At 46.4% G+C, this 61,036-nt stretch overlaps 1 protein-coding gene across 1 annotated transcript; it reads right to left on the reverse strand.

Moving 5' to 3' along the window:
• Positions 1–29,215: 29,215 nt before the first annotated feature.
• Positions 29,216–59,109, reverse strand: LOC144610366 (mitoferrin-1-like). The gene is made up of 4 exons (XM_078428991.1): positions 58,764–59,109; positions 40,504–40,732; positions 35,701–35,757; positions 29,216–32,206 (listed from the first exon to the last, which is right to left on the reverse strand). The coding sequence occupies exons 1-4, from the start codon at positions 59,037–59,039 to the stop codon at positions 31,680–31,682; spliced, it is 1,089 nt and encodes a 362-aa protein (XP_078285117.1). The 5' UTR covers positions 59,040–59,109; the 3' UTR covers positions 29,216–31,679.
• Positions 59,110–61,036: the final 1,927 nt, after the last annotated feature.

A 61,036-nucleotide genomic window follows, 5' to 3' on the forward strand; every position in this document is an offset into this window, starting at 1 on the left:
ACCTCCAACGGGATCCCATTACTGGCCACATCTTCCCATCTCCTCTCCTTTCTGCGTTCCGCAGAGACCGATCCCTCCATAACTCCCTGGTCCACTCGTCCCTTCCTGCCCAAACCACCCCCTCCCTGGGCACTTTCCCCAGCAACCGCAGGAGATGCAACACCTGTCCTTTTACCTCCCCCCTCGACTCCATCCAAGGACCCCAACAGTCTTTCCAGGTGAGGCAGAAGTTCACCTGCACCTCCTCCGACCTCTTCTATTGTATCCGCTGTTCCAGATGTCAACTTCTCTACATCGGCGATACCAAGCGCAGGCTCGGCGATCGTTTCGCTCAACGCCTTCGCTCAGTCCGCCTTAACCAACCTGATCTCCCGGTGGCTGAGCACTTCAACTCCCCCTCCCACTCCCAGTCTGACCTTTCAGTCATGGGCTTCTTCCAGTGTCATAGTGAGGCCCACCACAAATTGGAGGAACAGCACCTGATATTTCGCTTGGGCAGCTTACAGCCCAGCGGTATGAACATTGACTTCTCTAACTTTAGATAGTCCCTCTGTCCCTCCCTTCCCCTCCCCCTTCCCAGTGTCTTCCTGCCTCCACCTATATCCTTTCTTTGTCCCACCCCCCCATGACATCAGTCTGAAGAAGGGTCTCGACCCGAAATGTCACCCATTCCTTCTCTCTGAGTTACTCCAGCATTTTGTGATACCTTCGATTTGTACCAGCATCTGCAGTTATTTTCCTACATATATACACATATAAAGATATGCATACACACACACACACACACACACACACACACACATATATACACGCACACATTACAACTACACACGTACACATTAAAAACAAACAAACAATAATATTGCAAAAAGCAAAACCAATGCCCCCAAGTCAATGTAGTTCAGAGCTTATTAACGGGACCAGAAATAAACTGTAAATCAATATTGTCTCCTGCCATGTTTGTAATAAAGTAATAGCTATTTTTTGTAGCCTTTGTGTCACCGATGTGTTTTATTGGTGGGAGATGCTAATAGCCGCTTGGCGTGTTTGCAACCAGAGTGTACATCTTCACTCAGCTGGAGTACCGATCTGTACATACAGCGTACATAAAACCCTCAGCTGGAGTACCGCCCCATACATACAGCGTACATAAAACCCTTCGGCCTACCTGGTCTTTGCCAACCACCACTAGCACAATCCTGCACACTACGGACAATTTACAATTTTACTGAAGCCAATTAACCTTCAAACCAGTATGTCTTTGGCGCGTGGGAGAAAACCGGAGCACCCAGCGAAAACCCACGGGGTCACGGGGAGAACGGACAAACTCCGTACAGACAAGCAGCCATAGTCAGGATCGAACCCGGGTCTCTGGCACTGGAAGGCAGCAACTCTACCGCTGCGCCACCATGCCATCCCTGAACACAGGACTGTTCCCTGTCACAACTCCCCCATAAGTCTATACATCTTTCCATCTTCCAAGTAGAATCCTGGTCTAGATTTCCCTCGGTTCTCTGAACTCATCTTCATGCAAGGGAAGGATGGGGTGGGGATACTCTCAGTGAAGGACATGCCAAAATTAACCTGCAATGCCGGTTCTGTGTCCAGGGCCAGTGGAAGTCCAGTACATACAGTCCAGTGTATTTACTGTACACTTGCAACAGCCCTCCTGAGCTCTCTGTAATTTCAAGGCCCTCTGGATCCCATTAGATTGTTTGAAATAAATAATGAAATGCGTTTTAGTATTCAACAGAATTCCACCTTTACTCACTCACCTTTGTCAATGGTCATTTGGACAGGAACATGGATATGAAAGATTTAGAGACAAATGGGCGAAACGCAGGCAAATGGGACTAACTTAGGTGGGGCATCTTGGTCTGCATGGACAAGATGGGCTGAAGGGCCTGTGTTCGTGCTGTATGACCTAGGACTCTGTCTCTGCATTAACACCACTCCAGAATCCCAGGAGGTGAAAGGGTTGTACAAATGGTCTTGCTCAGTGGCTAAATCCAAATCCAACTTCAGTTGGAGAATGAATACAATTAGACAATAAAATGTTGACAATCCAGTACTCTTACTTTAGTTATGTTTATTGTTACGTCTACCAACTTTTGACTTCCGAAAATGCAACACAGTACATTAAAACAAAGGGAAGTCTAACATGGGCAGGACCTACGCAGTCCTGGGGAGTGTAGTAGAGCAGAGGCATCTAGGAGAGTGTAGGTACATCGTTCCTTGAAAGTGGCATTACAGGTACATAGGATGGTCAAAAAGGCTTTCAGCACATTGGCCTTCATAAGTCAGAGTATTGAGTTGGACAGAGGTTCACTTGCACCTCCTCCAACCTCATTTACTGTATCCGTTGTTCAAGATGTGGACTCTGATACATCGACGAGACCAAACGCAGACTGGGCGATCGTTTCACGGAACACCTTCGCTCAGCCCGCCTAAACCAAACTGATCTCCCAGTTGCTAGACACTTTCATTCTCCTCCCCATTCCTACACAGACCTATCTGTCCTCGGTCTCCTCGATTGTCAGAGTGAGGCTAAACGCAAATTGGAGGAACAACATCTCATATTTCGTTTGGACAGTTTACAGACCAGTGGAATGAATATTGATTTCTCTCACTTCAGGTAGCCCTGGCATTCCCTCTCCCTGTCCCTCCCCCATCCAAGTCGCACAAACTTCTCGTTTTCACCCTACAAGCAGCTTACAATGGCCTGTTTCCTTTATCATCGTTACTTTTTGGCATATCTTTCATCCATTGTTTTCTATCTCTCTACATCTTCGCCTATGGCTCTCGTTTCCCTTATCCCTAACCAGTCTGAAGACGGGGCTCGACCCGAAAAGTCACCCATTCCTTCTCTCCAGAGATGCTGCCTGTCCTGCTGAGTTACTCCAGCTTTCTGTGTCTATCTTCCATTAATCCAACATGCTTGAGACTTCGGGGCTGCCAGACTAGCAGATTTTCCAGACTATCACATGTCATTTCACTCATTTCTCAACACACTTTTAAATTATTTTGTAAAAGGATATTACACAGTTTCTTTTCAGCGGACCCATTAAGTTTCAAGGAACCAAGTGACTTTATAGGTAGTGCAGAATCAGGGTCCAAGAATGTGATTGAGGAGCATGGCAATTGGGGCTCTGGTGAATAGCGAGGGATTTCAGGAGCCAGGGCGAAGAGGAGTTGTTGGCGAGACCGGGAACCAGTAACAGTCAGAGTGAAAGGAAATTGTTGTCTTCATATGTTGAGCTGAATGCTGAACCATTGAGATTTCAGAATGGTCAGACCGTGGATTATTAGACCTTTAATGTATGGTATAGTGTAGTATACAACAGTATAGTATAGTATAGTATAGTATAGTATAGTATAGTATAGTGTAGTATAGTATGGTATGGTATAGTATAGTATAGTACAGTATAGTACAGTACAGTATAGTATAGTATAGTATAGTTTTGTATAGTATAGTATAGTATAGTATAGTATAGTATAGTGTAGTGTAGTATAGTATCATATAGTGTAGTATGGTATGGTATAGTATGGTATAGTATAGCATAGCAAAGTATAGTCTAGTATAGTATAGTATCATATAGTGTAGTATGGTATAGTACAGTACAGTACAGTATAGTATAGTATAGTATAGTATAGTATAGTATGTATAGTATGGTACAGTACAGTACAGTACAGTATAGTATAGTACAGTACAGTACAGTATAGTATAGTATAGTATAGTATAGTATAGTATAGTATAGTATAGTATAGTATAGTATAGTATAGTATAGTATAGTGGAGTAGAATATAGAATATGTATCGTAAAGCTCTGACTTAGACTTTTAGATTTTAGGGATATGGAGCAGAAATAGGCCCTTTGGGGTTCACCGAGTCCATGCCGACCAACAATCACCCTACACATTAGGGACAATTGTACAATTTATTTTACCGAAGTCAATTAAACTACGAACCTGCATGTTTTTGAAATGTGGGAGGAAACCGGAGCACCTGGTGAAGACCCATGCAGTCACGGGGAGAACGTACAAACTCCGTACAGACAGCACACATAGTCAGGATCGAACCCGGATCTCTGGCGCTGTAAGGCAGCAACCCAACCATCGCACCACTGTGCCGCCCTCTTGGTTACTGCAAATTACCTTCACTGGGTTGGTGAGGGGTATAAAGTTGGGTTAGTTGTCAAGAATGTATAGAGAATAAAGAAGAATGGGATTAATGTGGGATTAGTATAAACGGGTGATTGATGATGGGCTGAAGTTCCATCTGGGCTGAAGGTCCATCTGGGCTGTAGGTCCATGTGGGCTGTAGGTCCTTGTGGGCTGTAGGTCCATGTGGGCTGAAGTTCCATCTGGGCTGTAGGTCCATGTGGGCTGTAGGTCCATGTGGGCTGTAGGTCCATGTGGGCTGTAGGTCTATGTGGGCTGTAGGTCCATGTGGGCTGTAGGTCCATGTGGGCTGTAGGTCCATGTGGGCTGTAGGTCCATGTGGGCTGAAGTTCCATCTGGGCTGTAGGTCCATGTGGGCTGTAGGTCCATGTGGGCTGTAGGTCCATGTGGGCTGTAGGTCCATGTGGGCTGTAGGTCCACGTGGGCTGTAGGTCCATGTGGGCTGTAGGTCCATGTGGGCTGTAGGTCCATGTGGGGTGAAGGTCCATGTGGGCTGTAGGTCCATGTGGGCTGTAGGTCTATGTGGGCTGTAGGTCCATCTGGGCTGTAGGTCCATGTGGGCTGTAGATCCATGTGGGCTGTAGGTCCATGCTCTCTTCCTTTATGATTTCATGATAAAATCTCGGCTGACAGTTCGGTGCAGTCAGGGATGCACTTCTAAAGTCAGGTTAAGCAGACTCATGCACATGTGCTTAACCATCACTGGAGGGTGTCCCCATGGCTCCTACACTGCCACCTCTCCCATCTCACGTACGTCTCTGTGCGTTGCACCAAGAGTCTCGTGCACCGATGTAGCAGCTTCTCAGCTGAGTTGTTAAACAGAGGCCCTGCCTGCTCTCTCACAGCATGGATCTCATCATTCGTACTGGCTGGAAGAGCTGCTGCCTCACTGCGACAGAAACCCAGTTTCGATCCTGACCTCGGGTGCTGTCTGTGTGGAGTATGTACGTTCTCCCTGTTTCCACGTGGGTTTCCTCTGGGAGGTCCAGTTTCCTCCCACATCCCAAAGACATGTGGGTTTGCATGTTAATTGCAAAATTTCCCCTAATGTGTAGGGAGTAGATGCGATAGTGGGATAACATAGAACTAGTGTGAACGGCTGGCATGGACTCGGTGGGCCGAAGGGCCTGTTTCCTTGTTGTTTCTCCAAAACTAAAACAAAAGACTGCTTTGAAGAGGAACATGGGTGTTAACCCCAGTTCTGGTCAGTGTTTACTACTCAATATACATTATCCTAAAGAAATTATCTTCTATCTCTTTGCGGGAGCCTGTTACAAAAACATTGGCAGCCACATATCATGTTGAATGCAAATGTTTGCAGTGTTTTGAATGTTCTGAAAGGGAATGTAAAATAAGATTTTTCCTTTCCTCTCTTTCAAAGGGCTTTACAACCAGCCCAGTACTTGGAGTGTAATCACAGTTGCAAGACAGGGCATCAGGATTCATGGACTGTTTCTATCTTGAACCTTCTCGACAATCATCTGGCACAAAGCCTGCTGCCTACTTTCACTTGATCTGTACGTTACATCTACAACACCAGATAGATTGTACACAATGTTTATCCGGCATTGCCGGGGCTGTTGAGAGCAATTTACCTAATCGTGCAGTGCCTGGTGTCGAGAATGTTCAAGATAGAAACAGTCCATGAATCCTGATGCCCTGTCTTGCAACTGTGATTACACTCCAAGTACTGGGCTGGTTGTAAAGCCCTTTGAAAGATGGGAAAGGAAAAACTCTACTGTAACTTCACCTCTTTTTTTAAATCAAAAATATTTATTCAAATATTAAAATAATATATACAATACAATAAAACCAAAACAGAGCCCACCACCAGAATACTATACAAACAAATATGCCAATTGAAACTATTATACAATTATATTACAGTCCCCATCCAGGATACATCCAATCCCCCGCGGTACCCAGCGGTCCCGGAAATCCTCCAGGATGCCCGTGGACAGCGCGTAGTCCCTCTCCGACACCACCCGGGCGCGGATGTAACCGCGGAAAAGGGGTAGGCAGCTGGCTCGGGCAGAGCCCTCTTCCGCCTGGCGCCGTGAGTCGCGGATGGCCAGTTTGGCCAGGCCTGTAACTTCACCTCAGGAGTGCAGCAGTTGCTGAAGGCTGGCTTCAGGGAGATACAATAGCTGGGTTTGGTGGAGAGAGCAGGGATTGACTTAGGAAGCAATTCAGGGGGCAGTAGTGTGCAGGAAGGAAATTGCAGATGCTGGTTTAAAACGAAGATAGACACACAAAGCTGGAGTAACTCAGCAGGGCAAGCAGGGTCTCTGGAGAGAAGGAATGGGTGGCGTTTTGGGTCGAGACCCTTCTTCAGACTGGTTAGGGATAAGGGAAAACGAGAGACATAGACGTTGAGAGATGTAACAGGAGGAATCACAGAGGGGGAACAGCGAGAGAGGATGTTGCGGAACTCTCGTGTGCTGATAACAAAATGTCAGGTGGCACATCCAGCAATGATTGACTACCCCTTGATGGTGGATACACATCTTGCCTTCCCGTTATTAAGAGCATGCTCTCAATCTTGTTTAATGAGCCGGAAAGTTATCTCCCAAGACTGTCCAAACAAACACTATTCTGCTCTGCTCTTTAAAGGCCTATTACATTAAATGGCATCCCAAAGCAAACACAGGTCAGAGTGAATCTGAGCACGGCCAGTCTCCGCATGGGGCCATTAGCGCCTCAGCACTTTATCAGGAATCGATTGGGAAATACATCAGGAAATGTTAACCAAGGTAATGGGCCATGGGTACAGCTTCCATTTGCTCTGGGAGTCAGGGCTTGGTGCAACATGTCTCCACTTTGTATCCAAAAACATTATGAGAGGCATAGATAGGATAGACCTTTATCCCAGCATGGAAAAATCAGATACTATGGGGCATGGCTTGAAAGTACGAGAGGCACAGTTTAAATAAAATCATAGAAATGTGTGAAAATAGGCCGTTTGACCCCACTTGCCCACACCGACCAAACATGCCCCATCTATGCCAGTCCCACCTACCAGTGTTTGGCTCGTATCCCTCTAAATCTTTCCTATCCATTTACCTGTCCAAAGGTTTTTTCAACTTTCGAATAGTACTTGCCTCAACTACCTCATCCGGCTGCTTGTTCCATATACCTACTACCTTTTGCATTAAAAGGTTACCCATTGCATTCAAAAGAGAGTTAGATAGAGCTCTCAGGGCTAGCAGAATCAAGGGGTATGGGGAGAAGGCAGGAACAGGGTACTGATTGTGGATGATCAGCCACGATCACATTAAATGGCGGTGCTGGCTCGAAGGGCCGAATGGCCTACCCCTGCACCTATTGTCTATGTATCAGGCTCCTATTAAATCCCCCCCCCCCCCCCCCCTCACCTTAAACCTAAACCCTCTGGTTCTTGATTCCCTTATTCCGGATAAAAGATTCTGTGCATTTACCCTATCTATGGATTTACTCCATCTATTCCTTTCATGAACTAGATACCTCTATAAGATTACCCCTCGTCCGCCTTCCCTCCAAGGAATAAAGTCCTTGGCTGTTCAACCTCCCCTATACCTCAGGCCCTCAAGTTCTGGCAACATCCTTTTAAATCTCATCTGCACCCTTTCTCAGCTTAACAACATCTTTCCTATAACAGGGGTGAAAGGAAATTCCTATAGAAGGGATGTGCGGAGCAAGTTCTTACACAGAGAGTGGTGAGTGTCAGGAGTACTGCCATGGATGGTGGTGGTGGCAGATGCAATAGTGGCATTCAAGAGACTCTTGGATTGGCACACAGATATGCAGGGAATAGCTTATGTGCATTATGCCTGTGCAATATGGATTATGTGCAGACAGATAAGAACAATGACCCACGGCGGGTATGGCAAGGCATCCAGCACATCACCAACTACAAGACCAGCAACCGCACGACTGCCGACGGCGACGCCTTGCTGGCAGAGGAACTTAACTGTTTCTTTACTCGTTTCGAGGTGAAAGCTGCAGTGGCAGACATAACACCCTCTCCAGCACCTGACAGCAACACCTTCACTGTGCAGGAGTATGATGTTAAGCGCGTGCTCAGAGCAGTGAATCCCAGGAAAGCTGCAGGCCCCGATGGTGTGACGGGCAGAGTGCTGAGGGAATGTGCAGACCAATTATCTGAGGTCTTCACAAAAATCTTCAACCTGTCCCTTTTAAAATCCACCATCCCTCCCTGCCTGAAGTCCGCCACAATCATCCCACTGCCGAAAAAGTCTGTCATCAACGACTACCGTCCGGTAGCACTCACACCGGTCATCACAAAGTGCTTCGAGAGACTGGTCCTGCAGCACATCAAAGCCAGCCTCCCACCCACTTTCGACCCATACCAGTTTGCCTACAGAGCAAATAGGTCTACAGGGGATGCCATCGACACTGCACTTCACACTGCACTGACCCACCTTGAACACCAGGGGAGCTATGTGAGGATGGTCTTCCTCGACTTCAGCTCTGCCTTTAACACGGTCATCCCGAGCAGACTGGTCACCAAACTTTCTGACCTTGGATTTTCCCAAACCATCTGCCAATGGATCAAGGACTTCCTGACCAACCGCCCCCAGACCGTCAAAATAGGCCCTCACCTCTCCTCCACCATTACACCGAGCACCGGCTCACCACAGGGCTGTGTGTTGAGCCCCATCCTTTACTCCCTCTACACTCACGACTGCGCCCCCACCCATCCCACCAACACCATCATCAAGTTCGCGGATGACACGACTGTGGTTGTACTCATCTCAGGAGGAGATGAGACAGCCTACAGGGATGAAATCCAAAGGCTGGCAGCATGGTGTTCAGTGAACAATCTTGTCCTGAACTCCTCCAAAACAAAGGAACTTATAATGGACTTCAGGAAAACCAGTGCAGAATACGACCCACTCTACATCAATGGGGTTTGTGTGGAAAGGGTACCCGCTTTCAGGTTCCTGGGTACGCACATCGCAGAGGATCTTACCTGGTCTACCAACACCATCACCACAGTGAAGAAGGCGCAGCAGAGACTCCACTTCCTGAGGATCCTCAGGAAGACCAACCTGCAGGAGAAGCTCATGATGTCCTTCTATCGCTGCTCCATCGAGAGTGTGCTGGCATACTGTATAACCACATGGTATGCCAGCTGCTCAGAAAAGGACAGGAAGGCCCTTCAGAGGGTCATCACGACGGCCCAGAAGATCATCGGCTGCTCACTGCCCTCCCTGGAGCACCTGTTCAGCCTACGCTGCCTCAGTAGAGCAGGCAAAATAATAAAAGATCCATCCCACACCGGCCACCGTCTGTTTGTTCATCTGCCCTCTGGTCGACGTTTCAGGTCGATCAAATCCCGAACAAAGAGACTTAAGAACAGTTTTTACCCCAGGGTCATACGAGAACTGAACACTACCTTCTGCACTAGGCAACACTGTTAAAACTTTTGTACTTAATATAATTGTATTTATTTGTTTTTGCATTTATTGCATATATGTTTTTACGCACCGTCAGGATTGGCTATTTTTTAATTTCGTTGTACTCGTTGCAATGACAATAAATGAATATTATTATTATAATTGGTCTTGCCGTCATGTCCGGCACAGACGTTGTGGGCCGAAGGGCCTGTTCTTGTGCTGCACTGTTCTATGTTCTATGAGACAAATATCTCGCATAGAAACTGGGGAAGGTCAGGCAGCATCTGGGGAGGGAGTGGACAGGCGATGTTTTGGGTCGTGATCCTTCTTCAGATAGGGGCACTTGGTTTAATCTTAGTTTAGTTTAGTTTGGAGAAAGAGTGCGGAAACAGGCCCTTCGGGCCACCGAGTCCGTTCCGACCAACAATCCCTGCACATTAATACTATCCTGCACACACTAGGGACAATTTACACTTATCCCAAGCCAATTAACCTACAAAACCTGTACGTCTTTGGAGTGTGGGAGGAAACCGAAGATCTTGGAGAAAACCCGCAAGATCACAGGGAGAGCGTACAAACTCAGTACAGACAGCACCCGTAGTTGGGAGAGAAGTGGGTCTTCGGCGCTGTGATGTAGCAACTCTACCACTGCGCCACCGTGCAGCTCTTACTGTCAAAGAAGAAGCAACTCTGACCTTTCAGCTCTCTGTTGGTGAGAGATAGAGAGATTCAACCTGGATTATGGGCTGAGCTGGCTAAAGTAGGTTTTGAACCCCAACCCAAGTCTCAGGAATTGTGGAACAGATCTGATGCCAATGATTTTAATAAAAATAAATATCACTGGTTATCCCCAGGCTGATGGATGTTGTCACTTTAACCTCATCACTTCAAGTGTTCCGCAGCAGAACCTCTCAAGCAGTCATTGGGCAATGAGGCAGCAAATGTTGATTGCATTCCTTCCTAAATATGATTGCATTTCAAATATTAGTCGACCATCTGAAAGCTCCTCTTGTTGACTTTTGAATGATAAGATAATTGTTCGCACATCAACAAGCTGTGGACTAATCCAATGGCCCTACCGTCAGGTAAATCCAAAATCTATTTATATAAATGGAGTGGAACAAAGAGACTGCAGATGCTGGTTTACAAAATCAAGACACAAAGTGCTGGAGCACCTCAGTGAGAACATGCCCGGAGCAAGCCCGGAGAACATGCCTGGGCGTGCAGCGTAGGTTTACTAGGTTAATTCCCAGAATGGCGGGACTATCATATGTTGAAAGACTGGAGCGACTAGGCTTGTATACACTGGAATTTAGAAGGATGAGAGGAGATCTTATCGAAACGTATAAGATTATTAAGGGGTTGGACACGTTAGAGGCAGGAAACATGTTCCCAATGTTGGGGGAGTCCAGAACAAGGGGCCACAGTTTAAGAATAAGGGGTAGGCCATTTAGAACTGAGATGAGAAAAAATGTTTTCAGTCAGAGAGTTGTGAATCTGTGGAATTCTCTGCCTCAGAAGGCAGTGGAGGCCAAATCTCTGAATGCATTCAAGAGAGAACTGGATGGAGCTCTTAATGATAGCGGAGTCAGGGGGTATGGGGAGAAGGCAGGAACGGGGTACTGATTGAGAATGATCAGCCATGATCACATTGAATGGCTGTGCTGGCTCGAAGGGCCGAATGGCCTCCTGCTGCACCTATTGTCTATTGTTTTGGGTCGAGACCCTTCCTCAGAATCTGAACTTTAAACTTTGTGTCTTTTTTTTCTCCTGTCTATTTTATCATCGACGGAGTCACTGGAGACGTCAGACCCGAGGAGCAAGGGCCGGTAGGAGGGTGAACCGGGGTAATGCCTCGAGCGCCTTCAAGGTCTGCGCCCCTGGGTCACAAAGATGGCCGGGTGAAGAGAGGGACATCAGATGATCCGGTTGAAGGTGACCGAGGAAGGCCCTGCCGGAGCCTGGGGCTTTCCTGGATCGGGAACTGCTCCAGTAGACCGAGCGCACGGGCGGATCAGATTTTGGAAACGGCGCCAAAACATGTCCGCATATGTAAATATGCAAAAAGAATTTCACTGTGCAGTTGCACATGTGACAGGTAAAGTACCATGGAACAGTTAAATATAACCCTCCATTTATTCACAGGCTGTGAATTGTCACTGACAATAGACAATAGGTGCAGGAGGAGGCCATTTGGCCCTTCGAGCCAGCCCGCCATTCAATGTGATCATGGCCGATCAGTACCACGTTCCTGCCTTCTCCCCATACCCCCTGACTCCGCTATCCTTAAGAGCTCTATCTAGCTCTCTCTTGAATGCATTCAGAGAATTGGCCTCCACTGCCTGCTGAGGCAGAGAATTCCACAGATTCACAACTCTCTGACTGAAAACGTTTTTCCTCATCTCCGTTCTAAATGGCCTACCCCTTATTCTTAAACTGTGGCCCCTTGTTCTGGACTCCCCCAACATTGGGAACACGTTTCCTGCCTCTGACGTGTCCAATCCCTTAATAATCTTATACGTTTCGATAAGATCTCCTCTCATCCTTCTGAATGCCAGTGTATACAAGCCTAATAGTAGCATTTGTTGCCCATCCCTGCTTAGTTCTGAATGTGGCAAGAGTCAACCCTGTCGACTCCTTCCCCTCACCTTTTTTCTGCCTGCTACCTCCCCACTACAGTCTTCAGTCTTGAAGAAGAATCCCTACCCAAAACATCTTCTGCCCCAAAGATGGTGCCTGACGGGCTGAGTTCCTCCAGTTTGATTTTCTTGTCATAGCATTCTTAGTTTGGTTTCTTTCTCTAAAATGGCTTCTCTAAATAAATAAATAAATAAATAGATAAATAAATAAATAAATAAATAGATAAATAAATAAATAAAAGATAAATAAATAAATAAATAGATAAATAAATAAATAGATAAATAAATAAATAGATAAATAAATAAATAAATAGATAAATAAATAGATAAATAAATAAATAAATAAATAAATAAATAAATAAATAAATGTCTCTCTCTCTCTCTCTCTCTCTCTCTCTCTCACTCTCTCTCTCCCTCCCTCCCTCCCCCTCCTCCCCCTCCCCCACAGGGATGGCACTGTACAATATCCAGCGTATTACAGACTTCCAGCATCCTTGATACATAAAAGGTAAATAAACGTAAACAGTGGCGCAGCGGTAGCGTTGCTGCCTTACAGCGCCAAAGCCCCAGGTTCGATCCTGACTACGTGTGCTGTCTGTACTGAGCCAGTGCATTCTCCCTCTGACCGTGCGGTTTATCTCAGTACGCTCTGGTTTCCTCCCATTTTCCAAAGCCGTAGAGGTTTATAGGTTGTATAAGAAGATAACTGCAGATGCTGGTACAAATCGAAGGCGTCTATTCACAAAATGCTGGAGTAACTCAGCAGGTCAGGCAGCATCTTGGGAGAGAAGGAATGGGTGACGTTTCGGTTCGAGACCCTTATTCAGTCTGAAGAAGGGTCTCGACCCGAAACGTCACCCATTCCTTCTCTCCCGAGATGCAGCCTGACCTGCTGAGTTACTCCAGCATTTTGTGAATAGAGGTTTATAGGTTAATTGGCTTCTGTAAATTGTCCATAATGTGTAGGATAGAACTAGGGTTAGGGTGATTGCTAGTCAGAGTGGATTCGGTGGGCCGAAGGGCTTGTTTAAACGCTGTAACTCTAATCTAAACTAAACACATATGGAAAGATTGGCAGAAGAGCTCTCATTCAGTTCCTTCACCATTCTATGTGATCCTTTATTTTGCCTTTGCTATATGTCGAGCATGTGTAATTCAAATGGCTGCAATAAAGATCAGAAAGGAGAGATACAGAAATGTTTTTTAAACACATTCCGAGAAGAATCTTTTGTGAATCTCTTGAAAACATAGAGGAGTGTCACTGAATAGCTCTCCAACACGCCCCTCAATGGGACAACATTGATTTCACTGCTTGCCGGAACAGAAACAGGGGAGCAACGTTCCAGTCGGATGAATGTTATGATAATACCTTGTAAAGGTAACAATGGGGTGGATGAGGATGGGCAAATTGGCAGCTCCAGCCTCAAGACCGAAGCCAGTATCGGACATGGTCCATTTACTGCCAATGACCAGCTTATGAAAAGGTCTTGTTTGCTTTCAGGCATGTGTGTCTGTTTTTTTTATATATACAATGTAAATATCCTTTATTATTATTTTGCATGTTATTCAATGGCGAGGCCGGGAAGATTCCAACCTTACCTCTTCCCTTAGAGCAGAACGAGAGCATGAATAAACTGGCAGTGACCCCATCTCCCTGAGTGACGTTACACCCGGTTCAGACATGGTCACTTTATCAGTCACTTTCACCATTGTCACACATAAGGCAGACACTTTACACTGCTCAATGGGCCCTGGTCAAACACTCCCTTGCAAGTTCACAGCGACCGCATGTGGCAATGGCCATTTTACTTTGTATTTCTACAAGACGGGGCTCAACAGGAGCTTTGCATTATTAAAATGACTGTTAACCCCAGCAAAATCAATAGGTTAAGCGTCACTTCCCTTGCAAGTCAGCAAGAGTCCGTCACACCTCCTCTATGCATGGGATGGCACTGAGGGCACGAGGATGGGGCAATGAGGATTTGGGTTGGCTGTGGGAATATCACTCCTCCAAAATGATCCGGGGAGTAAGGACTTCCATCTGCTTTGGACTCCAGGGCTGGGTTGGCACAGTGGTGCAACAAGTTCATTACAGACGTCCAGTGCTGTCTTTGTGGAGTAGGGCGGCACAGTGGTAGAGTTGCTGCCTTACAGCGCCATGGACCCGGGTTCGATCCAGGCTAAGCGTGCTGTCTATATGGAGTTTGTGCGTGCTCCGTGATCATATGGGTTTCCTCCCACACTCTGAAGATGTACAGATTTATTGGTAAATTGGCTTCAGAGAAATTGTAAATTGTCCCGAGTGTGTAAGATTGTGCTAGTGAACGGGGTAATCGCTGGTCTGGGCGGACTAAGTGGGGCAAAGGGCATGTTTCCGCACTGCATCTCTAAACTCTAAAGAATGTTCTCCCTGTAATCCCATGGGTTTTCTCCAGATGTTCTGGTTTTCATCACATCCCAAAGACACTGGTCATTAGGCTAAATGGCTGCTATACAATGTAGTGAGTGGTAGAATCTGCAGAGAGTTGATGGGAGCATGATAAGAATAAAATAGGTGAGGTAGTATACGCATACGAGGGTGGTTGATGGTCAATTGGAACTCAGTGACCAAAGGACCTATTGCTGCGCTGTTTGACTTTATCCCTTCACTTCCTATCACTGGTGGGACTGACTGAGGCTCGAGAGCATTGTTTTCTTCTATGGTAAATGTCAGGAATTAGAACCACAAACAGAAACAACATTCATTTGAAAGTATTCAACTCTCACAAAAACAGCTGTGGTTGGAACAACAAATCACCAAATTCAATAACCTCCTGTGATCTATAAATATTTGAGAACACGCAATGGATTATGTGCAGACACATGGAACTGCAAATCCTAGTTTACAAAAAAAGATACAAAATGCTGGAGTAACTCAGCGGATCAGGCAGCATCTCTAGAGAACATGGATAGGGGACGTTTTAGATTGGGACCCTTCTTCAGACATTTGCTTCTGTAGAATAATAAATTCAAATCATATTGAGAAACTTTTAAAATCTATTTGGGTTCTTTTGAGATGTCCACGTTGATTACAAGGCCAGGGATTACTGCCCAACCCTGATTCTCTTCAGAATATGGTGGTGAGCTACCAACTTGGAACTGCCATAGTCCTGGTGGAGGTGCTCCTGCAGCGTTATTCAGGGGGGAGTTCCAGTATTAAGCCCTGCAATATCTCTAGGTCATGGTGTACGACTTGGAGGGAGACCAGCAGGTCTTGGTGGACTGAGCATAAGTTTAAGTCCCCTTCCCACTGCTATACTTACCTTTCTGTCCTGGGTCTCATCCATTGCCAGCGATAAATAGAGCGCTTGGGTTTTGGATCTGGGTGGCTGTTCAGCACCATAACTGCAGGGTTGCCTGCACCCACAGCCTTTGCGACATTTAGTGCTCTCAGCCATTCCCATATACCCTGCGGTGGGGAAATCAACCATCATTTCCAAAAAGTGTCACGGGGGAACAAGCTTGGCGTGGAGAGGGGTCTTCTTTGTCATTGGCACTCACATGCTGGGACTCTACATCATATCATATCATATATCATATATATACAGCCGGAAACAGGCCTTTTCGGCCCTCCAAGTCCGTGCCGCCCAGCGATCCCCGCACATTAACACTATCCTACACCCACTAGGGACAATTTTTTACATTTACCCAGCCAATTAACCTACATACCTGTACGTCTTTGGAGTGTGGGAGGAAACCGAAGATCTCGGAGAAAACCCACGCAGGTCACGGGGAGAACGTACAAACTCCTTACAGTGCAGCACCCGTAGTCAGGATCGAACCTGAGTCTCCGGCGCTGCATTCGCTGTAAAGCAGCAACTCTACCGCTGCGCTACCGTGCAGACACAGGAACAGGCCCTTCAGTCCCCCATGCCTGCTCTGCCAAACTAGTCATGGCTGATCCTTTACCCCAGCTCAATTTTCCAGGACTAAACATTGAGAAACATCGGTCAGGCAAGGACTATGTGCACACATATCACAGTGGACAGCACAGTGGCAGAGTTGCTGCTTTACAGCGCTCGAGACCCGGGTTTGATCCTGACTATGGGAGCTTTCGATTTTATAAGATTTTTTTTAGATTTAGAGATACAGCGCGGAAACAGGCCCTTCGGCCCACCGAGTCCGCGCCGCCCAGCGATCCCCGCACATTAACACTATCCTACACACACTAGGGACAATTTTTACATATTACCCAGTCAATTAACCTACATACCTGTATGTCTTTGGAGTGTGGGAGGAAACCGAAGATCTCGGAGAAAACCCACGCAGGTCACGGGGAGAACGTACAAACTCCGTAGAGACGGCGCCCGTAGTCAGGATCGAACCTGAGTCTCCGGCGCCGCATTCGCTGTAAGGCAGCAACTCTACCGCTGCGCCACTGTGCCGAGCTGTCTGTTCAGAGTTTGTACATTCTCCCTGTGAGCACGTGGATTTTCTCCGGATGCTCCGGTTTCCTCACACTCCAAAGACATACAGGATTGTAGGTTAATTGGCTTCAGTAAAAATTGTAAATTGTCCCGAGTGTGTCGGCTAGGTTGGAGCAGACTCGGCGGGCCGAAGGGCCCGTTTCTACACTGTTGCTCTAAAGTGTGGGGAGTTTAACTCGACCATCTAGAACTGCAACGAGACCTGGGTGTCCTTGTACATCAGTCACTGAAAGTAAGCATGCAGGTACAGCAGGCAGTGAAGAAAGCAAATGGCATGTTGGCCTTCATAACGAGGATTTGAGTATAGGAGCAAGGAGGTCCTACTGCAGTTGTACAGGGCACACAAGGTGTGAGACCACACCTGGAGTAATGTGTGCAGTTTTTGTACCCTAATTTGAGGAAGGATATTCTTGCTATTGAGGGAGTGCAGCATAGGTTCACCAGATTAATTCCCGGGATGGCGGGACTGACATATGATGAAAGAATGGATCGACTGGGCTTATATTCACTGGAATTTAGGAGAGGGGATCTTATAGAAACATAAAATTCATATGGGATTGGACAGACTGGATGCAGGACAAATGTTCCCCTTCTTGGGAGAGTCCAGAACCAGGGGTCACAGTTTAAGAATAAGGGGTAGGCTATTTAGGACTGAGATGAAGAAAAACTTCTTCAGCCAGAGAGTTGTGAATCTGTGGAATTCTCAGCCAATTCACTGGATGTTTTCAAGAGAGTTAGATATAGCTCTGGGGGTTAACGGAATCAAGGGATATGGGGAAAAAGCAGGAACTGATCCTGGATGATCAGCCACGATCGTATTGAATGGCGGTGCTGGCTCAAAGGGCCGAATGGCCTGCTCCTGCACCAACTTTCTACGTTTCTATTCAGATATTGCCAAAAAAACGATGTTCCCACATGGCAGAAGCTGGAAAATCCGTCCCACTGGTATCACAAACGGCTCTTCCTACTCCACTGCTGCACATAAGTCAGACGCTCGTAACCCACGGAAGACCTGCTCTGACCCTTGCATGCTACTAATCTCCACATTCGACAAAAATGCCTTTTGTTCCCAAGGCCTGGAACCCCAACTTCTACCTCTACTACTTTGAAACTTTCCACTTTGACCGAGTTGTCCCGACATCTTCACGTAGCTGGCTGCCAAAGTTTGTTTGATAACATGCCTGCAAAGCACATTTCATTAAGCAATATACAATTGCATTGAAGGCAAGCTGCTGTTGTTGATGCCTTCTTTGGCTTGAGCCCAATGTTCAGAGCGGACATACGTGTGGAGAATCTGTAAACTTATCAACTTGTTTATGTTTTCTAACACCATCTGCTCTTTAAGCATCTCTTGTGTATGTAGACCTTTCTTTAATTAAATTGAGTTTATCATACTCTCTACAGGTGAAGTTAGATTGCACATTTCCTTGCATGTTCAACTCTGTATCAGTGTGAGATACTATCTCTCCTTTCTTTTGGATGGCTCACTATCTTTATGATATTCTTTTTCCAAGAGTGAAAAGTTGGACAGATTACCCTTATAAAGTCACAGCTTGCATCAACAGATGGCTCTCTTGAACTGTTTATCTTAGATCACAATGCGCGCTATTGTGTAAAGTTAGGCTCCTCCACCGCCCCGATTAAGTGGGGGAATGTGCACTCTGGTCAGTGGTTCCCACCGCGACCAGTTCAAGTTGTAACATCCATTGCATCACAGGGTAAAAGGAGAGCTCTCATGAACATGGGTCGGGTCAGAATGGCTGCACTGCCCATCGATCGTGGTCAAGTTTGCAGTCATGGACAGGTCCAGAACTCAGGTGCTTGTGTTAACCTATGCAGCACTGAGGAAAAGACACCAAGGTAGTTTCCCATTGTCTCCACCAGAGGAGCCTGGATAAGAACATAAAGAGCCCACCCCAAACCTTATGGATCAAAGTATCTTCAGGAAGTTTGTATGTTCATATGACATGGGAGCACAATTAGGCCATTCCGCCTATCAAGTCTACTCCGCCATTCAATCATGGCTGATGTATTTTTCCCCCCTCAGCTCCATTTTCCTACCTTCTCCCCATAACATTTGACACCCTTGTGGAAATGGCCACTCAGCTCAGCCACTCCCCACATTACAACAATGCACGTAACAGAAATGCACCTTCATGGAATTCACAAATCACTGGAAACAAAAAAGTAAGATACAGAATAAAAAATCACGAGATTTATGTAAAAACATAAAAATGGGTTTTTCATTACTCGTTTCTGGACACATGGACTGGTGATGTGGCTTCTTGCTACAGGAACGTATGATATGGTTTTTTGGGAATATAGCATTACCGACCCAGCTAAACCCTCATAGCAGAAGGGTAAAAAACTGCCCAGTGCTCACTGTAGCCTCAACTTTGGTCAGTAATTTCCTGGTGCAGGTACACAAACCACCTTCCGGTTCTGATACGTAAACACTATGCTAACCTAGTGTTCAGAGACAGGTTTCTGGTCACCCATAGCATGGATCTGTTTCGACACTGATCAAATGGCATCACATAGTGTAAGAAAATAACTGGTACAAATCAAAGGTATTTATTCACAAAATGCTGGAGTAACTCAGCAGGTCAGGCAGCATCTCAGGAGAGAAGGAATGGGTAATGTTTCGGGTCAATAGACAATAGGTGCAGGAGGAGGCCATTCGGCCCTTCGAGCCAGCACCGCCATTCAATGTGATCATGGCTGATCATTCTCAATCAGTACCCCGTTCCTGCCTTCTCCCCATACCCCCTGACTCCACTATCCTTAAGAGCTCTATCTAGCTCTCTCTTGAATGCATTCAGAGAATTGGCCTCCACTGCCTTCTGAGGCACAGAATTCCACAGATTCACAACTCTCTGACTGAAAAAGTTTTTCCTCATCTCAGTTCTAAATGGCCTACCCCTTATTCTTAAACTGTGGCCCCTTTGACTCGAAACGTCACCCATTCCTTCTCTCCTGAGATGCTGCCTGACCTGCTGAGTTACTCCAGCATTTTGTGAATAAATGGCATCACATATCTGGGTCGGACAGTTTACTTTGGAGGAGAGGCAAAGGTGAATGAGGGGCGAGTGACAGAGAATTTCAATTGCTCAAATAAGTCGTGGAAACCCAGCTTTCCAGCTTAAGTCTTTCACACCTTCCTCGCCAAAGTTGATTGTGTTTTAATGGTATCCACATCTTCAAACTCACGGAAAATATTAAACAATACATATTTTCTCAGAGTCATAGAGTCATACAGCAGAGAAACAGGTCCTCAGGCCCAACATGCCCATGCTGATCAAGGTGCCCCATCTACACTAATCCCACCTGCCCACGTTTGGTCCATATCCCTCAAAACTTTTGTCCATGCACCAGTCCAAATGCCTTTTAAAATTTCCTGCCTCCTCTTGAGATAGCTTAATCCATACACCGACCACTCTCTGTGTGAAAAGTTGGCACTCAGGTTCCATAATAAATCTTTTCCTTCTCACCTTAAACCAAGGTCCTATGGTTCTCAATTCCCCTACTCTAGGTAAACGACTGTGCATCTACGATCTATTCCTCTCATGATTTTGTACACCTGTATAAGATCACTCCTCATCATCTTGCGCTCCAAGCAATAAAGTCCTAGCCTGCCCAACCTCCCCTTACAACTCAGGCCCTCGAGTCGTGGCAACATCCTCGATTCTACCAATTGTCTACAAATATTATCAAAAGGGCAATAACTGGGAAAATCCTAGTCAGATTCTTTGTTTCCCACCGGTTTACAGAAATCTGAATCAATGGGACAATTTTGAAGGTGGGGCAGTAACCCAGTCGCCAGATCAGGAAAGTGACCAGACATTGTTGAAGCAAAATGCTGGAGTAACTCAGCAGGTCAGGCAGCATCTCAGGAGAGAAGGAATGGGTGACGTTTCAGGTCGAGACCCTTCTTCAGTCTGAAGAAGGGTCTCGACCCGAAACGTCATCCATTCCTTCTCTCCTGAGATGCTGCCTGACCTGCTGAGTTACTCCAGCATTTTGTGAATAAACACCTTCAATTTGTACCAGCATCTGCAGTTATTTTCTTATACATTGTTGAAGCATCTTTAACATGTGGCCAGAAACTCGCAAGCAATGAGGTACTTGTGTGGAAAAGTGTGGTCATGTACAAAGCACAAAAGCCAATGTGCACACTGCGAACTCCCACAGCTGTGATAATGACACATTTTCAGATAAGTTGATTGAGGGATAAATATTGCCGAAAGATAACACCCACTCTTTGAAACCAGTGCCACGGGTATAGAGCTTAACAGCTCCAGCTAACAGGTCAACGTTGCCCCGCTGCTGCTCAAGGGCTTTGTGCTCAGTGCGTGGGCCTTGAATTCATTACCCTCTGACAGATATACCTGCTAAGACATAGCTGACAAAATAAGCCAGAAGGTCACACTTATAACCCACAGTACGTCATTTCTGTCCCCACCATGACTACAATTAGAATTTAGAGATACAGCATGGAAATGGGTCATTCAGCCCAGGCCGACCATCAATCACCCGTTCACACTAGTTCCTCACTTTCTCAATTCATAGAATCAGCTGGGAAACAGTCATTTGGCCCACTGAGCCTATGCTAACCATCACCCACATATACTAACCCCATTTTTTTTTCTTCTTTGAACATTTCCAACAACTCCACCAGATTCCCACGATCTACCAACACCAGAGGCAATTTACTTGTACCCATTAATCTGCTTACCACATGTTGGAGCAAACAGGCACCCAAAACGAAAATCACAGAGTCAAAGGGTGAACATGCAAACTCCACAAAGTCAGCACCGAACTTGAACTGCATAGCTGTACCACCTTCAGCAACTGAACAGGAGAGGGTGCAAAGATGATCTGAGGATGTTGCCAGGACAGGAAAGTTTGATGTAAGAAGGGATGCAGGATAGGCTGGGACATTTATTCCCCCTGGAGTGCAGGAGGCTGGAGACCTAAGATAGCTATACAAAATCATGAGAACTATAGATAAGTTGAATAGCCAATCTTTATCCCAGAGCAGAGCAGTCTAAAACCTGAGGGCATACGTTTAAGGTGAGAGGAGAAAGATGTAAAAAGGGCCCGAGGGGCAACTTTTCCCGACACAGATGATAGTGTGGATGTGGAACAAGCTCCCATGGGTGATGTTTCGGGTCTAGACCCTTCTTCAGACCATGTCACCCATTCCTTCTCTCCAGAAAAGCTTCCTGTCCCGCTGAGTTACTCCAGCTTTTTGTGTCCATCTCCGGTTTAAACCAGCATCTGCAGTTCCTTCCTACACAAAGGATAGAGCGGGATATAAACCAGCTGCGGAAATAGCAGAGAAATGGCAATGAAGTTCAATCTGAGCAAGTGTGAGGCATTGCACTTTGAGATTGAATGCAAGAGCCTCAACAGCATTGAGATGCAGAGGGTTCACGAAGTCCAAGTCCATAGCTCCCTGAAAATGGCAACACAAATAGAGTGGAAAAGACAAATTTGGATTTGAAACATAGAAAAAATGGGTGCTGTGCAGGAGGAGACCATTTGGCCCTTCGAGCCAGCACTGCCATTCATTGTGATCATGGCTGATCATCCACAATCAGTAACCTGTGCCTGCCTTCTCCCCATATCCCATGATCCCATGATCCCACTAGCCCCTAGAGCTCTATCTAACTCTCTTTTAAATTCATCCAGTGAATTGGCCTCCACTGCCTTCTGTGGCAGAGAATTCCACAAATTCACAACACTCTGGGTGAAAAAGTTTCTTCTCGCCTCAGTTTTAAATGGCCTCCCCTTTATTCTTAGACTGTGGCCCCTGGTTCTGGACTCCCCCAACATTGGGAACATTTTTCCTGCATCTAGTTTGTCCAGTCTTTTTATAATTTTATACGTCTCTATAAGATCCCCTCTCATCCTTCTAAACTCCAGGGAAGACAAGCCCAGTCTTTCCTCATATGACAGTCCCACCATCCCAGGGATTAACCTCGTGAACCTACGCTGCACTGCCTCAATAGCAAGGACATCCTTCCTCAAATTAAGGGTCCAAAACTGCACACAATACTCCAGATGTGGTCTCACCAGAGCCTGAAACAACTGCAGAAGGACCTCTTTGCTCTTATACTCAAATCCTCTCGTTATGAAGGCCAACATGCCATTAGCTTTCTTCACTGCCTGCTGTACCTGCACGCTTACTTTCAGTGACTGGTGTACATTGATTTCTCTTGTCGCTTTGGAGGTTGAGGCGAGACCCAAGTATATAAAACTTACTAGAGGTACAGATCGGGTAACAGTCTGAACATTTTCTCCCTGGCCCCAGCTCCCCCCCCCCACCGCCCCAAAGGGGGGTCATGATGGAAATGTCAAATATGAGGGGGCATAGTTAAGGCCAGATGGGTGTGCGGGACAGGTTTTTTAAATATATGGAGTGGTCAGTGCTTGGAGCACCTTGCCAGGGGTGGTGAAAGCTTGTATGATCGTGGTATACAAGAAGCTTTTAGATAGGCTCATGGATATGCAGTGAATAGAGAGATATGGAGCATTTGCAGGCAGAGGAGATTAGTTTAACTGGCATCATGTTTGGCCCAGAAATTATGGGCCAAAGGACCTGCTCCTATGCTGTTTAGTTTAGTTTAGAGATACATCACGGAAACAAGCCCTTCGGCCCACCAAGTCCGCGCCGACCAGCGATCCACGCATATTAACACTACTAGGAACAATTTTTATATTTACCGAGCCAATTTACCTACAAACCTGTACGTCTTTGGAGCATGGGAGGACACCAAAGATATCGGAGAAAACCCACGTGGTCTCAGGGAGAATGTACAGCACCGTAGTCGGGATCGAACCCGGGTCTCCGGTGCTGCAAGCGCTGTTGGGCAGCAACTCTACCGCTGCACCAACGTGCCGCACTGTTCTATGTTTGACGTTCAGGGCCATCAGCCATGACCCCGATGCAATTCAGTATTGGGGCAGTGGAGCAGCACCTCATATTTTACTTGGGCAGCACACAACCCAGCAGTATGAATATTGATTTTATCTCATTTCAAGTACCCTCTGTCCATCCCTTCCCCACCCTTTGTGGTCCTGCTAGTGTCACTGTTCACATCCCGTCGTTATCACCTCCTCCACAGACCATGGTGGGCTCCTGGGTCATTGGTGCCAGCTCAGATTTGTTCCGCACATTCGTTTCACACCTCGTTTCCCCCTCCCCGTCTGAAGAAGGGTCTCGACCTGAAACGTCACCTATTCCTTTTCTCCAGAGATGCTGCCTGACCCACTGAGTTACTCCAGCGATTTGTGTCTATCTTTGCAATTCAAGGCAAAACAGGTGTATAATCATCTACCCCCCCCCTCCCCCCCCAGGTTGTCGTGGAAGAGCAAACTTCACATTGATGAAGCCGAAAAAAATAGTTTGCTGGCATCCCCAGCACTGCATAAACACAGGGGAGCATTAAGAGAGAGAGAGACCCATTCAGCTTGATTGCATGCGGGAAGCTTAGAGTTTACTGATAAACTTACGCCTCCTCAAAATAAAAGCAGGAATGCTCCCCAAAGGCTGAACAAAAGGCAGAGATTTACAGACCCAAAGCCAGAAAGTCTTCCTCACATTTGTTGCTGGAGTTCAGAGACCCTTAGCGATCTTTGTTTACACATCGCTATCAACAATCTCAAATCTCTTGACATTTAACAGGCACAGATATTCCAGAAACACAGAGCAGCCCTTTGTTTCTTTAAATCTTATCTCATCCAAGTTGCTACTGTACCCTTTTCTGCAGGGGATTTAGAAAGAACAAGGAAAGATAAACCTTTTCCCTACGAGCACCCTGAATCAGATTAAAGTGCAACATGAAGGCATCATTTCACTCCTTTCTGCTCTGGGCAAGTCCAGAACTTGCCTATTTAAAATGAATTGCTTTTTAAACAGTGATCTTGTTTTTGTGGATATGCAGGCAAGACACAACCTGATGAACACATGTCAATGGGCCAAGAAAGTGGCTAATCCCTTTTTGAGGACTACTGATGCATATAGGAACAGGCAGATAGAGCAGATGAATGTGTGGCTAAAGAGGTGGTGCAGGAGTGATCATTATTGTTTTTAACAATTTTTTGTTTATTATCTGTGTGTTTTGAGTTTACAGGTCTGTAATGCTGGTGCAAGAATTTAATTGTTATTTTCTCTGTATATATGACAATTAATACTCTTTATATAGTTCAGAGATACAGCGCAGAAACAGGTCCTTCGGCCCACCGAGTCCGTGCCAACCAGCAGTCCCTATATACTGACACTATCCTACACACTAGGGACAATTCACAATCTTTACCGAAACCAATTAACCTACAAACCTGTACATCTTTGGAGTGTGGGAGAAAACCCACGCGGTCACGGGGAGAACTTACAAACTCTGTACGGACAGCACCCGCAGTCAGGATCGATCCAGTCTCTGGCACTGCAGGGCAGCAACTTCACATCTGCGCCACCGTGCCGCTCTTCTTGAGACTTAGATTTCAGACTCACTGGGACCTTCTATGTACACCAGGAAGGTTGTACCTGAACCAGAACACAACAAGCATCCTTCTGAGCCATTGCTGTTGGGAAAGATTTAAACTAATTTGGCAGGGAAATCGAACAAAATAGGCGAAGATAGACACAAAAAGCTGGAGTAACTCAGCAGGACAGGCAGCATCTCTGGAAAGAAGGAATGGGTGACTTTTCAGGTCGAGATCCTTCTACAGACTGTGTTTGGGGTATCTTCGGTTTAAACCAGCATCTGAAGTTCCTTCCTACACATCCCAAACAAAATAGGCGTACAGTTGGGGGGCAAACAGTCATATATAGAAAGCAAACAGTCAGTAAGCACAGCAGAAATGGCTGTGATAAGGCACATGGGAAAAATACAAGGCTAAATCAAGTCATTTCCAATGCAATGAATCAAGAAAGGCAGATGAACTTATACCTTTGATCAGCACATGGGAGTATGATGTTGTTACTATTGCAGAATGGCTCAAAGGGCAGGACTGGCACAGTGGAGCAGCAGCAGAGTTTCTGCCTTACAGTACCGGTGACCAGAGTTCAATCCTGACCACGGGCCCTGTCTGTATGGAGTTTGTGCGTTCTCCCTGTGACCGTGTGGGTTTTCTCCGGATGCTCCGGTTTCCTCCCACACTCCAAAGACATCGGCTTGTAGGTTAATTAGGCTTTGGTAAAATTGTAAATGATCCCTAGTGTGTAGGATATTGCTAGAGTGCGTGCGGGTATCGCTGGTCAGCACAGACTCGGTGGATCAAATATCCTGTTTCTGCACTGTATCTCTAAACTAAACCAAGAGTTTTAATTATAGTATGTGCAGACAACATAATGAAATTCTTACTTGCACCAGCTTTATAGGCCTGTAAGCAATGCACATAAATATATAATAAATAAAAATCAATTAAAAAAACAAAAATGACCCCTCCTGCATCATCCCTTTAGCCGCACATTCAACTGTACCCATGTCCTGTCCCCATTTCCACAATTCTTTAATGCCCAAAAATATTTCAATCTGGTCTGAATGCAGCCCACTGATTTGTCATTCTCCCAAATTTCTCAAATCCGTCCTGCATCTTCATTGTATCCACCCTGACAAGCCCTTTAATATCTGTTGCATTCTCTAGAAAACAATCCTAGCTTACTTGTTTGCTCCTTGTAGGTCCAAAGGTACACAAGTTCCTTTGAAGTGGCGTCACGAGTAGCTAGCTTTTGGTACATTGGCATTCGTCAGTCAGGATATTGAGCATAACAGTTGGGGTGTTATGTTACAGTTGTACTAGATGTTGATAAGGCCATATTTGGAGTATTGTGTTCAGTTTTGGTCACTCTGCTATAGGAAGGATGTTGTTTAGCTGGGAAGATTGCTGAGAGGATTTAGAAGTGACAAACAATGTTGCCAAAACTTTAGGGGGATGAGCTATAAATGCTGGAGTAATTCAGCATTTCTGGAGAAGGAATTGGTGATGTTTTGGGTCGTGAAAACATCCAAAACATAGGGATGAGGTTGGGCAGGCTTGGACTTTATTCCTTGGAGCACAGAAGGGTGAGGGGTGAACTTACAAGGTGCTGGTTGCACGGACTTGGTGGGCTAAGGGCTGTATCTCTAAACTACGCAAAGTGACCCAAGCTGAAATTGCACACCCATTTCCTCCAAAGATCCTGACCCAGAGTTACTCCAACACACCACATTTTACCCAAGGTTCCAGCAGCTGCAGTTCCTTGTGTCCACATTTCAGCATTGCTTCATTTCATGTAAAGCACTCAGGAAAGTCTTGAAAGGGCCATGTTTTGATGCATGACTTGTTTTCACCATAATGGCTGCTGTACAGAACTGCTGTGTGACACATCAACTCTGAGTAGAATTGGAAGCTGAATTAGCAGCTCATGGAAGCTGGGTGGTAGGCTGTCAAATTACCTCACACAGAGCCTAAGGGAAGGCAGACCATCCCCTCAGCACAATTAGCAGAGATGCTCGGAGATGCTATCACCAGATGGTATCTATCGGCAGAAACACACCACGTTCTGTGCAGGTACTAAAAAAAAAGACCTTGACGCAGCAGCTTATCATGTTAACACAAATCATGTTTTTTGAAGTATTTCCATTATTATCACAGGAGCAGACTTGTCACAGAGTGGTGACCATTCCACCAAGCAGCCCCTTTCTAAAATACAATGCATTGCAAGATAAAGTTATTTTTATTTTTTCCACAAGTCTGAGTCTTAGTGTAGAAACTGGCCCTTTGGCCCGACTTGCCCACACCGGCCAACATGTCCCATCGACACTAATCCCACCTGCCTGCGTTTGGCCCATATCCTTCTAAACCTGTCCTATCCATGTACCTGTCTGAATGGTTCATAAACGTTGTGATAGCACCTGCCTCAACTACCTCCTCCGGCAGTGCGTTCCATACACCCACCACCCTTTGTCTGAAAAAGTTACCCCTCAGGTTCCTGTTAAATCTTTCCCCTCCTCATCTTAACTGGACAACACCAATATCTCATGTATTATCCTAAGTCAGACATGTGGAGTTTGCCGGTACAACAGCAACAGTGAACCAATGGCAGGATATACCCACCCATGGCAGGTTACACACAGTCCCGAATGTTTCTACCAAGGCAGCCGTATTTCGCAACTGTAGACGTCTCAAAATCTTTAGTCACAGACGGACTTAAAGTGCAGTAACAGGGACAAGACAAGGAAATATGCACAGCTAGCTCTCAAGGACAGCAACAGCCAGATAATGCTTCAGTAATATGATAGTGGGATCAATATTGATCAAAATATCAGTAAACTCACACAATAGGTGAAGTCGAGAACAGGAACCCCCATAGGCCATTAGTGTGCCTCACCACCTCTCTATATTACAAGTGCGGCTGCACGCCAATAGAGTGAAACACTGGTTTAAAAGTTCCCAGAGCCACCGTGATAAGTAATTTAATCTGCTATGTTTCTGTAGTTTGGGGAAAACCATTGGCCAGGTTACAGGTGGATCGAAGGGAGACACAAAAAGGCTGGAGCAACTCAGCGGGACAGGCAGCATCTCTGGAGAGAAGGAATGGGTGACGTTTCGGGTCGAGACAGGTGGATCTGTTATCTTGAAGTTAATACCCGAGGTGGGAGCCCGACCCCAGTTAAACATTCGACCAATGCTTCATTGGGTTTGTGATGACTGAATCAAAATCCACCTACGTCAAGAATTTGAGAAGACAGCCAACAGAAAACACTGCTGATCACAAAGCCTAAAGCACCACCTTCTGGGGGCTGCCTCGAACTGCACATCTCCCCGTACACTGCAGCAGTTCCTTGTAGTGTTCACAGCAATTGTCCCCACCCACTAACACTCAATGCCTGCAGTCTTTCCCAACAGTTCTGCAGCAAACCACCATAAACTGGCTCAGGGTTTTAATTGTCAGTGTTCAGTCTGAGGAAGGGATCCGACCCAAAATGTCCTCCAGAAATACTGCCTGTCCCGCTGAGTTACACCACCACTTTTTTTTTGTAAACCCACATCTGCATTTCTTGTTTCTATTCAAGTTTTTAGCCGTTTGGAAACCAAATGAACCCCTGGGAATTGTGTAGAAAGGAACTGCAGATGCTAGTTTATACTGAAGATAGATACAAAAATGCTGAACTGACTCAGTAGTTCAGGCAATATTTCTGGAAAGGAAAGGTGACGTTTCATGTTAGAATTCTTCTTCAGACTGAAAGAAATTGTTTGACCTTTTAATGTGTTTTTTTAATGGTGAAAAGGGTTGCATTAAAACTCATTGTAGGTCTCAGTTCAGCTCATTCAGTCAATTGGGACATACACAATGTGACCAAGTCACCTATAGAGGGGGGTCTCAAGTGACAAATCAATTCTCGTCACTTCTCAACACATTTGTAAACCACAAATTCAATCCCCCCGAGATTCTATCACAAACTGACTTTTCCACCAAAGCATTGCAACAACCAGTTTAAAGAGACTTTTTAATTTAGCATTTAAAAAATACATGGTATTTGGTTTCAAAGCATCTCGAGAATTTCCAGTGGATATCAATCTTTATGCTTCAATAGAAAGTTATACTCCAAAGAGACAATAAGTTATCTTTTCACAGAGTTAGAAAGGGTCATTTAAAAAATAACAAAGTTTACAGCAGGTGAGCAGTGAAAGTCCGATTACCCAATGCACAAGACCGGAGGAGCACAGTGGTTGAGGTGTTTTGAGGTAGCCAATGGTTTTGCATCCAATCTCCTCAACCCAAGCCTGGACATTTTATTAAATTTGGGCAGTTACTATCCCAATATCATTCTCTCAATAAATTGCTCATCATAGGCCTCAGGGATTCTATTAGGACTACCACCCCAAACATCTGCTGTGGGACATCATGTCAGAAGACGACCCTCACCAATTATTCCATTGGGGAGCCAGGGTGATCTAGGATTTGCCCTCCAGAGCCTCATCATTCCTGACTCCTGTCCATTAAAGGCTTGGTTGGGGTGAAGAAAAGGGAGTAAAAGAGACAGGGATAACACTACTCAGTGGCCTCGACTGCCGATTAAGACTGGAAAATCTTGGGAAGCATTTAAAATGGCAAATGGTGTTTTACTTCTAAAAATAAAAATGTCAGTAGTTTTCAATTCTCACATCAGATTGAAACCAGTCGGGGAATGAGGCGGTCCCAACCTCGCAGTGGCTAAAGATCAGCAGATAAATAGTAGGGGGTTGGGGAAAGAGGAGAAAGAAAGAACAAGAGGGCGAGGAAGAGAGTAGCAGCAACTCACACAGGCACAATGGACATTCAGCACCATAGAGAAGAGCAGGAATTACCTTGAGCTTCCACCAGCCCAGCGTAAAACCGGGAGAACTTGCAGAGAGATCAAAAGCTTTACGAAAGGTGCACATCTCATCATCGGGTAATCTTTATACATGGTCAATAAAAACTTTTGAAACATTCAAGCTCCTTGCCACCCCTCCTCCTAGGCCGTACCTTGCCTCAATTGCAGGAATTCGACAAGCAGGCAGAGAAAGTCAACACATTTTTTTCCTCAGTAACTGGTAGCAAAAAACACAATCTGATAAAATATCTCTCTGCGCCGGACCAAAATACGTATAAAATATATTTTGTTTGTTTCATCGTAATTAGGCTCGAAGGGCCGAATGGCCTACTCCTGCACCTATTTTCTATGTTTCCCTCTGGGCAGCCATGGATGGAGTAAGGGAGTTGGCAGATACCAGCAACAGTTCTCCATTCAACCAAGCCCACAGGCAACCTTACCTAATGCATTCATTCATTCAATGCCCAGCATGGGAACAGACAGAGGTGCAAACCCAACACCCTTTCCTACTTTCTCCATTGCACTCACACCTCACCCACATTTGCCACAGCCGAAGATCGGGAGAATCCTATGCACATCCTCATTACCCCTCCACTCAACATTCATCTACTTCCCCACCCAGTACCTTTCTCTCTGCCACTTCCATTTTCTGCCTTTTCTTCCTCACCTCTCCCCTACAAATTCCTCCTTCACTCCTCTCCATTACATCCCATCATACCCTTCTCACATTCCTCCCCCCCTTTTCCTCCTTCACCTCGTCCCATCCAAATATCCTCCTCTCATTTCTACCTCACTCCTCTCCCTTGCCTATCTGTTCCTCACCTCCTCCACAAATTCAACTCCTCTTCCTCAACCTTCCTCACCTCCCTTTCATGCTTCCCCACTCACGCTCTCCTCAACCATTTCCCCCACCCTTTCCCTTCACTCGCACTCTCCTTTCTTCCCCCTGCTCCCACCACTACTTTTGGCAGCCTCCCTCCTCCATTAAGTTCTCCCTTAACCCAACAGCCAACTCAAAGATCAGAGATTCAGTGTTAAATAATTGTCATCTTGGATTGGAAGGTCTTTCTTACGAGTCCTTACGCAAGCACACACTGCCCACTCCTGTATGTGCACTTGTGTATTGCAGGACAAGCAAAAATAAACCAAGCTACCCATCTCATTTCATACGAATCCCTCCCATACCCTGTCCACACTCATGCACCAATCCCTCTGCAAAAAACAACCTTACTGAGTGTTGCAAATAAAGCCCTGGTTCTAATTTCCCCGGTTAGAGACAGGATTTATTGAAACCAACATCCCCATGCATCGAGTACCACAGCTCACAGCCAGGGGATTCTGGAGTTGCCCAAATGTTCAACGTTGCTCCAGATTTCAGCCACTGCCTGGGTTCAAAGGTCTTCTGGGATTCAAAATCAGCCCTCTTCCATGCCCGTATATTATTCGAAATTCGACTTTTTAAATTGCCCTCTAAATTTTTTTTTAACGCTGGTCAGGAAAGGAGAGGTCTTGTGCAAGGTCCCAAGGTAATAGGTAAAATTATGCTGGGCACGCACACCGAGCATTACGGTATGCTAGTTCACGTCCTTGAAGTCAATGGGAGCCACTCCTTCAAAGCTGTGCCATATTTCTGCTAAAAGGGATGCCCTCACAAAGAGGGCGACAAGTCCTGTTTCTGCCTCTTGGTAATGAAGCTCTTGAAGAACTCGTAGACTGACCAGGAAATGGCAGTGGAGGGCATCTGGTAAATGATTCGGGCGTGCACGCCCTTGAAGTAGGCAGGGAGGCCGCCTAGCTGGTAGACCGTCCGGAAGGCATTGGCCAGGCCCGAGAGGTGCCCGTTGTTGGTCTTCACTGTGTTTACCGCCAGGCTTTCCTGCGTGTTCAGCAGAGTCTTGCACACGTCCAGTGGCGTGGTGGCGGCGGCGGCCACTGCTCCTGCCAAGGCCCCCGACACCACGTGCGTGGAGGGGTGGTACCCCCGCCCAGGGTTCAGCCACTCCTGCATGACCTCGTAAGTTATGAAGTGGATGGCCTGGAAGGGCACGTTCATGGACAACTGTGTGGTGAAGCTGCGGTAAAAGGCACTGCTCCCTTCCGCCCGATGCACGGCCCGTATGCATTCCAGCACGCCCTTGTAAGGAGATTGGAACATCTGCATCCGTTGCTTGATGGCTGTGGGCAGCAGGGAAAGTGGGAGAGAGGCAGAGAAAGAAAGCGTTAACACAGCCTCCATTCACCCTCCGCAACTGCCCAACAAAAACAGGATGCTGGAAGAACACAACCAGTCAAGCAGCACCTTTGAACAATGCAGTACAGCACAGACCTTTGGCCCAATGTTCATGCCGAACACAAACACGAAATGGCCAAGGGCAGAAAACGCTTGTTGCAGTGGTATACAGACCACCAAATAGCAGTAGGGAGGTTGTGGATAGCATCAAGCAGGAAATTAGGGATGCATGAAGCAAACGGACAGCAGTTACCATGGGTGACTTTAATCTACATATAGATTGGGCCAACAAAATTGGTAATAGTGCTGAGGAGGATTTCCTGGAATGTATTGGGGATGGGTTTTTAAACCAAAATGCAGAGGAACCGACTAGAGGCAGGCCATCCTAGACTGGGTATTGTGTAATGAAGGATTAGTTAGCGATCTTGTTGTGCAAGCCCCTTGGGCGACAGTGACCATAATATGGTGGAATTCTGCATTAGGATGGAGAGTGACATGGTTAATTCAAAGACTGCATTTGAATAAAGGAGACTTCGTTACCAAACAATAAGAGAAATGGCTGCTTGCTAAAATTTAGGAGAACTAACGGATTCCCAGTTATGCGATGGGAATTGGCTCGGATAGACAGGCAAATTATATTTAAAGGGTTGACAGTGGAGATGCAATGGCAAAGATTTAAAGACCACATGGATGAACTCCAGAAATTGTTCATCCCTGTCTGGTGAAAAAATAAAACTCGAGCAGCTCAACTATGGCTGACGAGGGAAGTCAAGGATAGTGTTAAAGCCGAGGGTGAGGCAAAGAAATTGGCCAGAAGAAGCGGCAAACCAGAGGACTGGGAGAAATTTAGAACTCAAAGGAGGACAAAGGGGTTAATTAAGAGGGGGAAAAAAGAGCATGAAAGAAAGCTTGTGGGAAAAATTAAAACTGACTGTAAAGGTTTCTATATGTAAAAAGGAAAAGATTAGTGAAAACAAATGTAGGTCCCTTACAGTCAGAGACAGGTGAATTTGTAATGGAAACAAGGAAATGGCAGAACAGTTAAACAAGTACTTTGGTTCTGTCTTCACTGAGAAAGACACAAACAATCTCCCAGAAATACTAGGGGGCCGAGGATCTAGTGGGAGGGAGGAGCTGAAGGGAATCCACATTAGTCAGAAAATGGTGTTAGGTCAACTGTTGGGACTGAAGGCAGATAAATCCCCAGGGCCAGATGGTCTGCATCCTAGAGTACACAAGGAGGCCCCAGAAATTGTGGATGCATTAGTGATCATTTTCCAATGTTCTCTCGACTCTGGATCAGTTCCTGTGGACTGGAGGGTAGCCAATGTAACTCCACTTTTTAAGAAAGGAGGGAGAGAGAAAACGGGGAATTATAGACCAGTTAGCCTTACATCAGTAGTGGGGAAGATGCTGGAGTCGATTATTAAAGATGTTATAGCAGCGCACTTGGAAAGCAGTGACGGGATCGGTCAAAGTCAGCATGGATTTATGAAGGGGCAATCATGCTTGATTAATCTTTTGAAATTTTTTGAGGATGTAACAAGTAGAATGGATAAGGGAGAGCCAGTGGATATAGCGTATCTGGACTTTCAAAAAGCCTTTGACAAGGACCCACACAAGAGATTAGTGTACAAAATTCGAGCACAGGGTATGGGGGTAGAGTATTGACATGGATAGAGCAGTGGTTGGCAGACAGGAAGCAAAGAGTAGGAATTAACGGGTCCTTTTCAGAATGGCAGGCAGTGACTAGTGGGGTGCCGCAAGGGTCGGTGCTGGGACCCCAGTTGTTTACAATATATATTAGCGATTTAGACAAGGGAATTAAATGTAACATGTCTAAGTTTGCAGATGACACAAAGCTGGGTGGCAGTGTGAGCTGTGCGGAGGATGCTATGAGGCTACAGGGTGACTTGGATAGGTTGGGTGAGTGGGCAGAAGCATGGCAGATGCAGTATAATGTGGATAAATGTGAGGTTATCCACTTTGGTGGCAAGAACAGGAAGGCAGATTATTAACTGTCTGGTGTCAGATTAGGAGAAAGGGAGGTGCAACGAGACCTAGGTGTGCTTGCACATCAGTCACTGAAAGTAAGCATGCAGGTACAGCTGGCAGTGAAGAAAGCTAATGGCATGTTGGCCATTATGAGAGGATTTGAGTTTAGGAGCAAGGACGTCCTACTGCAGTTGTACAGGGACCTGGTGAGACTGCACCTGGAGTATTGTGTGCAATTTTGGTCTCCTAATTTGAGGAAGGACATTATTGCTATTGAGGGAGTGCAGTGTAGGTTCACCTGGTTAATTCCCAGGATGGCGGGACTAACGTATGATGAAAGAATGGGTTGACTGGGCTTGTATTCGCTGAAATTTAGGATGAGAGGGGATCTTATAGAAACTTACTGTATACGATTCTTACAGGATTGGACAGGGTAGATGCAGGAAGAATGTTCCTGATGTTCGGGGAGTCCAGAACCAGGGGTCACAGTTAAACAATAAGGGGTAGGCCATTTAGGACTGAGATGAGGAGAAAAAAAAATTCACCCAGAGAGTTGTGAATCTGTGGAATTCTCTGCCACAGAAGGCAGTGGAGGCCAATTAATTGGATGTTTTTGAGAGAGAGTTAGGTTTAGCTCTTGGGCCAAGGGAATCAAGGGATATGGGGAAAAAGCCAGAGCGGGGTACTGATTTTGGACGATCAGCCATGGTCATATTGAATGGTGGTGTCGGCTCGAAGTGCCAAAGGGCCTACTCTTGCACCAATTTTCTATGTTTGTATGATGCCAAGCTAAATGTAATAAAAATGAACTGCAGATGCTGGTTTATACCAAAGATAGGCACGTTAAAGCTAACAGCCAGCCCATTTTCAGTGGCTGGGCACTTCATCACTTTTGGCACAAGCAGCACTGCTCAAGGGGAATCTGTTGCCAGTTTGTACATGCCCGTGATGTTGCTGCAAGCAAGGCTTTCACCGTACCTGTATCAAAACTATAGTTGTGTAAGTAACAATAAACTTGACTTTTGCAAACTGCATGGTCCCAACCAATAATTGGGCATTTTGGTGAGGAGCTTGCAAAGCCCAAATTACACTCTCAGTCTGATGAAGGGTCTCGACCCAAAACGTCACCAATTTTTCTCTAGAGATGCTGCCTGACCAGCTGAGTTACTCAGGCATTTAGTGTCCATCGTCAATGGTTGAGAAGACCTTGCAGAAGATAGGCCGCAAAACTACTGGAATGCACAGTAACGATTTTAACTGCAGGATACTAAGAGGCACTCGGCCAACTCAAGGATGAGGTGTGGGAGAAGCGACACTGGCCTCGCATTGAGTAGACAGTCAATTCGCTGTTGTTGGCAAAGCGAGGAGAGTTGGTGCCAATGTATAATAAAGCTTTCTAAATAGGAATGTGAACCGACCCCCACCCTCACTCAGAAGCCCTTACCTTCGGCTGGCGTCATGATGGAGTCGTGCAGCAGCGTTGCAGTGCTTCCTGCAATACCTGCGGAATAAAATGGGAGACATCAGCAGGCCTGGGCCACGCGTCGCAAAAGCCTCTCGGGATTTCGACACACAACCCAACTCGCTCACCCTCTTCAGCAAGGTGACAATGGATATCTCACTGCCATCAAATGGACAATAGGCATCTTGCAGGTGCCGAGGCTTTGAACAGCACATGCCTACAGGCAAGGCACACTGCCACAAGGTAAGACTTCTTTAGAGATTAAGCAGCCTTGGCATCAAGGAACGAGGCAAGGAAAGCAGGAAGAGAAGAAGAAAGATGCTCCACATACACAAGGATTCAAATAATATGCGGCAGAGCAACAAAGGATCGCCTCTGGGACTCCACTCTTGCTGATCCAGGAGAGCGAGAGAGGGCATGCAACGAAGGACAGGGGGACAGACAGTAGAAACACAGCAAGACAGAAATAATCAATGGGCAGACAGGGGAATGTCTTTCATGGTCAGAGGACAACACAAGCATTTCACAGGCAATTACGTAGTTTGAGATAGTCAATGGAAGGCACCGATGGAACCCAGGTGAGAGTGTGGATTCAGTGAATAGACAGTAGCCACATTGTAGATTTATCAGTTCTGCCAAAGGGCCACCATATGGACGGGTAAAAGTGTTTGCTGATAGCATTTGTTTGCAATATGTGAGCAATATCAGTCACAATACACAATCGGTTAGGTTAGCTCATTGCTAACACCAATTATTTAACCTAAACATCATACCCCGGCCAACATAAAGTTAGCTCAGCAGACACGGGCTCACCGACACAACTTTGCACATATGCAAATGATTAATGCTGTGCCTTACATTTCAAATGATTTCATTTGTTTGAACATTTATCATCCCAGACTGATAAATGTTCAAACAAATGAAATCATTTGAACTGTTTAAAGAATTCATCAAAGGCCCATCAACTCTGGAGCTGAACAAAGTTTCCATGTAACGCAAGTCTGAAGCAGGGTCCCAACCCGTAACATCACCTAAACATGTTCTCCAGGAATGTTGCCTGACCCGCTGTTAATCCAGCACTTTGTTGCCTTTCCATATAATGGTCAGACGCGGGGAGATAACAAGGATACAAAGTTTCACCAGATTGGTTCCTGGAAAGTGAGATTGTCCAGCGTGGATCGATGAAATAGACTGGTCCCTGTCATGACAACTGACGTTGTATTTAAATGTGTCATGTGCTACCATGAGTCAAATAGGTCAGAGGATACCTGTTGCCGGGATGCAAAGGAATGGTTGACAAATAAACCAGAGCGTTTATGTTCTGTGTCCTTGAAGTGTGCTTATTACATTCGGATCAAGGCAAGGATCTGACATTCCACATCTCCATGAGCTTGCAGCCACTTTGGTGTAACTTTGTGATGGCACACACCTGTGTTCTTCATGTAGTCAGCAAAGCATTGCTCAGTTTGTCACAAGATTACGTCAGGTTTCTGAGGCCTGCAACTATGGAGCCGAGTTGTAGAATCAAAACAGGGATCAGGTTGTACAAAGTTGCAAATCAAATGGCTTAAGATGCAAGTTGTCGGAGAAAGGTGACACGCGAACATGAGGGGGAAACACTGAAAATTGCCTGTTCATGGAAGCCGTAGAAATCCAGTTTTAGACCATGAAATTCGATGGAGGAAGCCGTTAACAAGATGACATCTACTGGCATTCGCAAGGGACATGGACATGGCAAGGGTCATCCCAAAGCTGAAGATGACTGAGTGTTTTAGATGTGGGAATTTTGTACATTTTGCCAAGGATTCATGTTGCCCTGCCAGGGTTCAAACATGCAGAAGATGTGGAAATAAAGACCATTTTGCAAAGAAGTGTCGAGCCCCAGGCAAACCGAAGAGAGATGGAAAACAAACAGATTTGAAGGAAGAAGAGGGCAGTGAGATGGATACTATCAAAATTTACACCAAGTTGATGAATGTTCGAATGAATGTAAACGTGACAAAACAAGGATGGATACAGGATATGATTTTGCTATCAACAATAAGTATGCAAAATGCCGGTGAGAATCAGAGGTGTGGAGTAGACATTATAGTAGACTCGGGAAGTGAAAGCAATATTATTGATAGAGCACTGTGGGAAGACTTAAAATGGAATAAGATAAAATGCACTTCAAGAAAGTATGAGAAGAAATTGTATCTTTGTACATCATCAAAACCACTCCTGATGGTTGGATGTTTCAAGGCAGGTCAGACCAAAACATCAGAGAAGCCCACCCAAGAGATATGAGGACTATGAGATGTATTGACATGTGAAAATGATGCGTTATCAATGTAACAAATGCCCTATCCTAAATGGTGTTGGAATGTTCAGTTTACAGTGCGATGATGCAGATATCCTTTTTGTTTGAGAAGGGAGGGATGTCATGGTAACTGATGTTGTACTTAAACGTATTATGTGTTACCATGAGCCACAAAGGTCAGAGGACTCATGTAGCCGGGATGTAAAGGAATGGTTGACAAATAAACCAAAGCGTTCATGCTCAGTGTCCTTGAAGTGTGCTTATTACATTTGGATCAAGGCGAGGCTCTGATGTTCCCATTCTCCTTGGGGTTTAGAAGAATAGTATCACATTGTAATGGCCAAACTTATGACAGGAGTTGATAGGTTGAAGTGTTTTGAACCAGAGGTCGCTCTCGAAATAAGAGATCAGCCATTCGGGTCTGAGCGAAGTGATTGCTTCACCCTGAAGTTAGAGAAACTTTGGAGTTTCAGCCCAATGGAGGATTAGTCGCCATGTCGTCAACACAAAGATGGATACATTTTTGTGCAATAAAGGAATCAAGGAATACGAGGCAAGCATCAGGAAGACAGCAGCCTGGCTACGACAACCATGTATTAATGCCTGAATAATACCCAATATAAAGAACAAAGCAAACGGCAGGAAATAGGCCATATGGTCTCGGACATGCATGTCCTGCCAGTGGTGCAGAGGTATAAGATCAGACATAATGTTGAATGGCAGAGCTAGCACCTGGGACAAGTGGTCTACACCCAATTCCTATTCTTACGTACTTTTGCTCTAGCTTTAGTTCTGTTTACCGTCATGCACGTGGTGAATATTTTCTAGTCATCATCACTTAGTCCATTTTGGGAGTTTGCTTCGTCCAAATTGCCTGCATTACAATGGCACGCTTCAAATACTTGATTGTCTGTGAAGAGCTTTGGGTTTTCTCAGGGGGAAGAAGCGTTGTAATATAAATCAAAGCATTTCTTTGGTCTGTGCTCACGCTTAAAACAGATGACTTGATTAATCCAAAGTGTGGGCAGGACAGCATGCAATCTCCACAGGTATATAAAAATATTTCACAATACACAGAAACAACTTGCCCATTCAGTCCAGCCACACAAGACATGAACCACCTCTCTCCCTGTCACACAGCAACTCTGACTAGTGTAACGCAAAATATCCAGATCATTAACCCTAGACAGGATGTACAACAATGAAGAGCAGAGTTGCTGATAAAAAAAATCATTCAATTAATATTTTGATCTATTAACAATATTTCAGTCCTGACTTTGTTTTTGTACACCACAAAACCTTCCAGCCACCCTAACATGTCATGGGAAATGGAGAATAAAATAACTTGGAAATAAAGAAAAAAGGCACAAAGCCAAAATGGCCTTTGCTGAGTTGGTTATATGGGACTGTGCTCAACGCTGCTGCAGCTGGTGCACACAAAGACTTCTTCACGATAGCTTCAAACCATCTGACTCCCTCCAGTCAGTTTCCAGCTGAGTTAGGTCTTTGCTCCACAAAGGCCAGGAGCTTCCCAACTTTCCCCTTATCTGGAACTCCCTCATGCCCTCTGTGTCAGGTAGGAGGTGTGGGATCCAATTTCCAGGCACACGTCAGGAGGCAACAGCCATCTCCCCGAATACTCACAGGAGAATACCCAAGCCATCGTGTGTAAATTTTGACTGCAGGGTCAGAAAAGTTAGGACATGGCAGAAAAGTCCATCTAAGGTCAAAGATCAGATTAGCCCCCAACTTATTGATCAGTGAAGCCAGCACACTGTGCATATATCCTGCACCTATTTGTTTAATGAACTAGTTCTTTGTTGGATCCAATGATTTGTGCTTCCCTGCTCTTTCAGACCCAACTCAGAAGATGGTTTCCTCGATCAATTGCCAGCTCTCTGGACTGTTAAAGTGCCGTCAAAATGAAATCTAGAGGGAAGGTTTCCATCAGGAGTCAATAGTCAACCTGACTAATCTGTCCCATCGACCTTTCCCGTAATAATGCAGTGTTGAGAGTCCTACACCATTCAATTGGAGCTAGGTCAGAACTTAAGATGCCAATTTGCATACTTGGCTCTGGGGCACAGCCCTTTTAATGGGGCAAGTTCAATAAATCTAGGCTTCACTGAGAAGATGAGAAAACCCATGAGACTCAAAAGACACAGCCTCCTAGGGACCATACACTTGGGTCTGGGTTAGAGCCCTCAGAACCCGCGGAAAGAGGCAAGTTCAAGAAATCGAAGATTCACTGAGAAGATGAAATCGCAACACAGCACCTCTAACAGAGAGACACGAGGTTAAATCAATTATCCCATTCAGAGGAACAACTTGCTAAAAGAGCAGACATTACTTTTCAACAGACAAGCATGCAACAGACAACTATTTTAGAGAAGCTTACAGTCGCCGGCTGATTTAAGTACAAGAGCTGAGCCAGGATTGCAGCAGATTGTTAGAGACAGAACTCATCGGACTTAATTGTCAAATACCGTTTGCCAAGTGACTATTGCCACCATGATTGATGGCGTCACTTAAAGTCCTTTTCATTTTCTCATAGCAGGCAAAGTACATAGCGTGGGCAGGGCCCGCGCCAACCACCATCGCATTCAGCCCTCGCAGAGGACGCCAGATGCCCTCCGTGTGGATCATCCTCAGGAGACCATCAAATACATTCTTGTACTGTGCCTGGGGATTGGGCTGTAAACTCTGCATCCGTGTCTGCGTAGGGAAAAAAAAAAGGCAAGATGAGAGGGTGCCTTGGGTTAGTTCACAATTATAGGAGTAGAATTAGGCCATTCAGCCCCTCGAGTCTACTCCACCATTCAATCATGGCTGATCTCTGCCTCCAAATCCCATTTTCCTACCTTCTCCTAATAACTTGTGACACCCGTTCTAATCAAGAATTTGTCTATCTCTGCCTGACTTGGCCTCTGTGGCAATGAGTTCCACAGATTAACTGCCCTCTGACTAAAGAAGTTCCTCCTCACCTCCTTTCTAAAACAGAGCACTTTAACTCTGAGGCAATGACCTCTGGTCCGAGACTCTCCCACCAGTGGAAACATCCTTTCCACATCCACTCTATCTATGCCTTTCATTATTCTGTAAGTTTCAATGAGGTCCCCCCTCAACCGTCTAAACTCCAGCGAGTACAGGCCCAGTGCTGTCAAACGCTCATCACATGCTAACCCACTCATTCATGGAATCATTCTTGTAAACCTCCTCTGGATCCTCTCCAGAGCCAGCACATCCTTCCTCAGATATGGGGCCCAAATTTGCGCACAGGACTCCAAATGCGGCCTGACCAGCATCTTATAGAGCCTCAATATTAAATCTCTGTTCCTTACTGCTGAGGGTATCCCCAGCCTGTGGACTGAGCTTGAGTTTAGTTCATTGTCACGTGTACCGAGATACAGTGAAAAGCTTTTGTTGCGTGCTAACCAGTTGGAAGGACGAACAGCAGTAACAACGGACATAAACATTTCTAGTTACCTCCCCCATAACCACACACCATCTAGACTGGGAAGCACACTGCCATTCACAGAGTACAAGGACACTGCCTAGATTACTGGGTGGGAGGAGTGGATGGATAAGCCTGGATTGTATTCTCTGGATCAGAGGTTGACGAGAGACCTGAAGGCCGTTTATTAAATTATGAGAGACACAGATTGGGTAGTCGGTCAGATTCTTTTTCTTCCCCACCCCACCCCAATGTGGAAATGTCAAGTACTGGAGGGCATAGCTGTAAAGGTCATAGATGGAAAGTTTAAACAGAAATGTCCTGGGTGAGTTTATTTTCAGAGTGGAGGGGTACCTGGACCACACTGCTAGCAGGTGGTGGTGGAAGAAGCACATACAATGGTGACGTTTATGGGGCCATGATTGGACATGGAAGAGAGGGAGATGGATCATGTACAGGCAGAAAGGACCACTTATCTACCTGATGAGGTAGATAAATTTCTGAAAGATCGGAAAATTCAGGGCTATGGTGTTTCAGGTCAGGATCCTTCCTCAGAAATGTTCATTCCTGATGGACACTCGAGTTGCTCTTGTTGCCTAATGTAATCATGCAACATAGTGCCCAACCAGGTGGATGGTAGAACACAAGTCAACCCACAGCAAAGTAACAGGCCGTTGATCTCAATCAATTGGATCGGGCATCTAGAATCCACAACCGCCTCCCAATTGTTAACTCACCTAAAAATGTATCCCTCCAATCTGACCTGTCTCATGGAGTCAACCAGTCTCTCCTTAAACACATTTCCTATTCACCTTGACCCTGCTAAGGTAGAGCGTTCTTCCTTTGCACCACAATGTGAAGATGGTACTGTCATTCTCCCTCAATTACTAGTTTCTTAGATGGCGACTACTCGAATAAAGCCGCCTCCAAATTTGCTCTTCCCACAGTCTGAAGCATTTCACAATTTGAAATGCTGATTTAGTTATCTCAGTTACCTCCCTTATCAGGGAGTATATTCACATTATTAATGGTATGAATACAATTCAAATTGCTGGGGGCAGGGCCAGCAGCAGAGGTTGATTGATTCAACAATAAAATAGATAAGATGCTTTTTTTTAATGCTCAGCTAGTAAATTCTCTGCCTCAGAAGGCAGTGGAGGCCAATTCTCTGAATGCATTCAAGAGAGAGCTAGATAGAGCTCTTAAGGATAGCGGAGTGAGGGGGTATGGGGAGATGGCTGGAATGGGGTACTGATTGAGAATGATCAGCCATGATCACTTTGAATGGTGGTGCTGGCTCGAAGGGCCGAATGGCCTACTCCTGCACCTATTGTCTATAAATGGGATGAATCAGGTGAGGCTAATGACAACTTTTAGAGAAAGAGTCACTCTGAACTGCAGGCTGACGAACTCAGATCGGAGTCTCTCCAAGCTTGCTTTCAGATCCACTGCACACCATATAGTAGGGATGGACTGATTACTGAACAACTTCCCGCACATTGTATCATGTGCCTGCTAGAATGGTCAAAAGGGACCGTGAACTGGAAACTAACCGAACCTTTCACTCTGGACTTTACTGCGAAGAACCCGAAAGTCGGCACGGTGGCGCAGCGGTGGAGTTGCTGCCTTACAGCACTGGAGACTCGGGATTGATCCCGACTATGGGCGTTGTCCATACAGAGTTTGTATGTTCTACCAGTGACCTGCGTGGGGTTCCCCGGATGCTCAGGTTTCCTCCCACATTCCAAAGACGTACATGTTTGTAGGTTAATCAGCGTGGCAAATTTGGGCATTGTCCCTTATGTGTGTAGGATAGTGTTAGTGTACAGTGTAATTGCTGGTCGGCAAGGATTCGGTGGGCCTGTTTCCACACTGTTTCTCTAAACTAAGCTAAACCCTATGTAGAATATTCTAACAGTAGCACCAAATGGTCTTCCACTGAGAGGGGTGGCAGTCCACAACTGTTGCTTGACAAGCTTAACGTATTATTACATCTCCCCTTAAGACTGAATATTAGGGCATCGCAGCGATGTGTATTGTAATTGATGCAGTATTGTGTATTTAGGTCAACTACTTTAGACGCTGTGCCACCTAGGGTTAAGAATATCATTTGTAACTGTATTCCAACAGGAAGTGAGCATTGCAAACACTGACTGCACCCTACACTTCTTGGTCCACCTGCCACACTTCCATTTTCCATGCTTCACAGATCCAGATTTCACAGATCCAGACCTCTACTGCTAGAATCTAAATTAATGAGCCTTCTTTACAGACCAGTTACATTACAGGAACAGTCCCTTTGGCCCATGAAGGCTGTGTCAAACATGATGCCAAATTAAACTAATTCTGAACCTCCATTCCCTGCTTATCCATGTGCCCATTTAAAAGCCTCTTAAATACCATTATCATCTCCACTCTCACCAGCACCCTTGACAGCATATCCCAATTACCCACTACTCTGTTTAAAAAAAAGACACTTGCTTCGAACAGCTCCTTTAAACTTTCTCTCTCTCACGTTGAAGCTATGCCCTCTAGTATTTGACATTTTTACCCTCGGGGGAAAGGAGGGGGGGGGGGGGGGAGATTCTGACCATCTACCCCACCAAGAGTCAAGAGTTTAATGGTCATGTGCACTAGGACTGCAACAATTAAAATCTTACTAGGTGCAGTTTTACAACACAACAATTAAATATACAATACAGGATTACAATAAATCATCTAGGTAACCAGGCCATAATAGAGCAAGCTATTCTACAGCACTAAAAAATGTTTGCCAACATTGTAGCACAAATCTTAGTAGTTTAGCTTAGTTTAGAGATACAGCGTGGAAATTGGCCCTTCAGCCCGCCTAGTCCACGCCAACCAGTGATTCCCGCACACTAACACCATCTTACATACACCAGGGACAATTTTACCAAGCCAATTAGCCTACACACCTGTACGTCTTTTGAGTGTGGGAGGAAACTGGAGCTCCTGGAGAAAACCCATGTAGGCCATGCGGAGAACGTACAAACTTCATACGGACAGCACCAGTAGACTGGATCAACTCCAGGTCTGAAACATTGTAAGGCAGCAACTCTACTGCTGCGCCACTGTGCTGCCCTACGTAGTTCGGTGCTGGGGTAGGACTGTGATTAGGGTTGTGCAGTGTGGATCAAAAGCCTGATGGCTGTTGTGAAGAAACAGTTCTTGAACCTGGAGGTAATGGTTCTCCGGCTCCCTCATCTTGATTACGACATAACAGCAAGATGAGAGCGTGGCCAGGGTAGTGTGGATCATTTGACGTTAGGTGTCTTCTTAAGGTAGTGCTTCCTATAGATCCTTTCGATGGTTCAGCGGGCAGTACCTGTGCGGACACCACCTTCGACAGCATCCTTCATTTTTGGGCATTCGAGTTACCGAACCAGACCGTAATGCGACCAGTCCGTATGTTCGCCAACACACACCGGTGGAAGTTCGGAAGGGTTTTCAGCGACATGCTGAACCTATTCAAACTTCTGAAGCAACAGTGTCAGTGAACTTTATTGTGATTGCATCGACATGCTGGCCCCATGACAGAGCATGCCCAAGAACCCAAAGGCGTTGACTTTCTTCAACAGTTCAACAGAGCTTTATTTGTCATTCGGTACCAAGGTACCGAACGAAACTACATAGCAGTCACACACAAAAAAGAACACAAGACACATGACCCCAACACAAACATCCATCACAGTGACTCCAAACATCCCTCTGTGATGGAGGCAACAAAACTTCTACTCTCTTCCCCACGCCCACGGACAGACAGCTCGTCCCCGACCGACCCGCACAGTCCCCGCAAGGGGATGGAAGTCCCCGCGGCCGAGTCGCACCGGGCGCTGAGACGTCTAGCGGCCGAACCGGGCGATGGAAGGCCGCGCGACCGAGCCGTGCGCAGCTAAGTCCCGCAGCCGAGCCGCACCAGGCGATGTTAGGCCCCGCGGCCAAGCCACACCGGGCGATGTTAAGTCCAGCGGCCGAGCCGCACCAGCGATGAAAAGTCCCATCCCACCAATGAAGGCAGGTGCTTGTTCCCTCAGGTTCTCCTTCCTGAAGTCAACCATAGTCTGCTTGGTCTTGGTGATAATGAAAGCAAGATTGACACAAAATGCTGGAGTAATTCAGCATCATCGGCATCTCTGGAAAGAAGGAATAGGTGAAGGTTTGGGTGAGAACTCTTTTTAGATTGGGGATTATTGCTCTGGCACCTCTCCAGCAGATTATTGAGAGTCTGAAGAAGGGTCTCGACCCGAAACGTCACCCATTCCTTCTCTCCTGAGATGCTGCCTGAGATGTTGAGTTACTCCAGCATTTTGTGAAAAAGCAGATTATTGATATCCCTTCTGTACCCTGACTTGGCATCACCCATTGTTCGTCCAAGAGTAGTATCACTGAGGAATTTAGAAATGGCGTCGGAGCTGTGTCTGGTTACATAGTCATGGGTATAGAAGGAAGTGAAGTAGGGGAATAAGCAGGCAGCCTTGAGGTGACCCCGTGCTGATGGTCAGCAAGAAGCCTCATAACTTTACAAAACTTCTATCAGCTTTCCTCTCAGCCCTCGACATTCCACAGAAAACAATTCAGGTTTGCCCAAACTATTCTTATAACAAATGTACTAATCCAGGCAGCATCTGAGAAAAGATAGGCAAAATGCTGGAGTAACACAGCATGTCAGAGAGCATCTCTGGAGAAAAATGGGTGACGTTTCGGGTCGGAGCCCTTCTTCATACCCTTCCTGACCCACAACGTCACCCATCTTCTTTCTCCAGAGATGCTGCCTGACATAGGTGAGTGGTAGAATCTGGGAGAATTGTTGGAACTGGCTGGCAGAATAGTTTTACAGGTAAAAGTAGTGGAAGAATGGGATGGCGGCACAGTTGCACAGAGTTCCTCCAGCACTTTGTGTCTACCTTTGGTATAAACCTGCATCTGCAGCTCTGTTTTTAGCATTTGGGTAATGGTCAGCAAGCAACAAAAGCTTTTCACTGCCCCTACAGGAGAGTCTGCATCAGTAGTGTCATTGGAAGGTTTCAAATAAAGCATTGGGCTGCAAGTTTAGAGAACCTGCTCATTTAAAAAAAAAGTAAAATGTTCTTCCTGGGTGGCTCAAAGAGGTCTTAAAACTTTCAGGTTTTCTATCGAGCTAACTACCATCACTGGGTTTTGGGTGGGGGAAGATACAACTGGCTTCAACATGAACTCTGAACCTGGAACTATTGAGGTTGAGGGTAGTAAACCTTGTCTTCTATGTTTTTCTGTGATGAGCAAACAACCTGTCAAACTATAACCAGGATATTGCCATCTCGTGCACAGCATGAAAAATGCACAACAGCCACATAAGGAGTCCGAAGGTGGGAATACAAGCAAACACAGACACAATGAGTTTTGCTCGATCATCTTCAAGAACACGGTGCCAACTGCAATTAGCAAAGGGCACTGTCCAAATAAGCAGCAAATGAGTGACAAAGGCCCAGAGATAAACTGTGCACACAAAATGGCGTGCACATCACCACACCTGAATTAGGGGCATATTTTCATGACGCGAGGGCACTCCGCCCATCATGTGTATGCTAGCTCAGAGCTTTAGTTTAGTTTCATTTAGAGATATAGCATAGAAACAGGCCCCATCGGCACATCAAGTCCACGCTGACCATCAATCACCTGTACACTAGTTCTATGTTATACCACATTTGCATTCTACACATTCGGGGCAATTTTACAGAAGCCAATTAACCAACTACCATGCACATCTTTGGAACATGGGAGGAAACGGACGCAAGCCGTTTAGATATACAGCGTGGAAACCGGGCCTTTGGCCCACTGAGTCCACGCTGACCAACAATCACCCGCACACTAGTTCTATCCTACACATTAGGGACAATTTGCAGAAGCCGATTAACCTACAAACCTGTACACCTTTGGAATGTGGGAGGAAACCGGCACACCTGGAGAAAACCCACACGATCACAGGGTGAAAGTACAAATTCCGCACAGACATCACCAGTAGTCAGGATCGAACCCGGGTCTCTGGCGCAGTGAGGCAGCAACTCTACGGCTGTGCCACAATGCCACCATCCCATTCCTCCACTACTTTTACCTGTAAAACTATTCTCCCAGCCACTTCCATCAATTCTCAGATTCTACCACACACCTACACCAGGGGCAACAGTGGGCAATTAATCTACCAACACGTACATCTTTCGTATGTGCGAGAAAGCTGGAACTCCCGGCAGGAAACCCATCTGGTCAGAAGAATAACCTGCAAAACTCACATAGACAGCATCTAATATCGGGTTTGAATCCAGATCTCTGAAGCTCTGAGCGACTCTGCTACCTGCACCATAACACAGGAGCAGGGGCATTCGCTAAGAATCAGCTGTGGCTCAGTGGATTGCATTGAACACGGAACCCGCAAGGTTGTAGGTTTAGTATTTGCGTATAGTTCAAAGATACAGCATGGAAACAGGCCCTTCGGCCCACCAAATCCATCGATCACCCACTCCTACTAGTTCTACGAATACTACCTAACCAATGATCCTGTTAAAAGAATCCTAATAGAACACAACCTTTGAAGCAAGCTGTATTTGCGTGCAAACATGAGCTGATGTTTATGATTAGCTCTAAGAGAGAGCACAGGTCACTGTTGCCAAGTCTGATGTGCAAGGCTCAGCAAGAGCCAAACACCAGGGAGAGGGGGCCAGTGGGAGGGGAGCATCATTTCACCAGGGACAGGGGCCAGTGGGAGGGGAGCATCATTCTATTTTAAGGTATTCCAAGGCATATCAAATGATTTTGAAATGTATTCACAAGTAAGATGAGAAATGTTGCAATCATTTTGTGCGTAGAGTTCCCACAACAAAATAGCACAAAGGAATATACTAATCCGTCGTTATAACGGACCATGGGTGGGGAGAAGGGGGAATGGCCGATAGTCCGCTATAACCAAGTAGGGGATAATCATTTTTTTGCAGCAGAAAAAAACAACTCCATTTGCTGAAGATAGACACAAAATGCTGGAGTAACTCAGCAGGACAGGCAGCATCTCTGGATAGAAGGAATGATAAATGTTTCGGGTCAAGACCCTTCTTCAGATTCAAGACGTGTGTCTGGTCTTCAGGTCTGAAGAAGGGTCTGAACCTGAAATGTCACCCATTCCTTCTATCCAGAGATGCTGCCTGTCCTGCTGAGTTACTCCAGCATTTTGTGTCTATCTTCGGTTTAAACCAGCATCTGCAGTTCCATCCGACAAAACTCCATTTGCTGGTTGATAAACAAAAGGACAAAGTGCTCGAATAACTCAGCAAGCGAACCATCCAGCCAGTACTCTGTTGCTCATTTTAATGACATGCCATACAGAAGCAAAGCCAATATGTGTTGGCAATAGCATTGCAGATGTATAATTCAGGGATGCAAATTCAAATCCATTGGCTGATTTCATGTCAATTAAGTAAGGACATTTGGAATCAAGTAGTTTGCTTCCTGATCACGTTACTGATGCTATTGGATTGCTGCCAATCTGTTTCATTAACATGAATCAGAGATTAAAATACACAACCATTAACACTGTGGCCTATACATGACTTCACATGTACAGCAATCTGGTTAATTCTCAACTTCCCTCTAAACTGAAAGGTCCAGAAAAGTAGTTCGTTAAGAGATGGATTGAAGTGTAAGAAAATAACTGCAGATGCTGGTACAAATCGAAGGTATTTATTTCACAAAATGCTGGAGTAACTCAGCAGGTCAGGCAGCATCTCAGGAGAGAAGGAATGGGTGACGTTTCGGGACCCGAAACGTCACCCATTCCTTCTCTCCTGAGATGCTGCCTGACCTGCTGAGTTACTCCAGCATTTTGTGAAAAAAAGAGATGGATTGAATATCTGTGTTGAATGTATGTATAGCTCCGAGAATGTCGGATGGAGTTTTGGAAAGAACATGTTTTGTATATATTTATTTCTTGAATAATGTATTTTTTGATTAAAATTAAGAGATGGATAATAAATTCTGGTCTGCCAGAGATACCCACATCCATGAAGATTCAATGTTCATACTATTGGGATGTAAACTGTGAAGTGCTGTTCCTCCAGTTTGTGTCTTGTCTCTGTGTAAGCTTGAAGGAAATGTGAGCACCAGCCATTACCATGGTCCTGGGCTCCTGTCCACTCTTTGTACTCTGCCGAGTAGACAATGAAGGCGACACAGAGGTGGACTGAGTGGAACTGCTGCTTTGTAGCTCGCACCCAGAGTCCCAGGTTGAATCTTGACATCGGGAGCCATGCGGAGTTCTCCCTGTCATAGAGTGGGTTTCCTCAGGAGAGACACAAAGTGCTGGAGTAACTCAGCAGGTCAGGCAGCGTCCCTGGAGAACGTGGATAGGTGACGTTTCGGGTCAGGACCCTTCAGATTTGGATACTCTGGTTTGCAACTGCAGATGATGGTTTCCTCAGGAGAGACACAAAGTGCTGGAGTAACTCAGCGGGTCAGGTAGCATCTCTGGAGAAAAAGGATGGGTGTCCTTTCGGTTCAGAACACTTCTTCCGACTGAAGGTAGGGGGGAGTAACTGGAGGTAGGGAAAGGCCAAAACAAATCAGGGCCGGCAACAGATGATCAAGAAAGGGTGGACCAAGAATGGCCCATTGTTGGCTCTTGGGAAAACACAGGGCAGATCACTACCACTTCAGCCAAAGGGAAAAGCTTTTGCCTTCTTATTGAGAGCCCTGTACCTGCTAACTCACAACAAAGCAGCCACTGATTGCTTCCTTATTGTAAAGCTACTTAGCAAACAATCATTGACAAATTTCTCAAGTCACCAATGCAACTCAGGATGATACTGCAAATTCTAAAACCAGGTGCACCTCCCAAGCGACTGAATTTAGTAACAGATGCCAGTAATTACTTTAAAAATACAAATGATTTGCATAAGCATTCCTTCAAGGAAATCAGAGCGGTTTCAATGCAGGAAGCTTGTCCAGTCATTGTGTGTACAGAACATAACTGCTGTAGAAGCAGCTTTCACATAGGCACATGGGTATGCAGGGAATGGAGGGACATGGATCACGTGCAGGCAAAGGAGATTAGTTTATCTTGGCATCATCTTTGGCACAGACATTGTGGGCCAAACAGCCTGTTCACGTGCTGTGCTGATCTATAAAAATACAAAGTGCTGGAGTAACTCAGCAGGTCTGGCAGCATCTCCGGAGAATATGGATTGGTAACATTCCGGGTCTGAATCTTCCACTCTGACAAAGGGTCCTGAATAAAAATGTCATGTGTCAATATTCTCCAGAGATGCTGCCTGACCAGCAGTTACTCCAGCACTTTGTGTCTTTGCTTTGTAAACCTAGCATCTGCAGTTCCTCGTTTCTACATCTGTACTGATCCATGTTCAACATTTATATATCATTCCTTATACAAAAAAGGTCTCAGTTGGAACTTTCAAGTTGAGACACTACAGATAGAAATAAAACGCTGGAGTAACACAGCGGGTCAGGCAGCATCACTGGAGAAAAAGGATGGGTGACTTTGAGCCGGGATTCTTCAGACTCATCCTTTTTCTCCAGAGAGTTAGTTGGAAAGAGGGTCCCGACCCAAAACATCACCCCTCCTTTTTCTCCAGAGATGCTGCCAGAACCGCTTAGTTACTCCAGAACTTTGTGTCTATCTTTGGTGTAAAGCAGTCCCTTGTTTCTACATTTAAAGAGACACTTCAGTTTAACCACCAGGCTTGTTTGTATCTTCTATTTTTACAGAGAACGGCTTCACAATGATCTGACAAGGAACACCCAGAATGCTGCCATTTGCAAAAGAACAAACTGTTGCAGCAAAAAGTCTGAGTGCACTTAGCATATAATTCATAGGTAAAATTATAGGTTGCTCAAAGCAGCAGCCTCAAACCAATAGTCATGCTATATGCAAGGAACACAAAAGTGCTGGAGTTACTTAGCGGGTCAATAGACAATAGACAATAGGTGCAGGAGTAGGCCATTCAGCCCTTCGAGCCAGCACCGCCATTCAATGCGATCATGGCTGATCACTCTCAATCAGTACCCCGTTCCTGCCTTCTCCCCATACCCCCTCACTCCGCTATCCTTAAGAGCTCTATCCAGCTCTCTCTTGAAAGCATCCAACGAACTGGCCTCCACTGCCTTCTGAGGCAGAGAATTCCACACCTTCACCACCCTCTGACTGAAAAAGTTCTTCCTCATCTCCATTCTAAATGGCCTGCCCCTTATTCTTAAACTGTGGCCCCTTGTTCTGGACTCCCCCAACATTGGGAACATGTTATCTGCCTCTAATGTGTCCAATCCCCTAATTATCTTATATGTTTCAATAAGATCCCCCCTCATCCTTCTAAATTCCAGTGTATACAAGCCCAATCGCTCCAGCCTTTCAACATTCGACAGTCCCGCCATTCCGGGAATTAACCTAGTGAACCTACGCTGCACGCCCTCCATAGCAAGAATATCCTTCCTCAAATTTGGAGACCAAAACTGCACACAGTACTCCAGGTGCGGTCTCACCAGGGCCCGGTACAACTGTAGAAGGACCTCTTTGCTCCTATACTCAACTCCTCTTGTTACGAAGGCCAACATTCCATTGGCTTTCTTCACTGCCTGCTGTACCTGCATGCTTCCTTTCATTGACTGATGCACTAGGACACCCAGATCTCGTTGAACTCCCCCTCCTCCTAACTTGACACCATTCAGATAGTAATCTGCCTTTCTATTCTTACTTCCAAAGTGAATAACCTCACACTTATCTACATTAAACTGCATCTGCCATGTATCCGCCCACTCACACAACCTGTCCAAGTCACCCTGCAGCCTTATTGCATCTTCCTCACAATTCACACTAACCCCCAACTTAGTATCATCTGCAAATTTGCTAATGGAACTTTTAATCCCTTCGTCTAAGTCATTAATGTATATCGTAAATAGCTGGGGTCCCAGCACCGAACCCTGCGGTACCCCACTGGTCACTGCCTGCCATTCCGAAAGGGACCCATTTATCCCCACTCTTTGCTTTCTGTCTGTCAACCAATTTTCTATCCATGTCAGTACCCTACCCCCAATACCATGTGCTCTAATTTTGCCCACCAATCTCCTATGTGGGACCTTGTCGAAGGCTTTCTGAAAGTCGAGGTACACCACATCCACTGACTCTCCCTTGTCAATTTTCCTAGTTACATCCTCAAAAAATTCCAGTAGATTTGTCAAGCATGATTTCCCCTTCGTAAACCCATGCTGACTCGGAATGATCCCGTTACTGCTATCCAAATGCTCAGCAATTTCGTCTTTTATAATTGACTCCAGCATCTTCCCCACCACTGATGTCAGACTAACTGGTCTATAATTACCCGTTTTCTCTCTCCCTCCTTTCTTAAAAAGTGGGATAACATTTGCTATCCTCCAATCCACAGGAACTGATCCTGAATCTATAGAACATTGAAAAATGATCTCCAATGCTTCCACTATTTCTAGAGCCACCTCCTTAAGTACTCTGGGATGCAGACCATCAGGCCCTGGGGATTTATCAGCCTTCAGTCCCATCAGTCTACCCAAAACCATTTCCTGCCTAATGTGGATTTCCTTCAGTTCCTCCATCACCCTAGGTTCTCCGGCCCCTAGAACATTTGGAAGATTGTGTGTATCTTCCTCAGTGAAGACAGATCCAAAGTAACGGTTTAACTCGTCTGCCATTTCTTTGTTCCCCATAATAAATTCCCCTCCTTCTGTCTTCAAGGGACCCACATTTGCCTTGACTATTTTTTTCCTCTTCACGTACCTAAAAAAACTTTTGCTATCCTCCTTTATATTATTGGCTAGTTTACCCTCGTACCTCATCTTTTCTCCCCGTATTGCCTTTTTAGTTAACTTTTGTTGCTCTTTAAAAGAGTCCCAATCCTCTGTCAGGCAGTATCTTTGGAGAACATGGATAGGTGGTTTCGGTTCCGGACCCTTTTTCAGTTACTCCAGCACTCTGTCCTTTTGTGTACACCAACATCTGCAGTTCCTGGTTTCTTCTTCATGCATTGGATACACTCTTAACTCCAGACACATCACAGGGAAACATGCCACAAAGAGATGTTCCAGTGCTAATTCTATATGGAATGCATTCATACCTGACCTTGAACTGTTTCATTAAAGAATGTACGCTTGCCCAAGTACCTAAACTACAGGTACCGCAAAAGATTTATTTCACCCCAGGGACCACTGCAAAGAGCATACAGTCAATGACTCGTACAGAATTAAAGATTTATATAGAATAAAAGTGCTGGAGTAACTCTGCAGGTTAGGCAGCACTTTTAGTGAATATACGGATGGGTGACAATTCAGGTCGGGATCATTCTGCAGACACAGTGATAGCACCAGAGGTCGGGATATCGACGAGCTGCACCACTCTGTTTATGATTACCATGGTCAAATTATCTCCTTTCTTGGAGACATCCATAATTCCAAAATCTCCAAAATCCCTCGGCATGCCCTCTTCTTCCCAGATATGGGAGCTGAGGTTGAAAGTTTGTGACTTGGGATTAGTTTAGTCCAGCATGGAAACAGGCTCTTTGGCCCACCAAGTCCATGCCAACCCATCAATCACCCGTTTACACTAGTTTTATGTTACCCTATTTCTCATCTACTCCTTACACATGAGGGGCAATTTTACAGAGGCCAATTAACCTGCAAAAGCACAGGTCTTTGTGATGTTGAAGGAAACTGGAGCACCTGGAGGAAACCCACAGTCACAGGAAGAACGTGCAAACGCAGGCACAGACAGCACCCGAGGTCAGGATCGAATCTTGCTCTACCAGCCGCACCGTTGTGCCGTCCTCTTCAACAGCTTCCTCCCAGTGACAAACAGCTGGTCCTTAAACTGCAATGCAAATTCCATCCATTTAGAGGCACAGTGGACACAATCTTCAATGAGCATCAACTTCAAGTGAGAAATACAAGGACCAGCATCAGTAACCAAGAGATTTTGTGAGTTTACAATATTACGTGACTCCATCAACTGGGATGGACTATGCCACCCGTTTCAAATGTGTCTGGCTGTGGAAATCCGTGTATATATATATATATATATATTGCATCAGCTCACTCAGAGTTGTAAATCTGTGGAATTCTCTGCCACAGAAGGCAGTGAGGCCAATTCTCTGGATGCTTTCAAGAGTGTTAGATAGAGCTCTTCATGATAGTGGAGGGCAGGAACGGGGTACTGATTGAGAATGATCAGCCATGATCACATTGAATGGCAGTGCTGGCTCGAAGGGCCGAATGGCCTCCTCCTGCACCTATTGCCAGCATCATTCTACCATGAACTCAGTGGTCGTAATCAATTGGTCCACAACAGGGCAGCTCAGTGGCACAGCTGCTGCCTCACAGTATCAGAGATCCGGGTTCGATCCTAAACTGGTGGTGTTTGTACGTTCTCCCTGTGACCGCATGGATTGTCTCTGGGTGCTCTGGTTTCCTCCCAATTCCTAAAGACGTGCAGGTCTGTAGTGTGTAGGATGCAAAAATGGAATTACATAGAACTAATGTGAACAGGTAATGGATGTTCGACGTGGACTCGGTTGGCTGTAGAATCTGTTTCTATGCTGTATCTCTAAAAAATACAATCTAAAAAAAAAACAAGCAAACCTTCATGAGATGAGCAACAAGCTAGGCTGCACATCACTGAGATACATGAATCTTGCTCACCAAAATGGTGCATCTCACCTCCAAAAGGTCTCCATAGAATAAAAGGGAGACATTACATTGTATCCAGCACCAAACCAAAATTAGCCCAGATTCAAACATTGGCATTTGCCTGTATGCATTATCCGAGACTGGTCTCCAAATTCATAGTCAACTCATTCAAATGAAGATCACAAGGTAATCACAATGCTGAGGTCCCCTGGGGAATGGGGTTGAGAGGGATAGATCAGTCATGATCGAATGGATTAGTAGTCTTGATGGGCCGAGTGGCCTAATTCTGCTCTTACAATTTATGATCTTGTGAACAATCGACCCCTGCTGCACAACATCAATCTGCAACTGCTGCGGTTCAGGATGAGACACTGAAAAACACGGAGAACTTCCCTATCTCAGGCAGGAACACTCCATGAAGGTAGAGATAACAAACAGCACCCTATCTCGGGTGTGACACTGCTGGCCCTGTGTGCAGCCTGCAACCCTGGTGGGGGCTCCAACTCTAATGTGAAGCAACAATAGAGAACAACCGAATGTAGAAGCAAGGAACTGCAGATGCTGGTTTGCACAAAAACACAAAGTGCTGGATTAACCTAGTGGATCAGGAAGCCTCCCTGGAGAATGTGGATCGGTGACATTTCAAGTTGGGACCCTTATTCAGACTAACTTGGGAGGGGGGGAAAGAAAGCTGGAAGAGAGGAGGGGCAGGACAAAGTGTGGCTGGTAATCGGTGAACACAGGTGAGGGAGGGGGGGGAGGGGTTGCTAGGCAGAAGCTTGGACAAAGACCAGAGATGAAAAAACAGAAGGTGCAAGACAAAAGGATTGAAGAGTTGTGAACTGCACAGCAGCTGAAACGCAACACAGCATGCTCTTTTATCGAACATTATCACAGGCTTACGGTACCTAGGATTGCTGGCCTGGTGCTGTTTGCAGCGTATCATCGAGTTACAGGATACTCCAGAGATATCCATCTGTCTCCACCCCTTAGTTTAGTTTCGAGATATGGCGTGGAAAGAGGCCCTTCGGCCCACCAAGTCCACATCGACCACTGATCATCCGCACAAATTCCATGCTGTCGCATACTACACACTAGGGGCAATTTGGAGAAGCCAAGTAGCCTACAAACCTGAAGGCAGAAACAAAATGTTAGAGTAACACAACGGGTCCTGACCCACGGAGTTACTCCAGCATTTTGTGTCCACCTTCGATTTTAACCAGCATGTGCAGTTTTTTTCCTACACAACCTACAAACCTGCACGTCTTTGGAATATGGTAGCAAGCCAGAACACCCGGACAAAACCTACGTAGCACAGGAGAACATACAAACTCGGTGCAGACAGCACCCAAGGTCAGGATCGAACCCCGGTCTCTGGCGTTGTGAAGCAGTTGCTCTAACACGGAGCTACTGTGCCGCCCCTACAGTCTACGTTCCAAATACCGTCCTTTTTTGCCACCTCAGAACCCACCAAACCAGAGTTGAAGCATCCCATTCAATAAGTTGCAGAACTATCCCAGTGTGCTCCATCGCTACGAGTTGCAATGCTACAGGCATTTACATCTTTAGAGACAAAGTCATGCTAGAGTAGTTCTAAAGCCACATTATAATGATAGTACCCACAGAAAGAACAGGTTAGAGTACTTGTTGGAGTAGTCTCAATGTCCCAAGTACACAACTGTCGATTTGAGCTGGTATTATAGTCTCCAGATATATCCTTGATTAAAGTGTTTCACTTTTGAAGAGGGCCACAGTTATTACCCAGCAAAAAAAGACAAAGTGCTGGAGCACTCAGAGGATCAGGCAGTATCTCTGGAGAACTTGGATAGATGACGTTTCAGATCAGGACATTTCTTCAGACTGAAGAGTCCAGATCCGAAACAACACCTGTTTATCATCTCCAGAGATGCTGCCTGACCCACTCAGTACTCCAGCACATTGTGTCATTTTTGTAAACCAGCATTTGCAGTTCCTTGTTTCTGCTTATAATCCAGCAACCCCTCTTATTCTGCAGAGCAACAGGTATACGTAGACAGTTTGAACGGACACTTCCCATTATGATCCACTACCAAGATATTAAACTCCCAGATAATTAGGGTCCCAGTTTTCTCTGTAACAATCCCTCCAGTCCCAGTCCGGGCTGCACAGCTAGCGACAGGCTGGTGTTTCCCTAACTGCCTAATGCTTCTGACCTGTAACCACTGTTACTACGCAGAGACCAGTGCCCTGTCACTGCAGGCACATGTTTAACAACCAGTGCTGTTCCTGCCACCCTATTGCACGTCCTCATCACCCACCTCCCCCGGTGTCCACCATGAGCACCCACGCATAACACCCACCCACCCAGCTCCGATTCTAAAGGCCCAGGCACCACTCTCTCATTACCCCAGCACCCACGCTCACCACCCATTGTCACTACATCAGCACCCATCCCCAGCACTCAACTGCCATTGCCCCAGCACCCAGTCTTTGCCCACACCCCAATCACCCAGTCATTGCCACAGCACCCATCATCTTCGTCCTGCTCCCATGCACCCACTCACCCATCACACCCCCAGCTCCCACCGACACCACCCATACCCCAACACCCACTGTCATCATCCAGCACCCACTGTCAATGTCGCAGCACCCACTGTCACCACCCATACCCCAGCACCCACTGTCATCGTCCAGCACCCATGTCACCACCCCAGCACCCACTGTCATCTCTCACACAAACAGCACCCACTGACACCACCCATACTCCAGCACCCACTGTCATCGTCCAGCACCCATGTCACCACCCCATCATCTTCACCCCCAAAGACCTACTGACACCACCCACAAACACAGCACCCACTGTCTTCTCCCACACACACAGCACCCACTGACACCACTCACATACACAGCACCCACTGTCATCGTCCAGCACCCATGTCACCGCCCCACCGTCTTCCCCCAAAAACCCGCTGACACCACCCAAACACAGCACCCACTGTCACCACCCATACTCCAGCACCCACTGTCATCGTCCAGCACCCATGTCACCACCCCAGCATCTTCCCCCCCCAAAGACCCACTGACACTACCCACACACACAGCACCCGCTGTCTTCTCCCACACACACCGCACCCACTGACACTGCCCACAACCCCAGTGCCCACTGACACCACACACACAGCACCCACTGTCACAGTCCAGCACCCATGTCACTGTCCGAGTACCCAGCAGTGTCTTCCCCACACACACACAGTCACCACCGACACACACAGCACCCACTGCCATGATGCAGCACCCATGTCACCGCCTCAGCACCCAGTGTCATCCCCACACACACAGCACCCACTGTCATGGTCCAGCACCCAATGTCTTCTCGCACACACACTGTCACCACCGACACACACAGCACCCACTGACACCACCCACCCACACACACACACAGCACCCACTGTCATGGTCCAGCACCCACTGTCTTCTCCCACCCACACCTGTCACCACACCCTCATCCCCCTCCCGTGCCGTGCCGTGCCCCCCACAGACAGCCCCAGGCCGGGCAGGGCAGGGCTGGGGTTGTGGGAGGGCGGTGTGAGGCGCCGGTACCCACCCACTCACCTTCACCGAGTCGATGGGGTACATGAGCGAGTGCTCCAGGATGCCGGCCACCGAGCCCGCCAGCATGTGCGCCTTGACCGAAGCGCTCTCGGGGAGCGACTCGTAGACGTCGCCGCCACCGCCGGTCGCGGACAGGGACAGGGACTCGAGCCCGGCGGCCTGCACCTCACCGCCACCGCCACCGGCACCGGCAACGCCACCGGCCCGGGGCTCCATCAGCAGGTGAGGGGGGGCGCGGCCGAGACCACTCTGGGTGCCGGCACAACCCACCTCCATGGAGAGGGAGAGGGGGGGACGGGGAGAGAGAGAGAGAGAGGGGGAGAGAGAGCGCGCGGACAGCGGCGGCGAGGAGGAGGAGGAAGGGCGGGAAGGAGGGAGGGAGCAGCCCGCTGCCGGCGCCCGGCGCCCGCCTTATAGACCAAGGCCCGCCCCCTGACGCAAACCCGCGTCCCGGCGTGACAGACGTGCCTCATACGTCACAACAATGACGGACAGCCCCGCCGGCCAATCACGTCGCGTCCACCCCGCGGGCCCAACACAAACCCCGCCTGTGATTGGATGACGACGGGCACGCCCCCGCCTCCCTCCTCCACCAATAGCAATCCCGCGAGCGTCCTCAAACCCGATTGGCTTTCCCCTCTGTCAATCACGCGCTGAGTGGTCGGCGGCAGCGAAGGCCCCGCCCACCACATGGACAACTTCGAACAGAAGTCCAAACTTCATGGGACAGACAGCCAAGAGTGTTTTATTCTTTATACGTCCCAGACAGAACAACGAAACTCTTACTTGCAGCACCACAACAGAATACGTAAGCATAGTGGACTGTAAACAATATAATAAACGAGAGAGAAAAAATAATAATTGTAATATTAATTAATTTATTTATCAATACAACAAATAATTTATGTATACAACACTTCTTCTTGCGTTTGAGGCAGCAGAAGTTATGAAGCTGCTTCTGCTACTGCTGTCTCTGTTTGTTGTCGTTCGCCTGACTGAGGCCAGTAGACAGGGCTCACCACGGGGAGGTCGACGACGTGAGCCCCTAATACAACACTAAATAACACTAAATAACACTAAAATGAACACTGCAAACGATTTTGCAGTCCAAACTTGCCCGGAGCAAAAGATGCCCTTGCACCTTTAACCGAAAGAGCAGATTTACGCATTGGAATTATTTCCTGTCCAATTCTCTCGTAGTTAGCGTGGGTGCAATTTTTTAGGGAAGTTCCCACGTTTCATTGACCCACTTTCAGATATTAATTATCCCGAGTTAAGGTGAGAGGCATTCAGCAAGGGCGGCGATTGTTTCAAGCAACAAGCGGTCCCGAACGTGCACTTGACATACATTCCAACTGCGAGAGTCAGTCCAACCTTCGGGCGTTGCCAGCTCTCGGCACGAAAATGGACATTGAGATAAGAAGGACGGTTTCATGTAACTGAACAGGTGGCTGTGGGGGGGGGGTCAGATAGGAAGGGGCGAGCGTGTAACCCATCTGGGAGAAGTGGGAGCTGCTGCACTTGCAAGATCGTTTCAATGGGGCAATTGAGGGGGACACAAATGCCCACGAAGGGTCCTTCTGCCCAGCAACCAGCGCCTGTTTCCACTTTGAGCTTCTCATCCTTGCTTTTACATTCCTCTATGCCTTCACTATTTGTCCAGGCCTTCTCAGAACTGAATGAGCCTTGACTTCCTTGCCCTTGTATGCTCCTGATTTTAAATCGTTCTGTTAGTAGTGGCTGTACAAATTCCACAGACCCTAGAACTCTGGAACAACAGCTTTCGATGTCGAGGTCTTCCATCGCCTCTAGCTCCAAGCATATTTCTTTGGAACGGATTCCATGCCCCCACTGATGACCCTTTTGTCCATCACCAACATTCCTCCTCCTGCTCCTCCTGGACACCCCTTGCCGGCCTTCTACCCTCTCTTGACCTTTTAACTTCTAACTTGCAACTTGACATCTCCACTCCCCTCACTCCAATTTCACCCTCTTCAAATGCTCAGCTCTGCACCAGTCCTGTCATCAAACTGCCAGACAAGGGCAGTGCCAATGTAGTCTGGCAAACTGATCTCTACCTTTGCTGAGTCTAGGCAATAGCTCTCAGAAACTTCCTCATATTGGCCCTTTGACCATGTGTTCACCGACAAACACCGGCCATTCTCTCCCAAACAATGCAGACCTCACCTCTTCCAGTAATCTCTCCTCCAGAGTCTCAAAGCTGATCTACTCCACAATGCCCATTTCTATTTCCTCCTCAAGATCCACAAACA

Source organism: Rhinoraja longicauda, chromosome 36 (assembly GCF_053455715.1).
Source record: "Rhinoraja longicauda isolate Sanriku21f chromosome 36, sRhiLon1.1, whole genome shotgun sequence".
Taxonomy (NCBI): domain Eukaryota; kingdom Metazoa; phylum Chordata; class Chondrichthyes; order Rajiformes; family Arhynchobatidae; genus Rhinoraja; species Rhinoraja longicauda.

Bases quoted from the DNA above. Each gene is read 5' to 3' on its own strand.
- LOC144610366 (XM_078428991.1), bottom strand. From the start codon at position 59,039: ATGGAGGTGGGTTGTGCCGGCACCCAGAGTGGTCTCGGCCGCGCCCCC. The intron at 35,758-40,503 runs GTATTTGACAAT...TTTATTCCGCAG, and splicing joins CAATAGTCACTTGGCAAACG to GTATTGCAGGAAGCACTGCA. The intron at 32,207-35,700 runs GTAAGGGCTTCT...TGCTGCCCACAG, and splicing joins CATCATGACGCCAGCCGAAG to CCATCAAGCAACGGATGCAG.